Source organism: Coregonus lavaretus (assembly GCF_964263955.1).
Source record: "Coregonus lavaretus genome assembly, chromosome: 9".
NCBI lineage: Eukaryota > Metazoa > Chordata > Actinopteri > Salmoniformes > Salmonidae > Coregonus > Coregonus lavaretus.
This window is the reverse complement of record NC_139996.1, coordinates 8,310,134-8,382,222: the sequence shown is the minus strand read 5'-3', so window position 1 is coordinate 8,382,222 and position 72,089 is coordinate 8,310,134. Positions and strand designations below refer to the sequence as shown.

The window sequence follows — 72,089 nt, the reverse complement described above, 5'->3', positions numbered from 1 at the left end:
GGTATTACATACCACTGGCATTAAACAAAGCATGTGTGTCCATGTATGCTGATGATTAAACCATATAAGCATCAGCAACCACAGCAAATGAAGTCACTGAAACCCTTAACAAAGAGTTGCAGTCTGTTTTGGAATGGGTGGCCAGTAATAAACTGGTCTTGAACATCTCAAAATCTAAGAGCATTGTATTTGGTACAAATCATTCCCTAAGTTCTAGACCTCAGCTGAATCTGTTAATGAATGGTGTGGCTGTTGAACACGTTGAGGTGACTAAATTACCTTAGATTGCAAAATGTCATGGTCAAAACATATAGATCCAATGGTTGTAAAGATGGGGAGTTTTTTGACACCACACTCCACAAAGCAAGTCCTGCAGGCTCTACTTTTATCTTATCTTGATTATTGTCCAGTCATATGGTGAAGTGGTGGAAAGAAAGACCTAGGTAAGCTGCAGCTGGCCCAGAACAGAGCAGCACGTCTTGCTCTTCATTGTAATCAGAGGACTAATATAAATACTATGCATGACAGTCTCACTTGGCTAAGAGTTGAGGAAAGGCTGACTGTGTCACTTCTTGTTTTTATAAGAAACATGAATGTGTTGGAAATTCCAAATTGTTTGCATAGTCAACTTACACACAGCACTGATCCTGAGTGGCACATTGGTCTAAGGCACTGCATCGCAGTGCTAACTGTGCCACTAGAGATCCTGGTTCGAATCCAGGCTCTGTCGCCGCCGGCCGCGACCGGGAGACTCATGGGCGGCGCACAATTGGCCCAGCGTCGTCCAGGGTAGGGGAGGGAATGGCCGGCAGGGATGTAGCTCAGTTGATAGAGCATGGCGTTTGCAACGCCAGGGTTGTGGGTTTGATTCCCACGGGGGGCCAGTATAAAAAAATATGTATTCACTAACTGTAAGTCGCTCTGGATAAGAGCGTCTGCAAAAAAAAAAAAAAAGACTGACACACACACTTACCCCACCAGACATGCTACCAGGGGTCTTTTGACAGTTTCCAGGTCCAGAACAAATTCTAGGAAATGTACAGTATTATACAGACCCACGAGTGCATGGAACTCCCTTCCATCTTATTTGGCGCAAGTGAACAGCAAACCTGGTTTAAAGAAACAAATAAAGCAACACCTTACGGCACAACACCTCTCTCCCATGTTTACATTTTAGTCATTTAGCAGACGCTCTTATCCAGAGCGACTTACAGTTAGTGAGTGCATACATTTTCATACTGACCCCCATGGGAAACAGACCCACAACCCTGGCGTTGCAAGCTCCATGCTCTACCAACTGAGCTACAGGGGACCATGTGACCTACTTGTTGTGTGTATATACTGACATGTATGTGTAACTGATAGATGCACACACACACTACATGTTCATGTTTTTAAATGTATGTCAATTGTAAAGTATTTTGTCTGTAATGTCTTTTTCGTTATGTGTAGGATCCCAGTAAGACTAGCTGTCGCCATTGACGTCGGCTAATGGGGACTAGGCGGACTAGACTAGGTGTCGGCTAATGGGGACCAGGCGGACTAGACTAGGTGTCGGCTAATGGGGACCAGGCGGACTAGACTAGGTGTCGGCTAATGGGGACTAGGCGGACTAGACTAGGTGTCGGCTAATGGGGACCAGGCGGACTAGACTAGGTGTCGGCTAATGGGCACTAGGCGGACTAGACTAGGTGTCGGCTAATGGGGATCCTAATAAATCAAATCAAATCTGTCCAAGACTCCCAGGGGACTGAGAGCTTCAGCCACAGCATCGTATGCCTTATCTAGCACCAGTCTGTAGAGGCTGTCAACTTTGACTAGGTTTGTAACCTATGTTGTAACCTATGCGTTGAAGGGGCTTGTAACCTAGCTTTGTCTACACTGAGGGTTGAGGTGACCTGTAACCTAGCTATACCTACAGGGAGGGTTGAGGTGACCTGTAACCTAGCTATACCTACAGGGAGGGTAGTCACTTTTATTGTGACATCTGTCCACCATCACACTTTCCCCACCTTCTTTACTGTGTGTGCGTGCGTGTACTTTGGTTTACTATAATAGTGAAACTATTTTCTCACATTTTTACTGTCCATAATTTTTTTCAATATTCATTCCCATTTGGCCTCATCCTTTGGCTCCTCAATCTTAGGATCACCCAGGCAGGGAAGATATTTCAAAAAAATAAAAAGTCAATATGTTGTTCCATTTGCTGCTCTCAGTCATCTAGACTTCAACAATGATCATATGCAGTGTGGTTCCTTCTCTCATGAAAGCGTGACTGACAGTGATGATGAATGGGGATCTACAGGGGGTCTGGGGGACACATCGACCCTCGGCCCTTACACAGTCTGCTTCTGCTGGAGCACTGGAGGACCATTCCCTATTTCCCTCCCTCCCTCCCCATCCCTCTCCCCCTCCCTCTCCATCCCTCCCTCTCCATCCCTCTCCCTCCCTCACCTCTGACTGTCACCCACTGCTGCCAGGACTGGCAGGCCCACTCCATCATGACCACATACCTCTGCCTTCCGAGTTACCAGAGGGCCGTGAGGGTGGGGGTATAGGTAGATGTGGGTTCAGGGATAATATAGCACTTAAATGAAAAAGATGGCCAGCCCTCGCAAATAAATAATAACTTAGATGTATCATCGGCAGACACAATGAATGTTTTGGCCATCAAGCTTTCGTCAGCATAGTACATACACACATTCTGCTGTCTTTTCTGTGTTTAATTTGACCTAATGACACTCACCACACTACAGTCAAATTACAGAGGTAAAGTATGTTAGCTAAAAGGGCTAACTCAATATGCAGGCTAGTGCAATAACCATCAGTCCAACGTCACATGATCACAGAGAGATGACTCACAGTTTCTGGCATAGACAGCTTGTCAGCCAAAGACAGTAAACACGATCAATAATCAATATTGTGTATGTAATGAGTCATTAGGCATTACTAACTATTACTATTACTAACTATTACTAACTATTACTAACTATTACCATTACTAACTACATTTACATTTACATTTTAGTCATTTAGCAGACGCTCTTATCCAGAGCGACTTACAGTTAGTGAATACATCTTTTTTTATACTGACTATTACTAACTATTACCGTTACTAACTATTACTAACTATTACTATTTCCAGAGATTTAATGACAGTGAGGACATGTAAATCTTAGCATATCATGAACAGACAAGAAACCTGTACTGTACTGTTACTGGTAAAATGTTAGGAGTGGGGGTGCGCATTTCTCCAGCCTTTTAACAATGACAGCTTTGTCAAAGGAACTCAAAGGAGGCAAAAAAAAGAAGTCTGTATACCCCTGGCCCGGTTTCTGAAGTGTGCCTCACCCCCCCTTTACTCCTCTCATACGGGTTCTAAGTCTTCCTTCTTCTCTTTCTCTGGCAGCATTGACGTAATCTCAAAACAAGCCACAGAGGCAGCTGCTCATCGAGACGCTTCACTCTCTCTCTCAACTCACTTCATCTTACTCTTTCTGTATGCTTTTGTCTCTGTCTCCTTCATTTCATAGATGTATGAATGTCCCATGGTCTCACAAAGACCATCTTATTCTGACATGACATTCTGAACTCTGTTTTGTTTTGCGACTGACTTTTGCAGCGTAAAGACAGATGGCAGATGATGGTACTGTACCCATTCTAGTGAGAAACCCAGCAGAACTCACTCCCAACCCAGTCCACCATCACTGTCTGGTACCTTCCCTATACAGCACTAGCTATCTGTTAGTTAGCCATAGGCATTCTAATGGAGGGTGGCGTACACTTCTTCTGTTCCCATAATTCCATAGGGTATTGGGGCAGTGGACCACACACAAAGGACTCTAGATACATCATTGTCTGGGTCAGACCGGTCCATACAGACAATGGCCTAGCTGTGACTAAGTTGGACATCTGTCACAAAGACAGGGTGTGAAGTCATTGTTGCTCCCATCATAATTTAGTCCCTTGACATGATTTCTGATGCACTGCTGCAGCCTCATTACAGACCTGTCTGTCATAGTGTGTCTCCAGACAACAATTGGGGAAAATTGAAGAAGAGCTGAGCACTTTGATCACAATGCCCATCCCTGGTTAATTCCCTGGGACAATAGCGACCTACTGATGGTAGAGGAAGGAGGGTGGGTGCTGCCACGGAATTAAATAGAACATTATAGTGTATCTCAGTAGGAGGCACTCCTCTCTGTGGTCTGTGGAGAGTTGGAGACCTTTGTGGCCCAGGTCAGGAAAGACAGACAGTATGTGAGGAAACTGATTTCTAAAGGGTGTCGTCATTCATTGCAAAGGTTTTGAGCTGTCATAGCTCATTACAGATCCCATGGCATGAACCTGTTGCAAGAGTAGTGCTACTAACCCCTGGGTACTTCCTCAAGCTAATCATCACACTACACACTATGTAGTACATAGCACATACTACATTGGCTACTAAATCAACTACCACTGGGCTCATTAGCACTGTTTCACTATAAAATCACAAAATAGTTGTTACTTCTTAAACAACTTCCTGCAGATATAGAGAATACAACTCTAAACTACAGAGTGGGGTGACTCGCTGGAAGAAGGTGCAGAGGAGAAGGGGAAAATGGGTGCTTGTGGTGGGGTTGATGGGGAATGGGAAGGCTGAAGAAGGGGTGCTTGTGGTGGGGTTGAGGGGGAATGGGAGAGGCTGAAGAAGGGGTGCTTGTGGTGGGGTTGAGGGGGAATGGGAGAGGCTGAAGAAGGGGTGCTTGTGGTGGGGTGGGGAATGGGGAGGCTGAAGAAGGGGTGCTTGTGGTGGGGTTGAGGGGGAATGGGGAGGCTGAAGAAGGGGTGCTGGTGGTGGGGTTGAGGGGGTATGAGGAGGCTGAAGAAGGGGTGCTTGTGGTGGAGCTGAGAGGGAATGGGGGAATGGGGAGGCTGAAGAAGGGGTGCTTGTGGTGGGGTTGAGGGGGAATGGGGGAGGCTGAATAAGGGGTGCTTGTGGTGGGGTTGAGGGGGGATGGGGGAGGCTGAATAAGGGGTGCTTGTGGTGGGGTTTAGGGGGAATGGGAAGGCTGAATAAGGGGTGCTTGTGGTGGCGTTGAGGGGGAGAGTAGCAGAAAGGAAAAGGGATGAACAAATAGCTGGCGCCAGCGGCTGCAGATGCCTGCATGCCTGGAGAAGATTTAGTGTTGAAGCAGAGGGAGGCCGAGCATGAGCCCATTGGGCCTGTGAATGTGGGGCTGTTCATGGCTGATTTCATGCCTGGTTGATCAGAGGCTGCCGGGCCAGGCCTCACGACAGCTGCAGGGCCTGCTGGCCGCCCGCGCCCCGGCCCGGCACAAAGACAGCACAGCACAACAATGGTTGACAGGCTGTTGTTAACGAGGGCAACTGTGTGAGGTATGTATATCAGGGAGCTAAATACTGCCAGTGTTAATCAGGCGAAGAGAGGGGAGAGGGAGCAGAGAGGGGGTGAGATGATGTTCCGTATCTTTAGCATTTTTTTACTGCAAGGTTTTTACTATACAGAGCATCTATTCACTGCATAATATTAATATAATCATATATTTTTAACAAAGTGTTTCCTTGATTATCAATTTTTTGTTTTGCCACTCACTATTTGTCCACTGACCAACCTACCTCTGATATTATCGTGCCATAAACCATCCCTTTCACAAGACCAAATTGACTATTCCCCACATTACTTCGCTCACACGCCTTGAAGCAACAGGCTGGGGGTAATGTCCTGAGTTTTATTGGACTGAAGGAAGTTTACAAGTGACTGGAAGTCCGGGCCAAGGCCATGTTGTCCATCTGGGCAGGAGTTTATAAGCACAGGGCTCAAAGAGAAGACGTGTGCAGAGGATTCTGAATGCCAAGCCACAAAACCACTAAACCTTGACCCTGACCCCCAGTTTCCCCATAGCGAACACACAGGCTGTGCCACGCTCTCGGTAGGCCAGTCTGCATGGCTCTCAGGGGAGATAGCCAGGCCATTTCAGGCATTCTGCCTGCCTCACCAGTCACCAGTCCATGGATCCTAAAGGGGGAGTGTCAGCTGGAGCTACAGAGACGGCAGAGCGATGTGCAGTCTACCGGACAGGGCAGTCTGTTGATCCGTATACAAGGCTCTCTAGGGACATGTCCTGGCCATACCATATCAGGCCCTCTGTCTGCATGCCTCTCCACCTCCTGGGTCCTACCGAGCTGATCTGATTATGATATGTATAACTGAAGCAGCCAACCTGACCAGTCTGATAAGAATCATACCAATCAGTCCTCATGATACGATTGAGATAATCACATAAGATAACAGCATTCATTACTATACTTCTCTACAACATTCCCATGCGACTGTTGATTCTCAAGTGCATTCTTGTGTCACAATGCAGCTAAATGTTGTCAGGTGCTACACTGTCCCACCATTGCCATGGCATCAATTTGACACATCTTGCTTCTAATCAGGGTTGCGCATGTTGAGGAGAACACACCAATCTCAAAATAAAGAGTGAAATCTTTAAACATGAACATTCAGAAGACAGGCCTGTGTTGTGTATTGCACTGTCAGTGACACTGTAAGCTACTGTCCAAGCCGGGGTGGTATATGACCTCTTGTGACCCGTATCGTCACAGATAACCTACAGCTAGTAGAACTTTCATAGGCTCTATCCTGACTGACAGCCTATAGTGGCCTGGTAGAGCCCGCTTCAGACACTCTCTGGTGGACAGTAAGTGGGTTGTGGTACAATGGCTATGGTGTCAATGCCAGGTTAGAGAGTTGTATGCTGTGCCATTGTAACCAACAGAATAAATTGACATTGAAGCAATAACTTAAATATTTGAACCTGAGGAGCATCTCTTGTTGTACATGATATTGTTGTCAGGTTCTGGACGTGGCAAAACCAGCTGCTAGCTAGTGTAACACACCTCACCTTCCCTGAGTGTGGGCCTGAGACCAGCTCAGCTGAACCAATGAGAAGCTGAGTTGGCTTTGTGGAAGATAGAACACGGTGTGTACTGACTCTGAGTTTGTTGCCATGACGCCGTGACACGACAGTAGTTACCCTGCAGGAGCAGTCAGCCAGTCAGCCAGTCAGCCAGTCAGCCAGCCAGCCAGCCAGTCAGCCAGTCAGTCAGCCAGCCAGCCAGCCAGTCAGCCAGCCAGCCAGCCAGCCAGTCAGCCAGTCAGCCAGTCAGCCAGCCAGTCAGCCAGCCAGCCAGTCAGCCAGCCAGCCAGCCAGCCAGCCAGCCAGCCAGTCAGCCAGTCAGCCAGTCAGCCAGACAGTCAGCCAGTCAGCCAGCCAGTCAGCCAGCCAGCCAGCCAGCCAGCCAGCCAGTCAGCCAGTCAGCCAGTCAGCCAGTCAACCAGTCAGCCAGCCAGCCAGTCAGCCAGTCAGCCAGTCAGCCAGCCAGGGAACTTTCCCCAGCACTGTTTTACCACCACCACCCCATGTTAATGATGCCCCCAGGTTACAGTGCTAGCGTGTGAACCATGTCCCCTTGTCCCCTCACACAGATTACCTTTCTGTATTTCTGGGCTCCATGATCGCCTCACCACTCAACCCTTTGTCCCCCTGACGCGGAGACTGACTGCTGTTTTCACCCTGGTTTGTATGAAGCATAATAAGATGCATGTACCAGGTCAAGTCCCTGCCACAGGCTAATATCATCACTAGAAAGAAGAGAAGGCTTTTCCCGCCATAAATTATACTGCATGGATAGTAGAAAAGAGGTATGTAGCCTAATGTACTATATTGGATGACATGGTATTTGAAGCTTCTAAATCTCAAAAGGATAAATGCAAAATGTGACTTAATTCCTGAAAACTACTGATATATCAGTCTCATGCAGTAGATAATCAAAAAAACTGCACTAGAAGCTAAATGAAGTGGTTTTGTACCGAGGTCCAAATGTAGTCATCATCCCCTTGGGAACCGACAAAGGCATTTTGTCCTCCACCCTATCAACACTTACAGCAGGACAAGCCCATCATGTGATAAGAGAAAATATCTTGGATCACCTCCAAATCCAAAAGGTTAGGGGAGAGAGGGGAGGGACGGAAAGAGAGAGAGAGGGAGAGAGTGAAGGGAGGGAAGGAGAGAGGGAGAGAGAGAGAGAGAGAGAGAGAGAGAGAGAGAGAGAGAGAGAGAGAGAGAGAGAGAGAGAGAGAGAGGGAGAGGGTAGCTAACTACGTTCCACTCAGCCAAGACTGGGTACATTGTCCTGCCACTGTGGGAAACTCTGAAAACGTAATTCTAGTGATTACCAGGAAACTATAGATGCCATATCAGTCACCCTGCTGCCTTCTCACTTCAGCTGCATGAGCAGAACAGTGCATTACTGCCACACGAGATGACTCTGAAACTCTCTCTCTTTCTCACTATCTCTCTTTCTCTCTACCTCCCTCCCGCTCTCCATCACCTTATCTGTGAATGAATGAATGTCTGGCCTTCATTCTAAACTGGTTATGTCTTATGGAAAGGCATTATTTAATTATTAGAGATTCCTAGATTCTTAGTCAGAAGATTCTTAGATGTTTAGAGTCAGAAGATTTTTAGAGTCAGAAGATTCTTAGAGTCCGCTCCAACACTTGATCACATTCAGCCATGCAATAGGATGGATTTCCAAATGGCAAAGGCTATCATATTTAGGACAGAAAATTAATTTTCTCTTAGCCTGTTGGCAAAAAGTGTAGAATTGCAGAAATTAGCTTTAAAACTGCAAAATGTTTTCTTAGCCTCATGACAAAATATGTAGAATAGCATTATAAAACTGCAAATGTTTCTCTTTGCACCAGGGCAAAATGTGTTGAAAAGGAGGGCCGGAGGTCAGTGCCCCGGGGCCCCTGTCCAACATCACACTACTAACCTATGCCTTTGTTAATCTCATAATACAGCACCTACAATACTCAGTCTGAACACAACCTCTGACGTCTTGCCCCACCAACCCTCCACCTTAGCCCCACAAACCTTACAGACAGACCCTGATACATTCACAAGTCATGGTTACTCTGTATGCAAATCTACCTGTGGTTTATCCAGAGGAGATGCAGAGATCGCAAACATTTTAGTCATTTAGCAGACGCTCTTATCCAGAGCGACTTACAGTCAGTGAGTGCATACATTTTATCAAGGCCTACCTTGCCTCAGACACCCACACAGTGCACTTTAACCCCAGGTTATTGGTCTACTGGTTAGGTGAACTAGGTTGTATGGGCGGACGTTTCTGTCATGAGATCACTTTGAACTGGACAGCCTAGAGCAGAGCGGCACTTTGAACTGTGACTGTGGCAGACACACACACACATACACACACACACACACACACACACACACACACACAGCCTTAGCACAACAGTGCTCAGGAAACTAAGGTCCTTATCAGGGTTCCTGCATTGTGATTGATGTACTGTTTATACTGTGTTTTGTTGAAGAGATCCATTAATTTCCACTCATTCATACTAATCACACTAATAAATCACACTAATAAATCACACTAATAAATCACACTAATAAGTTGCACAACCAAGTAAAAAGTAACTGGATCACCATTTCCGCAGCAGACCCTGATAACCTCCATCTCCACCTCGCTCAGCAGGCTGATCAACCGCTCACACACACCTACACACACACACACACAGGACCAGCTGTGGTACAGAATTCCACCTGGCAGACAAATGTTGAGGGCTGGGCAGGAGGGTCAGGAGGGAGAGGAGCAGGAGGGGGAGGAGGGTAGGAGGGTTTAGGAGGGGGAGGAGGGGCAGGAGGTTCAGGGGCAGGAGAGGGAGGAGGGTCAGGAGGGTCAAAAGAGGGAGGAGGGTCAGGAGGCGTAAGAGGGTCAGGAGGAGGAGGAGGGTCAGGAGGGTCAGGAGGCAGAAGGAGAAGGAGGGTCAGGAGGGGGAGGAGGGTCAGAAGAGGGTGGAGGGGCAGTAGGGGCAGGAGGGTCAGGGCAGAAGGATTAGGAGGGGCGGGGAGGGGAGGGGGCAGGAGGGGTAGGAGGGTGACGAGGGTCAGGAGGGTCGGGTGGCAGGAGGGTCAGGAGGGGAAGGAGAGTCAGGAGGGTCAGGGTGCAGAAGAGGCAAGAGGGTCAGGAGGGGGAGGAGGGTTAGGTGGGGGATGCAGGTCATGAGGGGGAGGAGAGCCAGGAGGGTTGGGGGGGCAGGAGGGTCAGGAGGGGGAGGAGGGTCAGGGGGAAGGAGGGTCATGAGGGGGAGGAGGGTCAGGAGGGTCAGGAAGGAAGAAGGGTCCTCTCTTTCAGCCAGGTAGAAAGGTGTGGTGACTTGGGCAGCATCCCAAATAGCACCCTATTCCCTCTATAGTGCACTAGTTTTGACCAGAGCCCTATAGTGGGGATGCTGTATATATATATATATATATATATATATATATATATATATATATATACAGTGGGGGAAAAAAGTATTTAGTCAGCCACCAATTGTGCAAGTTCTCCCACTTAAAAAGATGAGAGAGGCCTGTAATTTTCATCATAGGTACACGTCAACTATGCCAGACAAATGAGAAAAAAAATCCAGAAAATCACATTGTAGGATTTTTAATGAATTTATTTGCAAATTATGGTGGAAAATAAGTATTTGGTCAATAACAAAAGTTTCTCAATACTTTGTTATATACCCTTTGTTGGCAATGACACAGGTCAAACGTTTTCTGTAAGTCTTCACAAGGTTTTCACACACTGTTGCTGGTATTTTGGCCCATTCCTCCATGCAGATCTCCTCTAGAGCAGTGATGTTTTGGGGCTGTCGCTGGGCAACACGGACTTTCATCTCCCTCCAAAGATTTTAAGATTTTCTATGGGGTTGAGATCTGGAGACTGGCTAGGCCACTCCAGGACCTTGAAATGCTTCTTACGAAGCCACTCCTTCATTGCCCGGGTGGTGTGTTTGGGATCATTGTCATGCTGAAAGACCCAGCCACGTTTCATCTTCAATGCCCTTGCTGATGGAAGGAGGTTTTCACTCAAAATCTCACGATACATGGCCCCATTCATTCTTTCCTTTACACGGATCAGTCGTCCTGGTCCCTTTGCAGAAAAACAGCCCCAAAGCATGATGTTTCCACCCCCATGCTTCACAGTAGGTATGGTGTTCTTTGGATGCAACTCAGCATTCTTTGTCCTCCAAACATGACGAGTTGAGTTTTTACCAATAAGTTCTATTTTGGTTTCATCTGACCATATGACATTCTCCCAATCCTCTTCTGGATCATCCAAATGCACTCTAGCAAACTTCAGACGGGCCTGGACATGTACTGGCTTAAGCAGGGGGACACGTCTGGCACTGCAGGATTTGAGTCCCTGGCAGTGTAGTGTGTTACTGATGGTAGGCTTTGTTACTTTGGTCCCAGCTCTCTGCAGGTCATTCACTAGGTCCCCCTGTGTGGTTCTGGGATTTTTGCTCACCGTTCTTGTGATCATTTTGACCCCACAGGGTGAGATCTTGCGTGGAGCCCCAGATCGAGGGAGATTATCAGTGGTCTTGTATGTCTTCCATTTCCCAAAAATTGCTCCCACAGTTGATTTCTTCAAACCAAGCTGCTTGCCTATTGTAGATTCAGTCTTCCCAGCCTGGTGCAGGTCTACAATTTTGTTTCTGGTGTCCTTTGACAGCTCTTTGGTCTTGGCCATAGTGGAGTTTGGAGTGTGACTGTTTGAGGTTGTGGACAGGTGTCTTTTATACTGATAACAAGTTCAAACAGGTGCCATTAATACAGGTAACGAGTGGAGGACAGAGGAGCCTCTTAAAGAAGAAGTTACAGGTCTGTGAGAACCAGAAATCTTGCTTGTTTGTAGGTGACCAAATACTTATTTTCCACCATAATTTGCAAATAAATTCATTAAAAATCCTACAATGTCATTTTCTGGATTTTTTTCCCTAAATTTGTCTGTCATAGTTGACGTGTACCTATGATGAAAATTACAGGCCTCTCTCATCTTTTTAAGTGGGAGAACTTGCACAATTGGTGGCTGACTAAATACTTTTTTCCCCCACTGTATATATATATATATATATATATATGCAGTGGGGAGAACAAGTATTTGATACACTGCCGATTTTGCAGGTTTTCCTACTTACAAAGCATGTAGAGGTCTGTAATTTTTATCATAGGTACACTTCAACTGTGAGAGACGGAATCTAAAACAAAAATCCAGAAAATCACATTGTATGATTTTTAAGTAATTAATTTGCATTTTATTGCATGACATAAGTATTTGATCACCTACCAACCAGTAAGAATTCCGGCTCTCACAGACCTGTTAGTTTTTCTTTAAGAAGCCCTCCTGTTCTCCACTCATTACCTGTATTAACTGCACCTGTTTGAACTCGTTACCCTTATAAAAGACACCTGTCCACACACTCAATCAAACAGACTCCAACCTCTCCACAATGGCCACGACCAGAGAGCTGTGTAATGACATCAGGGATAAAACTGTAGACCTGCACAAGGCTGGGATGGGCTACAGGACAATAGGCAAGCAGCTTGGTGAGAAGGCAACAACTGTTGGCACAATTATTAGAAAATGGAAGAAGTTCAAGATGACGGTCAATCACCCTCGGTCTGGGGCTCCATGCAAAATCTCACCTCGTGGGGCATCAATGATCATAAGGAAGGTGAGGGATCAGCCCAGAACTACACGGCAGGACCTGGTCAATGACCTGAAGAGAGCTGGGACCACAGTCTCAAAGAAAACCATTAGTAACACACTACGCCGTCATGGAAATAAAATCCTGCAGCGCACGCAAGGTCCCCCTGCTCAAGCCAGCGCATGTCCTGGCCCGTCTGAAGTTTGCCAATGACAATCTGGATGATCCAGAGGAGGAATGGGAGAAGGTCATGTGGTCTGATGAGACAAAAATAGAGCTTTTTGGTCTAAACTCTACTCGCCATGTTTGGAGGAAGAAGAAGGATGAGTACAACCCCAAGAACACCATCCCAACCGTGAAGCATGGAGGTGGAAACATCATTCTTTGGGGATGCTTTTCTGCAAAGGGGACAGGACGACTGCACCATATTGAGGGGAGGATGGATGGGGCCATGTATCGCGAGATCTTGGCCAACAACCTCCTTCCCTCAGTAAGAGCATTGAAGATGGGTCGTGGCTGGGTCTTCCAGCATGACAACGACCTGATACACACAGCCAGGGCAACTAAGGAGTGGCTCCGTAAGAAGCATCTCAAGGTCCTGGAGTGGCCTAGCCAGTCTCCAGACCTGAACCCAATAGAGGGAGCTGAAAGTCCGTATTGCCCAGCGACAGCCCCGAAACCTGAAGGATCTGGAGAAGGTCTGTATGGAGGAGTGGGCCAAAATCCCTGCTGCAGTGTGTGCAAACCTGGTCAAGACCTACAGGAAACGTATGATCTCTGTAATTGCAAACAAAGGTTTCTGTACCAAATATTAAGTTCTGCTTTTCTGATGTATCAAATACTTATGTCATGCAATAAAATGCAAATGAATTACTTAAAAATCATACAATGTGATTTTCCTACTTTGTAAGTAGGAAAACCTGCAAAATCGGCAGTGTATCAACTACTTGTTCTCCCCACTGTATATATATATATATATATATATATATATATATATATATATATATATACCTAAAGCCCTATGGCCCCTGGTCAAAATTAGTGCACTATAGAGGGAATAGGTTCCCATTTGAGAAGCAGCCTGGGTCAGGTTCAGGCAGCACCTTAGACTGAGGACAGAGGTTAGGTCTATTATTGAATTGGCCTGTCGGCCAGAAGAAAGGGATCCATGAGGCACTGGGGCATGCAGGGAAACATAATTACAGTGTTACCAATGAAGACTTACAAATCATTGGGTGAGCTGAAAAAAAGGCAGGGGGAATGTTTCTTTCACACCCTCTTTCTGTTTATTTCCATACCTTTATCTTTCTGATCCTCCCCTCTTTCTCTTTCTGTCCATCCTTCACTCGCTCTCTTCTGTTCTAACTGGAAAGGACCATGTGTGGTGGCTGTAATACCGCTCTCATTCCATTATCAACCTCTGAACACTATACAGGGTTTCCTCCCACACAGAGAAGGGATATTATCAGGGCTCTATGAGGAGTTTGATTCTACACCGCCTCCCTAATTGTCTCAACATCACAGTCTGGTATTCCCAGGTTAGAGAGAACTGATTCAGCCAGGGCCTGTTATTACCATAGATGTATATAATTAACTAGATATTAACTAGGAAGAGAAATTAAAAGAGCAGGTAATGTGTGACTGTACAATGACTGAATATAAAGTCAGGACCATATATGGTGATGTGGATGGACAGGTATCATTAGTTACTTGACAACATTTATACTGAGCAAAAATATAAATGCAACATGCAACAATTTTTAAGATTTTACTGAGTTACAGTTCATATAAGGAAATCAGTCAATTGAAATAAATAAATTAGGCCCTAATCTATGAATTTCACATTACTGGGCAGGGGTGCAGCCATTGGTGGGCCTTGGAGGGCATAGGCCCAATTACTTGGCAGCCAGGCCCGCCCACTGGGGAGCCAGGCCCAGCCAATCAGAATGAATTTTTCCCCACAAAAGGGCTTTATTACTGAAATAGAACTGCACATTTTAAAGTGTCCTTTTATTGTCCCCAGCACAAGGTGCACCTGTTATAATAAGCATGCTGTTTAAATCAGCTTTTTGATATGCCACACCTGTCAGGTGGATGGATTATCTTGGCAAAGGAGAAATACTCACTAACAGGGATGTAAACGAATTTGTGCACAACATTTGAGAGAAATAAGCTTTTTGTGCATATGGAACATTTCTGGGATTGTTTATTTCAACTCATGAAACATGGGACCAACACTTTACATGTTGCGTTTATATTTTTGTTGAGTGTAGTTGAAGTCAGGAGGGTTGGAAGGGAACTTTTAGTGGGCAGCTTTAGAAATGCCATGTGTCTGTATTTTATAAGATGCTTGATTCCCATCCATTCATACTGTAGGAGGGAACTAAAATCACCATAGTGCTTACAAGACGTATTAATGTCTCTCTTCTAATGTGCAGAATGGAAGGCAGGAAAAATATAATGATAACAATAGTGAAATATGAAAGTCTCAGTTAGTGCCACAACAAAGATTCCTAAAGTGCTGTGACGTGACCCAGCGGCAGCTGCTCTATCTGGAACAGGGTACGTGACCGGAGCGGCGCTGGAGCGAGGAGCAGCAGGTGCCCAATTTGACTGCAGCACAGAGTGAGATTCCCAAAGGGAGATTTCGCTCCAGTAGCTCTCACTCGAGCTCAGGGCATGCCCTCCCCAGCATGCACTTATAGTCTACTTGTGTGCTGCTATAGCCCCTTGCTTTAGCTACTGTCATGAAGTTCGCTATAGATTTTCATAAAGAAACTGATCAAACACACAGGTGCTAAATCAAGGTGACTTACAAAGATGAGGACCAAGAGCAAGAGAGGGAGTTCAGTGATGTAGTGTCCACAACTAAAGAGTCATTGTGTCATCTGAAAAGACACGTATCCCGAAAGCATGATGGAAAGGGGGATCCCTAGTCAGTTGTAAGACTGAATGCATTCAACTGAAATGTATTTTCCGCATTTAACCCATCCCCTCTGAATCAGAGAGGTGCGGAGGGCTGCCTTAATCGAAATCCACGTCTTCAGCGCCCGGGGAACAGCGGGTAAACTGCCTTGCTCAGCGGCAGAACGACAGAATTTTAACTTGTCAGCTCAGGGATTCGATCCAGCAACCTTTTGGTTGCGGTGTACTTACTACATGCATATGTTAAAAGAAAGGAACGAGTTGGGTAGCTAACTAAGTGTCATTTTAGCAAAGTATATCTAAACTAAAAATCAGATCTCTTAAAAGTTTTGTTCATTTTCGTTCTATTATCTATACAATAGGCCATAATTGATTTTGGATCAATAGGCCTGGCATATTCCCAAGTTCAAGGAGCTTTCCGTTTTGTTTGGGTTATTTTGCCTAACAACCTTGAAGGCCTACCTATAGAAAAATAAAAAACAACAACTCTGCATCTCTGCCCAGCCTGGCAAGAGTGGCCCGAAGGGTGTTTAGCATCCCCAGTGTCTCTGCAAGCGTGGAGAAGATAGTCTCTGCTGCTGGCCTGCTCTCCTGGCGCCATCGCATGAACCTGAAGCCACAGACTCTGGCCAAACTTGTGTTTCTAAGGCACTGTAGACTGAGCCTAATAAGGTATTTTTTGTTTAATTTGTATTTAATTGTAAGTAAGTCATAGCCTATATGCAGAATGTATAGACTATAACGATTTAATTCAAGGAAATTATGTTTAAATCCTGAGCCCTTTATGTCCCTACCAGCCTAGTGTCTCACTCTCAAATGCTTCACAATGTATTTCTTTGGAGGCTAAAGCCTTGAAATAATTGAAATAATATAGCCTAAATAATTCATTATTCTTAGGCTCCCTGTCTGGCTCCTGACCTATTTAGAGTGTTTATTAGCTGTTTAATAAGACATGTAGCGTATCTGAAATGATTAACCTTCTTATATTCACCTTTTCATGTTTATTCAAATACTTTTCATTCAAATCCATATGGTTTGGTTTCAATACTTAAAAACCAAATGGTAGGTCCAGGTAGTCACAAAAATAGATGGATGTTGGTTAAATTGTGATTTTAATGAATTGAGTGAATTCTGAGTGGCAGTTTTTTTCCTGTGAGCCATAGAACTGTTTTTAGCAGAGTGGTTTGAAATTATGTGGATTTCCAACCGCTCACATGCTCTGATCTGGACACATAGTATTCCTATCAGGGAGGAAGTGATGAGGCATTGTCTGTGCTGCTGTGTTGTGATGTAATGTGATGTGATGTGTTGTGATGTGTGGCGATGTATTGTGATGTGTTGTGATGTGTTGTGATGTGATGTGTGGTGATGTGTGGTGATGTGTTATGGGGGAGCAGTGTGTTCTAGGCTGGGCCATGGCTAGGGAGACTCACTCCAGGCAGCTGCTGTGGAGCTGGAACTGGGGTCAGAGGCAGAGCAGGGTAGAGGCAGACCAGGACAGGACAGGTAGACAGGGGACCTACAGGTATGGAACTGGGGTCAGAGGCAGAGCAGGGTAGAGGCAGACCAGGACAGGACAGGACAGGTAGACAGGGGACCTACAGGTATGGAACTGGGGTCAGAGGCAGAGCAGGGTAGAGGCAGACCAGGACAGGACAGGTAGACAGGGGACCTACAGGTATGGAACTGGGGTCAGAGGCAGAGCAGGGTAGAGGCAGACCAGGACAGGACAGGTAGACAGGGGACCTACAGGTATGGAACTGGGGTCAGAGGCAGAGCAGGGTAGAGGCAGACCAGGACAGGACAGGTAGACAGGGGACCTACAGGTATGGAACTGGGGTCAGAGGCAGGGTAGAGGCAGAGCAGGACAGGACAGGTAGACAGGGGACCTACAGGTATAAAAGCCTTAGCAGGACTGTGCTGTGAGGGACAGGGTCAGACCAGGCCAGGCTAGGGGGACTATACACAACTCCTGTGGAACTGGGGTCAGAGTCAGGGCAGGTGACTAACTGACTGACTGACTGGCTGCAGGGCTGAGTGGAGAGTAGAACAGGTAGAGAGGGCACCTAAAGGTATGGAGAGGCCAGACCAGGCCAGAGGGATTCCAGACAGGTGCTTTGGAACTGGGGTCAGAGACAGGGCAGAACAGTGCAGAACAGGTGACACTCAGAAAGGGTACAGTGCAGAACAGGTGACACTCAGCAGGGCTACAGGGCAGGACAGGTGACACTCAGAAAGGGTACAGTGCAGAACAGGTGACACTCAGCAGGGCTACAGGGCAGGACAGGTGACAATCAGAAGGGCTACAGGGCAGCACAGCTAGAGAGGGGACCTCCAGGTAAAATACCACCTGCCTGATCTTTATCTCACTGATCTAAGTGCCAGAGAGGCAGTAGCCTATAGTGACGGCTTCTCTACCCAAGTACAATGGTCAACTCAACACAGAGTCACTCAGACCAGACAGCGTCATACGCTGTTAGAACTCTCATATCTGTGAGAGGTGGAGCACAGTGTCAGATTGTTACTAATATCAGCACCAAGAACCAAATCCTGTGTGTGCTCTGGTCAACTACTCAATTTAGTTTTGGGAACAAGGGCCCAACTTCACCTCAGGAGCTTGTTGCGAACCGACGTTACATGTAACAGTCTGTCTGTCATGAGAGACTAGATTTCTATCTGTGAATACATTATTGGAACAGGGAGTGTAGAGTTCCTCACCTGCTACAGCAAGTAGATAGTGAGCGTGAACATACCTTACCAGTAACGAATACACTGTAACTACCTACGTATGAATACATTGTATACATAAAACAGAGAACAAGTGTAGAGTTCCACTCCAGCTAGTACAGTGGTCCTCTGTAGCTCAGCTGGTAGAGCATGGTGCTTGTAACGCCAAGGTAGTGGGTTCGATCCCTGGGACCACCCATACGTAAAGATGTATGCACACATGACTGTAAGTCGCTTCGGATAAAAGCGTCTGCCAAATGGCATATTATTATTAGTAAGTAAGTAGAGTCATAGTGAAAGTGAACCTACCTCACCAGAAAGAGAACCTGCCCTTCCCAGTACAGTACCGTATGGCAGCAAGAATTCTGGGGGAGACGATATTTTAGAACGTCTTTGTGGTTGATTAGCAAATTCCTTACTTTTCTTTTTTTTTTACAATGTCAAGTAAGTGGGAGAAACAAGCTGTTTTAGTGCCTGTGTAGGTTCACTGTATTTCTAGACAAAGAGCTGCACAAAGGAAAGGTAGACCTAGCCAAAAACAATTGAAAGTTGAGACACAAGTCGGTATGTATGTACACAGAGAGAGTAGAGTAGAGCGATAAAGTCATACAGTTTCCAAAGCCTGTTTCCAAAGCCCCGGCAGCAGCTAACCTAACCACCCCCACACATTTTGTCATCAGCTATTTTCATCTTCCGTCTTGTCAGGTGAAAAACATTCAGATGGTACCTGTCTTGTCCTTTGAACTCCTCGAACTGCACAAAGAAAATCGTTGTCTTAGGAGTTTATTATATACCCTTTATGCAGAATGTATAACTTAAAGCCCTCAACAGGTGACGTTATATCGGACAATATTGTCTATCAGACTCAGTGAAAGAAGCAGTCGAGTTGTAAAACAGTCTCTTGATCCCATCAGGAAACAATGAAAAAGTTCATTTATAGAACCACGAATAAAGCAATAACTGGGAACCCCGCTTCCATTACACACAATATCTATATTTTATCCAGTGACATGGACATAGTTAGGTGCTGGAGGTGTTGGTGGGCATGCAGTTTTGTGACAACTTCCTCTTCAGTAGGCTCTGCTATCTGTTGTCTGAAAAACCAGGAGTCAAAACACAAAGGCAAACCTTATAGGGTATGGTATATGAATCAATCAATCAAATGTATTTATAAAGCCCTTTTTACATCAGCAGACAGCAGTTGTCACAAAGTGCTTTACAGTAACCCGGCCTAGTATATATTACCTGTATAAAATTGGTCCGTGCCTTTCATATCTGAAATGACAAACTTGGCAACAGAACAGAGAGTTCCATATTACATAATGCCAAGAGTACACTTCCTGTGTGCTGACAGATAATCTAATCAAGTGCAGTGGCTGCTGAGATAGCTCAGGTCTGCCAAAAGGCCCAGCGCATGCTGCGGCCAATCATCAATTCAATTAATGAACCCTAATGGCAGGACCAAAATACAGAGCAAAGCCAATAGCATAGCTCACATACAACGTCAAAAATGCCAAGCCAAAAGTAAAGCTAAAGCCTGGTCAGGGCAGACCCAAAAACACAAAGCCAGAATAAAAGCCAAAGCCTGTTCTAAAAACATTGGTGTTACTGGTCCTACCTGAACATCAGCTGGATGGTAGTCTCCAAGTCTGTCCTCTCCATATCACGGTTTGAGCATCCATGGTTTCTGTCCCACTTGTAGATGAAGTTCTGGATTGGGATGATAGGAAATGTGAAAGTTTGATTGAAAACATCAACAACAACAAAATCAAGAGCAAAAAATCTATATGGCAATATCAAGACTTCTAAATAAAAAAGCAGGTGTTCTCACATTGTAAACTAATCACATAAACAAACATTATACTGACCCTACCTCCAGGATCAGAGCTATAAACAGGTTGACCCACATGACAGAGGAGGTCAACCACCAGGCTATGAAGTAGAGCTTGGACCACCTGGATTGCGGAATAAAAACCAAATACAATCATCACCTCTCAGTCAGTCGTCCCTTTCTTCAAATGCTCACGTGATATAATAGAATAGAATACAATAGAATAAGCAAAGTAATTGTTATAGCAAATTGACTTGCTCAGTGGTGTATCTGGCGTATGCATCCAGAAAGACATTCCAGTTGTTCATCATCATGATGTTGTATAGGAGAACCAGAGCAGACTGAAAATATAGGACACATGAAAGCAGAAAGACACTATAAAGCCCCTGAATACCAGTAAAGCAAACTTGACCAATTTGACAACCTTGCATTGACAAAAGGTTGACAAAATGTACTAAAGTACCATATAGACTGAGTGTACAAAACATTAGGAACATTAGGATTCAGAGGGTGAATGGGCAAGACAAAATATTTAAGTGCCTTTGAACAGGGTATGGTAGTACGTGCCAGGAGAACCGGTTTGAGTGTGTCAAGAACTGCAACGCTGCTGAGTTTTTTTTATGCTCAACAGTTTCCCTTGTGTATTAAGAATGGTCCACCACCCAAAGGACATCCAGACAACTTCCTGTGGCTATGGAACCCTGACCTGTTCACCAGACGTGCTACCTTGTCGTGCTGCTGCTCCAGTTTCAACTGTTCTGCCTGCGGCTATGGAACCCTGACCTGTTCACCGGACGTGCTCCCTTGTCCCAGACCTGCTGTTTTCAACCCTCAGTCTCTCTCTCTCTCTCTCTCCCTTCCTCCCTCTCTCGCTCTACAGCACCTGCTGTCTCGACCTCTGAATGCTCGGCTATGAATAGCCAACTGACATTTACTCCGGAGGTGCTGACCTGTTGCACCCTCTACAACCACTGTGATTATTATTTGACCCTGCTGGTCATCTATGAACGTTTGAACATCTTGAAGAACGATCTGGCCTTAATGGCCATGTACTCTTATAATCTCCACCCGGCACAGCCAGAAGAGGACTGGCCTCCCCTCAGAGCCTGGTTCCTCTCTAGGTTTCTCCCTAGGTTCCTGCCTTTCTAGGGAGTTTTTCCTGGCCACCGTGCTTCTACAACTGCATTGTTTGCTATCTGGGGTTTTAGGCTAGGTTTCTGTGTAAGCACTATGTGACATCTGCTGATGTAAATGACTTTATAAATACATTTGATTTAATTTGATTTGACACAACTGTGGGACGCATTGGAGTCAACATGGGCCAGCATCTGTGTGGAACGCTTTCGGCACCCGACAAACTGAGGTTGTTCTGAGGGGAAAGGGGGGTGCAACTCAATATTAGGAAGGTGTTCCTAATGTTTTGTACACCATATGTTTGTTCATTTAGATGAGAAAAAAATAATATATACACAATATAAAAAGGGAAAAAGTAATACAAATGTAATGAAAAATAATTACAAAAATAGAGAACTTATATATATATAACACAAATGAAAATTATAAATATACTCTAAAAATTAAGAATTAACAGATTTGTAAAAAAAAAAAAAAAAAAAAAAAAATGTAAAGTGGCTGTCCCACTGGCTATCATAAGGTGAATTGTAAGTCGCTCTGGATAAGAGCATCTGCTAAATGACGTAAATGTAAATGTAACTTAGTTTAGGTGATACTCACTGCAAAGTCGTCAAAGTTGTTTGACCAGTAGCCAAGCTGTTCATAAGAACCACATTGTAGAGTTTTGTTTACAGTCATTTTCATGATTCTGGGGTCGACGGTAGTGCTGTAAGAAATAGATAATACATGTAGGTAGGAAATAGGTAGTTTATAGGAAATAGGTAGTTTATTGTCTCGATTCAAAGCTGTGATTTCTGAGATATCATATTTTCTTCATACCTCAGGTTAGTTGCAGGTGCTATGATAGCGCCTCTGAACAACCAGACCCCAAGCACAGCAAATACATAATAAACCACCTGCAAACAGAGGAAGACGACACTTCTTTACAATCGTACCAGTTTAACAGCCCTGTCTCTACTACACACAAAAAAACGACCCAAACAAAACAACAGCCACTTGAGTTTCTCACCACTAATATACCGGCAAAGGCTCTGAGGTTTTTCACGAGGTCAACCATGGTGCTGGCAACCAGAGCCATGAGCTTTAGAATATGACAAAATAATTAGTGGGAACTGATGAAATCAATCAATCAAATGTATTAATATAGCTCTTTTGACAGAAATCAGCAGTTGTTACAAAGTGCCAGGGCTGGACTCCAAAGACTGAGTCATTTTTCAGAGACGTTACCTTGATGTTGGGGATGATCCTGAGGAAGCGGAATATACTCAGCATGTTGACCAGACGGACCATCTCCCAGAGTGACGTCAGACCACCATGGGCTGGGTTCCTGTGATACAGTTCAGTCAAAGAGAGCTGTGGTATGACTGTTATGTTCTGGTTATGACAGTGTTATGTAGTGTAGCCCTTATGACTTATGACAAAGGGGTCAAGTAAAGTGTTTACGGAATATGCTGTGCTATGGTTATAGGTCTACTGTATATTTCAGCTAATATGTGTTGAATATGCCTTGGACAATATATCATTGGGCTATACATCAGAGCAATATATACGAAATATGATATGATATATGGCCTCGTATATCTGACAAATGTAGTGTTCCCTTCCGGTCAGAACTTTACAGTATTGATGTTGCAGTATACATCATCACCACTAGAGGTCAGTAAAGTAACAGTTTCACAAAGGACACGCCTCAGATTTCACAAATGCTTGACATCAGTGACAGGGCAGAAAGGGAGCAGAACTTGAAGTCTTGTGTTTACCTACTCCTCAATAGGGCTCGTTGGTCTAGGGGTATGATTCTCGCTTTGGGTGCGAGAGGTCCCGGGTTCAAATCCCGGACGAGCCCTTCTTTTCTGATCACTGTAGGCTAATTGTACTGTTAAAGATAATGATAGTCTACTTGCGATACTTGGGTAAGCAGAGTTGACTGTGCATGTTCAGCAGAAACAGTGACAATCTGTCATGTATAGGTTTCTATAACAAAGAGCAGGCTCACAGGCTACCAATGTAGGCTATTTTTGTATTATGAGGACTAGCCGAACCACGAGTCATATAACTGGCAAGCCTAATTCATAAATACTCTTATCTGTCAGCCACTGAGAAACTTCCATATGGTTTTATTTGCAGCTGTAACACTATAGTCCTGGATAGTAGTTCTCAGTCATAATACAAACGATAACCTACAGCACTTAAGAAAGACCTCAACCACAGACAATGGTTTTATTTGCAAATCTGACAATGTACACTGAGTGTACAAAACATTAGGAACACCTTCCTAATATTGAGTTGCACCCCCTTTTGCCCTCAGAACAGCCTCAACTCATCGGGGCATGGTCTCTACAGGGTGCCGAAAGCGTTCCACAGGGATGCTGGCCCATGTTGACTCCAATGCCTCCCACAGTTGTGTCAAGTTGGTTGGATGTCCTTTGGGTGGTGGACCATTCTTGATACAGAAGGGAAACTGTTGAGCGTGAAACAAACAGCAGCGTTGCAGTTCTTGAAACACTCAAACTGGTGCGCCTGGCACCTACTACCATATCCCGTTCAAAGGCACTTAAATATCTTGTCTTGCCCATTCACCCATTGAATGGTACACATACACAATCCATGTCTCAATTGTCTCAAGGCTTACAAATAATTATTTAACCTGTCTCCTTCCCTTCATCTACACTGATTGAAGTGGATTTAACAAGTTACATCAATATGGGATGATATATTTCAGCTGGATTCACCTGGTCAGTCTATGTCATGGAAAGAGCAGGTGTTCCTAATGTTAAAACACTCAGTGTATGTAAAACTTCCAAACAAATGTTAGTTACCACTAGAGGGCAGTCTAATAGCAAGATTTTGCTCAGCAAAAACCTGCCACATCACAGATTCTGGAAGTTAACGCACAGGGTTATGAGGTGAAGGAGAGGAGAAAATTGTAACTATAGGGTGGTCTTCCCTAAGCAGGCTTGTTGGTCTAGGGGTATGCTTCTTGCTTAGGGTGTGAGTGGTCCTGGGTTCAAATCCCAGATGAACCTTCCTTTTTAGAAAATATGTGACAGAGTTATTTTTATTTTATTTCACCTTTATTTAACCAGGTAAGCCAGTTGAGAACAAGTTCTCATTTACAACTGCGACCTGGCCAAGATAAAGCAAAGCAGTGCGATTAAAAAACAACAACAACACAGAGTTACATATGGAATAAACAAAAACAAAATGTACAGTCAATAACACAATAGAAAATCTATATACAGTGTGTGCAAATGTAGTAAGTTATGGAGGTAAGGCAATAAATAGGCCATAGTGCAAAATAATTACAATTTAGTATTAACATTGGAGTGATAGATGTGCAGAAGATGACGTGCAAATAGAGATACTGGGGTGCAAATGAGCAAAATAAATAACAATGTAAATAACAATATGGGGATGAGGTAGTTGGGTGGACTAATTACAGATGGGCTGTGTACAGGTGCAGTGATCGGTAAGCTGCTCTGACAACTGATGCTTAAATTTAGTGAGGGAGATAAGTGTCTCCAGCTTCAGAGATTTTTGCAGTTCGTTCCAGTCATTTGCAGCAGAAAACTGGAAGGAATGGCGGCCAAAGGAGGTGTTGGCTTTGGGGATGACCAGTGAGATATACCTGCTGGAACGCATACTACGGGTGGGTGTTGCTATGGTGACCAATGATCTAAGATAAGGCGGGGATTTGCCTAAAAGTGATTTATAGATGACCTGGAGCAAGTGGGTTTGGCGATGAATATGTAGTGAGGGCCAGCCAACAAGAGCGTACAGGTCACAATGGTGGGTAGTATTTGGGGCTTTGGTGACAAAACGGATGGCACTGTGATAGACTACATCCAATTTGCTGAGTAGAGTGTTGGAAGCTATTTTGTAAATGACATCACTGAAGTCAAGGATCGGTAGGATAGTCAGTTTTACGAGGGCATGTTTAGCAGCATGAGTGAAGGAGGCTTTGTTGCGAAATAGGAAGCCGATTCTAGATTTAACTTTGGATTGGAGATGCTTAGTGTGAGTCTGGAAGGAGAGTTTACGGTCTAACCAGACACCTAGGTATTTGTAGTTGTCAGAACCGTCGAGAATAGTGATTCTAGTCGGGCGGGCGGGTGGGTGCAAGCAGCGTTCGATTGAAGAGCATGCATTTAGTTTTACTAGCGTTTAAGAGCAGTTGGAGGCCACGGAAGGAGTGTTGTATGGCATTGAAGCTCGTTTGGAGGTTTGTTAACACAGTGTCCAATGAAGGGCCAGATGTATACAAAATGGTGTCGTCTGCATAGAGGTGGATCTGAGAGTCACCAGCAGCAAGAGCGACATCATTGATATACACAGAGAATAGAGTCGGCCCAAGAATTGAACCCTGTGGCACCCCCATAGAGACTGCCAGAGGTCCAGACAACAGGCCCTCCAATTTGACACATTGAACTCTATCTGAGAAGTAGTTGGTGGGACATGGGCAGGTTGCAGCGGAGGGTGCAGAGCTGGTGGCAGGGGTAGGTGAGTGGCACAGTGGTCTAAGGCACTGCATCGCAGTGCTAGCTGTGCCACTAGAGATCCTGGTTCGAATCCAGGCTCTGTCGTAGCTGGCCACGACCAGGAGACCCATGGGGCGGCGCACAATTGGCCCAGGGTAGGGGAGGGAATGGCCGGCAGGGATGTAGCTCAGTTGGTAGAGCATGGCGTTTGCAACGCCAGGGTTGTGGGTTTGTTTCCCACGGGGGGCCAGTATAAAAAATGATGTATGCACTCACAAACTGTAAGTTGCTCTGGATAAGAGTGTCTGCTAAATGACTAAAATGTAGGGGTAGCCAGGTGGAAAGCATGGCCAGCCATAATAATAATTTGCCATTTAGCAGATGCTTTTATCCAAAGCGACTTACAGTCATATGTGCATACATTTCTACGTATGGGTGGTCCCAGGGATCGAACCCACTACCCTGGCATTACAAGCGCCATGCTCTACCAAATGCTTATTGAAATTCTCGATTATTGTAGATTTATCGGTGGTGACAGTGGGTAGCTGGGAGGAGGTGCTCTTATTCTCCATGGACTTTACAGTGTCCCAAAACTTTTTGGAGTTAGTGCTACAGGATGCACATTTCTGTTTGAAAAAGCTAGCCTTTGCTTTCCTAACTGATTGTGTATATTGGTTCCTGACTTCCCTGAAAAGTTGCATATCGCGGGGGCTGTTTGATGCTAATGCAGTACGCCACAGGATGTTTTTGTGCTGGTCAAGGGCAGTCAAGTCTGGGGTGAACCAGGGGCTATATCTGTTCTTAGTTCGGAATTTTTTGAATGGGGCATGCTTATTTAAGATGGAGAGGAAAGCACTTTTGAAGAACATCCAGGCATCCTCTACTGACGGAATGAGGTCAATATCCATCCAGGATACCCGGGCCAGGTCAATTAGAAAGGCCTGCTCGCTGAAGTGTTTTAGGGAGCGTTTGACAGTGATGAGGGGTGGACGTTTGACCGCGGTCCCATTACGGACGCAGGCAATGAGGCAGTGATCGCTGAGATCCTGGTTGACGACAGCGGAGGTGTATTTAGAGGGTAAATTATTTTGCCTAAAGCATGTGGAAGAGAAGGAAACTTGAACTATGAGGAGGGTTTCCCCAGGCAGGCTTGTTGGTCCAGGGGTATAATTCTTGCAAAGGATGCTAGAGGTCCTGGGTTCAAATTCCAGATGAGCCCTCCTTTTGAGAAAATAAGTTGCCTATATTTAGGGTTAGGGTTGTCCTAAGTGAGTTAGTATATTGAAAAATCACAAACAAAGTGGGGAGAAAAATCTTACCAATAGGAAAATGGTAGACTGTAAGTAGCAAATATGGATATCTGTAGGCCCTTTGGTAAAACAGAGATATAAAAACAATATCCAGTAAGTATGGAATATAATGTATGGTGTCGTAATGTCAACAAGTGACTTTGAATTGTGTGACAGACGCCAATATACATACATCAACTAGAATGCTTCAAAATGGAGCCTGCATTCTCCTTCCATATAGTATATCGTACTGAACTGCACCTACCAGTAAAAGAACTGTGAGAGATCCATCAAAGATGTTACTCCCATAGGACACATATCCTGTCCAGCCAAATGCAACCATCTTCAGCACCATCTCCAGCAGGTAGTAAAGGATGAAGAAACAGTTGATAGTCTGAAAAAACAGAGATTAGTGGAGGCTGCTGAGGGGAGAACGGCTCATAATAATGGCTGGAACGGAGCAAATGGAATGGCATCAAACCATTTGTTTGATGTACTTGATACCATTCCACTGATTCCGTTCCAGCCATTACCACAAGCACGTCCTCCCCAATTAAGGTGCCACCAACCTCCTGTGACAGAGATACATATAAAGTCTGTCAATTGCATGGAGCTATTGACATAAACTGTGCAGGACCCTTACCTGCTATACATGAGTCAGTCATGTCGGCAGTGCACTGCAGGTGCAGTAACTAATGTCTACTTGTAACTACTATGGCCTTAAATGTTGAGCAATTACCTCTAAATAGTAGTTGTCTCGTTCAGAGAGAGTCTTCTCACAGTCAATCACCAGGATCATCTGGAGGAACATTGATGACAATTAGATGCATATACAGTAGACTTAATACATGCATATACAGTGCATGACCTTTGACCTTACACATTTTCTAAAAATAAAATGGGATACAATGCACCCCCGTAAATTCTGAAGAAACACTCATTTGTAGACCAGAGACATCAAATGCAGAGAAGGTGCAAAAAATGGATCAGGGCCTATGTCTACTATGCCTTTTCAATCTACTCTAATGATGATCAACAATAGTGATTGATAGAGGATTTATCATTGTATCTGTGCCATTATAGCGTCTGTGACAGCATGGGCAGCGCCATTGAAGCTATCTCCATTTTAAAGTAGTCAATTGTCTTCTTCTTCATTGGCTGATTGCTCCTAACTCATAGGAATCCCCACCCAGTTGACTACTTTTAAATAGTGGAAGCCCTCAATTGTAATGTCCATTCTAAAATTAGTTATATCCATGATGAGTCCTCCATCTATCTCCATGTGATAAACATGTCTGTGTTTGTGCAGTGTCTAGAACAGCCACTAGGTGGCAGTCTCTGAGCAGTTTTACTGAGCACGCAACAGCATTAACTGCGAGGAATTCCTCATACACGTGGCATGCAGTGGAATTTAAACTCTTGGTTGTTGTCCCTTTGACAGGCTCGTTGGTCTAGGGGTATGATTCTCGCTTAGGGTGCGAGAGGTCCCGGGTTCAAATCCCGGACGAGCCCTCCTTTTAAGAAGTAAAATGACTTACAGTGTGAAATGGTGTACGAAGCATAGTAGAGTACATTCACTAAAGTATCTCTACCAACAACATTACTGTGAATAAGTAGCCTGGAATCTTAACTGATAAGTTCTGTTTCAATATTGTTATGGTGAAACAAAGCATGTCAGTTAGGATTCCAGGCTAGTGTTGTAACTAAGAGCTGTTAGGATCAAGCAGAAACACAAACAAATAAGTGAATTAATAAAATATTGGGACATTGTGAACTTGTGACATAGTGAACTCACACATATGCAGACAACATTGGCCAGGGCCACAGCATTCCCCACCACAGTGACATAATGCTGACTGAAGACAAACTGAACCTTCCGCAGGAACTTAGACGAGTACTCAGGCAATGGAGGATGCTACAGAGGAAAACAATGACTTTAATTTGCTGTTCAATCTCCTTTAACAATAACTTTTCAAGTTTGCTTCTGTCCGGATTTTTGCTTCCGTTGCAAATGAAAGCACAAAGGCAAATGATGAAAGTCTGCTTGGCATTCGACTGACAGTCTGCTAACTGCATCGTTTTGAAGAAATTAGCATTGTCGTAGAGATAAAATATAAATACGTATTTCATCCTGTCCTTGTCCAGCTCATCAAAAAGTCTCTGGAAGGCCTCCCTGGGGATGTATCCACTGGATGACTGAGACGCTTTCTGAGGACATTACACTTTTAGAATCTTTTGACATACCAAAAGTGTTCACAATTCAGTGGTGTGGCCATCTACATATATAACTTCATGAAACATGACGTTTTTAACGCTATGTGTTACAGTATGTCGTTTCAGGTAAGGCGGGAACAATCTCACCTTCATGATGGCATCTCTGTAATAACCTTTCATCTGAACTCTCCTCATCACCTTCAGGACTGTCTGGACCATAACACACTCACTGGAACACAGTAGATATGATTTTATACATACAATAAGTGCTATACCATTTTGCTGTTGTACTATATATTAATACAATAAACACCGCAAAGGGGTCCTTTCTTACACGGTATCATCCTCAGAAAAGGTAGGTTCCTGGCTCTGACAGTGTAACAGCTCAAAAGCTGCCCTGATGCCCAAATGCCTCCTCAGGATGGATGTCTGGATTGACATCTGCACAATAAAGGGTTATCATAATCAACACTACTCACATACCTGTGGGAAATGGACTACCCACTTACCTAAATATTTTTGAACTTTGTTAAGTACCATCGACAACAAGCCAGTTACTCACCACTAAGTATCCTCTAAACTGGTTGTAGATGATGGCAGTCAGCAGGTTCATCAGGAAGTACGTTCCTACATTAGAGTGATGACATGTAAAGTAAGCTTTTATTGAACATACAGATTGAATCAATTCATACAGTTTATGAAATATGATATCTAAATTATATTGTAATCAACGCAAATGTAAAGAAACACGTCAAACAAACTCTCACCAAATCCACTGAAGAGGATGAAGAAGACGGAGAAACCTCTGTTTAAAGTGTAAGCTGGCGTCATCACTTTAGAGCAGAAACAAATGCTACTTTTAAAAATGAAAAAGCTCATCGACTTTGACTTACAGCAGTGATCATTGAAAATGTACACTAACATATGAAGAACTCGTATTGAATAAGCCTACCGTCAGGGTTGTTAGCGGTTGTGAGAAGAACCAAAAGAGATGTAAGAGACTGAGAAAAGTTTTTGAAATAAAACTCCCATTCCATGTTCTTCTCTGGGTTCTAGAACAAGACAAATCAGAGCAGGTATCCCATTAGAACAATCACTACTTGCTATGTAGCCTATGCACAATGTTTAGAACGTTCTATGTGTTTTCACTGATCTGCCCTTCTTGGCAAGGTCTCCCTTGAGAAAGAGGTCTTCTGACCTCAATAGCACCTTCTGGTTAAATAAAGATGAAATAAAATTAAAATAAATATTCTCATCAAATAAATCTTCTGAAAATCCTCTGAAGGTCACAGGCCTTCAACTAAAATTAGCAGATAATTACAAAAAAGGCCCAAGGGCCTACACGCTTAAAAAAAAAACACAACCATTATGGCAGTGTTCACACTATCCAATCAATAAACAGATACCGGGGATGTTACTGTACCTCTCCCCTTTCAAACAGCAGCATTCCAAACATGGTGAAGACACACAGGTGGAGAACCACTAGTAAGATCACACTGGAGAGAAGAAGAAATCCCTATATTCAGCTGAAATGAAGGACCTTATGCATTTCTGTACTCACTAATCATTTTACTCAATTCAATACCATTACCTTGTTATTTCTGGTATTGTTCTTTTGATGCATTTCAACGTCTTCTTCATCAATGACGAGTTTTGAAGGAGGTAGAACGGCCGAATAAGTTTTCTGATTCTCATAGTCTACGATACAAATGATGCAAAACATGTCAGATGACATTTCTACTTCATGAAACATGCTTACTAGATATACACTCGATATACTGTAGAATAGAATAGAATATGATTACATGATCAAGCATTTCAAGGTTCCAGAGGAAAGATTAAAAAGGGGTATGCATCTGACTTTGCTTACGTCATCACAAGCCATGCTCAAGGATAAGGTCCAGTCAATGACAGACACTGAGATGACCACCATGTAGGCCACCAGCCATTTACACTTCAAAAACTCCTCATGACCTATCAGGTAACTCTGCAAAAAAAAGAGTAAGGAGGAATCACTTCCAACAAATAGGTAATAAAGGGGAATATATATATATATTTTTTTTAAAGGATATGTATGTGTATGTATGTATGTATGTATGTATGTATGTATGTATGTATGTATGTATGTATGTATGTATGTATGTATGTATGTATGTATGTATGTATGTATGTATGTACAGTGGGGGAAAAAAGTATTTAGTCAGCCACCAATTGTGCAAGTTCTCCCACTTAAAAAGATGAGAGAGGCCTGTAATTTTCATCATAGGTACACGTCAACTATGACAGACAAAATGAGAAAAAAAAATCCAGAAAATCACATTGTAGGATTTTTTATGAATTTATTTGCAAATTATGGTGGAAAATAAGTATTTGGTCACCTACAAACAAGCAAGATTTCTGGCTCTCACAGACCTGTAACTTCTTCTTTAAGAGGCTTCTCTGTCCTCCACTCGTTACCTGTATTAATGGCACCTGTTTGAACTTGTTATCAGTATAAAAGACACCTGTCCACAACCTCAAACAGTCACACTCCAAACTCCACTATGGCCAAGACCAAAGAGCTGTCAAAGGACACCAGAAACAAAATTGTAGACCTGCACCAGGCTGGGAAGACTGAATCTGCAATAGGTAAGCAGCTTGGTTTGAAGAAATCAACTGTGGGAGCAATTATTAGGAAATGGAAGACATACAACACCACTGATAATCTCCCTCGATCTGGGGCTCCACGCAAGATCTCACCCCGTGGGGTCAAAATGATCACAAGAACGGTGAGCAAAAATCCCAGAACCACACGGGGGGACCTAGTGAATGACCTGCAGAGAGCTGGGACCAAAGTATCAAAGCCTACCATCAGTAACACACTACGCCGCCAGGGACTCAAATCCTGCAGTGCCAGACGTGTCCCCCTGCTTAAGCCAGTACATGTCCAGGCCCGTCTGAAGTTTGCTAGAGTGCATTTGGATGATCCAGAAGAGGATTGGGAGAATGTCATATGGTCAGATGAAACCAAAATAGAACTTTTTGGTAAAAACTAAACTCGTCGTGTTTGGAGGACAAAGAATGCTGAGTTGCATCCAAAGAACACCATACCTACTGTGAAGCATGGGGGTGGAAACATCATGCTTTGGGGCTGTTTTTCTGCAAAGGGACCAGGACGACTGATCCGTGTAAAGGAAAGAATGAATGGGGCCATGTATAGTGAGATTTTGAGTGAAAACCTCCTTCCATCAGCAAGGGCATTGAAGATGAAACGTGGCTGGGTCTTTCAGCATGACAATGATCCCAAACACACCACCCGGGAAACGAAGGAGTGGCTTTGTAAGAAGCATTTCAAGGTCCTGGAGTGGCCTAGCCAGTCTCCAGATCTCAACCCCATAGAAAATCTTTGGAGGGAGTTGAAAGTCCGTGTTGCCCAGCGACATCCCCAAAACATCACTGCTCTAGAGGAGATCTGCATGGAGGAATGGGCCAAAATACCAGCAACAGTGTGTGAAAACCTTGTGAAGACTTACAGAAAACGTTTGACCTGTGTCATTGCCAACAAAGGGTATATAACAAAGTATTGAGAAACTTTTGTTATTGACCAAATACTTATTTTCCACCATAATTTGCAAATAAATTCATTAAAAATCCTACAATGTGATTTTCTGGATTTTTTTTCCTCATTTTGTCTGTCATAGTTGACGTGTACCTATGATGAAAATTACAGGCCTCTCTCATCTTTTTAAGTGGGAGAACTTGCACAATTGGTGGCTGACTAAATACTTTTTTTCCCCACTGTATGTATGTATGTATGTGGGTGTGTATGTGTGTGTATATATATATATATATATATATATATATATATATATATATATATATATATATATATATATATATATATATATATATATATGTATGTATGTGTTTATATATGGAAGTGATTGGAAGTGATGCAGACAATTACATTGATGGAAGTTACAATCTATCTGCAATATTAAGCTGATCTACCCCCCCAAAAAAAAATATATTGGCTTCTAATCCTCACAGCAGTATATGAAAATGTCATGTAGCCTATGATGTGCCTAGTAGCCTCCTGTAGCTCAGTTGGTAGAGCATGGCACTTGCAACGCCAGGGTTGTGGATTTGATTCCAACGGGGGGCCTGTATGAAAAATGTATGCACTCACTAAAACTGTAAGTCGCTCTGGATAAGAGCGTCTGATAAATGACTAAAACGTAATCTACACTCTTAGAAAAAAAGGGTTCCAAAAGGGATCTTAGGCTGTCCTGCAGCAGAACCCTTTTTGGTTCCAGGTAGAACCCTTTTTGGTTCCATGTAGAACCATTTTGGATTTCATTTAGAACCCTCTGTGGAAAGGGTTCTACATGGAATCTAAAAAGTTCTACCTGGAACAAAAATGGTTCTTCCTGGAACCAAAAAGGGTTCTTCAGAGGGTTCTCCTATGGGGACAGACGAAGAACCCTTTTAGTTTTTTTTCTAAGAGTGTATGAAATTGATTGAGAGATGTACTCAAAAGCTGCATGACCATGATATTACACATGATCAATAGCTATCTGATTATATTTACATAGAAATAATATGCTATATTAATAGTATTAGTTTAGTAGTATTATAGTATTATAGATGACTGTAAGTCGCTTTGGATAAAAGCGTCTGCTAAATGGCATATTATTATTATTATTATTATAGAGTATAGTTATAGTTTTATTTGGTGGTTCACTACATCAGAAGTAGATTTTGAGTGTATATTACCTTAACGATGAGGTCGAACGTGAATATGAGTAGGCAGATGATCTCGATGCCCTCGGTGAGGCCACATGGGGGTTCCCAGAGGGTGTGTTTAGAACGCAGGTCAGAGGTCACAGACAGGGAGGAGGGCCTCTCAATGAAGGCCAGGACCAGGATGACAAATATCACCACATTCAGGCCCCTGAGGACACAGAAGAAAACAGTTATGGGTCATAACTAATATGAAGGTAGACTAGTAGACAAGTCCTGTACTGTACTGTAGGGCTGTAGATAGCCTACAGTAGAAAGTAACATGGCTGGAACACACTTTTCACCAAGCAGATTGCGTGTCCGGATCTATCCATTTCATAATGACTTACTTACTTACTAAAGAAAGCATTAACTATTTTTACTGTCAATAGATAAAAAGTAAAGTAGGTATGGTAGGAGCAGTAATCAAGAGAGAAACAGAGCTACTATGCATGACAAAAAACTCCTTTACCATTGACAGAGCCTGGAGTAGTACCATCTGTAAAGTTGTATTGATCTTGGGTCCATGCGGTGGTTGATAGATCGATACTACAAAGGAATGTAAACAAATGTACTATAAAAGTGTTGATAAACAAAGTAATGCACATAAACTGTATTTTAAATGCAGTTGATGGTGGAAAATAACAAGTTACTCCTACATGTACAGCATCTTCGATGAGGACCACAGCCTGTTGAATGTACAGCTCATCATCTGTATGAAAGGGAAGCATGTAGAGAACATGGGTTCAATTGAATGATCTTACTCTGTGCATGTGGGTGAGAGAGAGAGAGAGAGAGCGAGAGCGAGAGAGAGAGAGAGAGAGAGAGAGAGAGAGAGAGAGAGAGAGAGAGAGAGAGAGAGAGAGAGAGAGAGAGATTTTGAAGAATTTACCATGTCCCTGTGTCCCCCAATAGAAAGGCGTTTCTTTTGGAGCCCTGTAATTGTCTGATCCAGAATGTACACCCCCAGGTAGCAGGGGGAAACTCTCCATCATCATATCAAAATGTACCTGCTATGAAGGTTTAAGGATGGAGCAAAATGTAAGTGTTCCTTTCCTTTATTTTTACCTGTTATAAACTTCATCTTCATTAATACACACATTTACATTTACATTTTAGTCATTTAGCAGACGCTCTCTCACTTAAATGTAGGCTTACTAGGCCTTTTGTTGTTCTGATAGTTCTATACGTCCAAACAAATTAGTACAATTATTTGTTCATCATTCGCTGAAGTCTACAATAAGCAGCAGATAAAATGGTCGGGACACGAGAAACTGTAGCAAGTGCCTACCTCAGAGTTGGTTCATCTGGCCAGTTTTCGATCGAAATATATCCATTGGTTTTTCTGTTGGGAAATAAACTACCGACAGTGGGACACACTTCTTTCGACATGAACAGTACATTGCCCAGTGACGAACCAGTGAAACTCTCTCGAAGTGCAATTAATGCAAGCATTTCACACCTCCAGCTCAAAATTGAGAGTTGCGAAGGGCCATGTCCTCCTTGCTGCTTGCTGTTGTGCTGACCATCAGTTTGCATTAGCCTAACACTGTTCCATAGTCCTAATGCTGGATTTAGGTCTACCACATAGTGTTTGACGTGCTGTGGTTTTCTCTGTGGCTCACAGACTTCAGTCCTAATGCTCCAGCCTCTGCCTCATGGGAAAAGGGACAATGGCCTGCTATAAATTGCAAGTGATGATTTGATAACTCAAAGGTTCTACCTGAAATACAATAATCCACAGCAAGAAACCATTATTGATTATTTAATAAATAATTCGATCTATTCCTGCCTGGCCTGGTGTGTTGGTCCACTGTTTGGCTGTAAATACATATTTCTGTATGACTTTCTGAAAATCCAGATAATCTTCTGTGGAAATAATATCTCCGTAATATGTCGTTTACCGAAACGGAACTACAAATCCCAGGGTGCTGTGCGGTAAATTTGCAATCCTCCGCTAATCTCATCATCTCTGGTTTTGGAGTTCCAGGATCAGAGCCGAGGAGTGACTATCACAGAGTCATATGTGCATATCGCTATCAGTACCGTAGAGCCTAGTACATGACTGTCGGTGTGCTTCACATCGGCGAGGCGCTAAACATTCGGGTGGACCGGGAACACAACAATAATAAACATGGATTTAAATGCCATAATAGAAAACATGGAAACGGGCGATCAAGATGCCGCATTGATGGCACTGCAGACGTACAATAAAAAGGTACATTGTTGTCATTATCGTTATCAAGTACAGTATCAAAATATGTTTTCTTCTAAGTTGAATTCCTATGCAATTTGACAGTAATAAGATTGAACATCTCTTTGATGATCATGTAACCTCATGACACTTTGATCAATTGCAACAAAAACAAATATTGAAAATATTGTTCAACGTCATAGACGTCCTGAGCACTTATAACAAGGTTTACTATGGGGAGCGACACATAAACGCACACGCACGTACATAGCCTAGGGTAGGTACTACGGTGTGACAGTCAACTGTCAGTTGACCACCAGCAGCTCATCCATAATAGATAAGCAACTGTTTCGAGTCTTCTATTCTATTGTAGGCTTATTCATAAATATGTCAACATTTTCTTGTAGCATTTTGTGCACATCATGCTGTTGTCATGGATAATGTGATGTCATATTTGGGACTACATTATAGGAAGACTACAGTAGCTTTCTCTCTTGATGTTGCCCAAACAATATCTGTTATCATTACAGGCATTGATTTGTATGATCTCTGTATGATATCATAGCAGGAGAAAGCCAAGGGAAGCCTAACAATAAGCAGACACACTTTGAGTATCTATCCCTGAGGCTGAGCCAGTGAGCCTTCCTACCCCTCAGACTACCACCCATAAGTATCATTTAATAGGATCTCTATGCTACCACCCTGCTCTGCTCAGGTCTGCTCTGTGGAGGCCATTGCCTGGGCAACCAAACTCATACCCTGTAACCCTCTTTCGTCAACAATCCCCACTGTGTGTGTGTGTGTGTGTGTGTGTGTGTGTGTGTGTGTGTGTGTGTGTGTGTGTGTGTGTGTGTGTGATATTCCTGTATTATTCCCATCTTATTCCACTGTATTATTATTTATAGTAGCTACATACAGTACCAGTCAAAAGTTTGGACACACCTACTCATTCAAGGGTTTTTCTTTATTTTTACTATTTTCTACATTGTAGAATAATAGGGAAGACATCAGAACTATGAAATAACACATATGGAATCATGTAGTAACCAAAAAAGTGTTAAACAAATCAAAATATATTTTATATTTGAGATTCTTCAAAGTAGCCACCCTTTTCCTTGATGACAAATTTGCACACTCTTGGCATTCTCTCAACCAGCTTCACATGGAATGCTTTTCCAACAGTCTTGAAGTAGTTCCCACATATGCTGAGCACTTGTTGGCTGCTTTTCCTTCACTTCACCGCCGTGCGGTAGCAGAGAGAACAGTCTATGACTAGGGTGGCTGGAGTCTTTGACACTTTTTAGGGCCTTCCTCTGACATCGCCTGGTGTAGAGGTCCTGGATGGCAGGAAGCTTGGCCCCAGTGATGTACTGGGCTGTACGCACTATCCTCTGTAGTGCCTTGCGGTCGGAGGCCGAGCAGTTGCCAAACCAGGCAGTGATGCAACCAGTCAGGATGCTCTTGATGGTGCAGCTGTATAACTTTTTGAGGATCTGAGGACCCATGCCAAATCTTTTCAGTCTCCTGAGGGGGAATAGGTTTTGTCATGCCCTCTTCACGACTGTCTTGGTGTGTTTGGACCATGATAGTTTGTTGGTGATGTGGACACCAAGGAACTTTAAGCTCTCAACCTGTTCCTCTACAGCTCCGTCGATGAGAATGGGGGCGTGCTCAGTCCTCATTTTTTTCCTGTAGTCCACAATCATCTCCTTTGTCTTGATCACGTTGAGGGAGAGGTTGTTATCCTGGCACCACACGGCCAGGTCTCTGACCTCCTCCCTATAGGCTGTCTCATCATTGTCGGTGATCAGGCCTACCACTGTTGTGTCGTCGGCAAACTTAATGATGGTGTTGGAGTCATGCCTGGCCATGCAGTCATGGGTGAACAGGGAGTACAGGAGGGGACTGAGCACGCACCCCTGCGAGGCCCCCGTGTTAAGGATCAGCGTGGCAGATGTGTTGTTACCTACCCTTACCACCAGGGGGCGGCCCGTCAGGAAGTCCAGGACCAGTTGCAGAGGGAGGTGTTCAGTCCCCGAGTCCTTAGCTTAGTGATGAGCTTTGAGGGCACTATGGTGTTGAACGCTGAGCTGTAGTCAATGAATAGCATTCTCACGTAGGTGTTCCTCTTGTCCAGGTGGGAAAGGGCAGTGTGGAGTGCAATAGAGATTGCATCATCTGTGGATCTGTTTGGGCGGTAGGCAAATTGGAGTGGGTCTAGGGTTTATGGTCAAATAGCCCTTACACAGCCTGGAGGTGTGTTGGGTCATTGTCTTGTTGAAAAACTAAACAAAAGTCCCACTAAGCGCAAACCAGATGGGATTGTGTATCACTGCAGAATGCTGTTGTAGCCATGCTGGTTAAGTGTGCCTTGAATTCTAAATAAATCACTGACAGTGTCACCAGCAAAGCACCCCCACACCATCACACCTCCTCCTCCATGCTTCACGGTGGGAACCACACATGCAGAGATCATCCGTTCACCTACTCTGCATCTCACAAAGACACAGGGGTTGGAACCAAAAATCTCAAATTTGGACTCATCAGACCAAAGGAAAGATTTCCACCGGTCTAATGTCCATTGCTCGTGTTTTTTGGCCCAAGCAAGTCTCTTCTTCTTATTGGTGTCCTTTAGTAATGGTTTCTTTGCAGCAATTAGACCATGAAAGCCTGATTCACGCAGGCTCCTCTGAACAGTTGATGTTGAGATGTGTCTGTTACTTGAACTCTGTGAAGCATTTATTTGGGTAGCTCTAATGAACTTATCCTCTGCAGCAGAGGTAACTCTGGGTCTTCCTTTCCTAATAATAATATGCCATTTAGCAGACGGTTTTATCCAAAGCGACTTACAGTCATGCGTGCATACATTTTTGTGTATGGGTGGTCCCGGGGATCGAACCCACTACTCTGGCGTTACAAGCGCCGTGCTCTACCAGCTGAGCTACAGAGGACCACTGTGGCGGTCCTCATGAGAGCCAATTTCATCATAGCGCTTGATGGTTTTTACGACTGCACTTGAAGAAACTTTAAAAGTTCTTGAAATGTTCCGGCTTGACTGACCTTCATGTCTTAAAGTAATGATGGACTATTCTCTTTTCTTATATGAGCTGTACTTGCCATAATATGGACTTGGTCTTTTACCAAATAAGGCTATCTTCTGTATACCACAGCTACCTTAAGAAGGAAAGAAATTCCACAAATTAACTTTTAACAAGGCACGCCTGTTAATTGAAATCCATTCCAGGTGACTACCTCATGAAGCTGGTAGAGAGAATGCCAAGATTGTGCAAAGCTGTCATCAAGGAAAAGGGTGGCTACTATGAAGAATCTCAAATGTAAAATGTATTTTGATTTGTTTAACACTTTTTTGGTTACTACATGATTCCAAATGTGTTATTTCATAGTTTTGATGTCTTCACTATTATTCTACAATGTAGAAAATAGTAAAAATAAAGAAAAACCCTTGAATGAGTAGGTGTGTCCAACTTTTGACTGGTACTGTATGTCTGTGGAAAGGTAAACAAACACGGTAGCCCCAATTCTGACATCCTTATGTGATGATGTCTGACTGGAAATGGTTGATCAGTACAATGATAGGGCCATATCTCAGCAGTGGACGAGTATCCTGTTTCTTCACACAAAAAGTGTCCTTCACAAAATACACTTCTCTTCATAGATGTATGCCATGTGACCATTACTGGCATGTGACTTTGAAACAGGCATAATTTAGTCAAATTGGAATGAAGGCAAAGCAGAAACAATGCAGCTTTATAAATTCATCCCAATGAGTCAATACTTATTTAGTCATAGTTTAGAGAGATGCTTGTTTGATTTGTCTTTCATTAGACAGATTTACCTCACAGAGACTATCCACCAAGCATCAGTAGTCAACCCTACCTAGACCTCTGTGGGTTTGTATCCATTGACGTAACAGGATTAGGTATTTTGAGAAACACAAATAGATTCCTGATGCTTTGAGGCCGTCAAATCCTGTCCATCTAAATGGTTCTCATCTGATCCTGTAGCTTTAGCTGGGCCCCAGTGCTCTCTTTCCAACTCCTAATGCTGTTGTCATGGCAACCATTGTTTGGTGTGACAATGAGTGACAAGGAGTTGGTAAGATAGCACAAACAAATCTGGAACCAGGCTTACTGTAGCATAACAAAGGGTTGGTATGGCACCAGGCTTATTGTAGCATAACAAAGGGTTGGTATGGTACCAGGCTTACTGTAGCATAACAAAGGGTTGGTATGGTACCAGGCTTACTGTTGCATAACAAAGGGTTGGTCTGGTACCAGGCTTACTGTAGCATAACAAAGGGTTGGTCTGGTACCAGGCTTACTGTAGCATAACAAAGGGTTGGTCTGGTACCAGGCTTACTGTAGCATAACAAAGGGTTGGTCTGGTACCAGGCTTACTGTAGCATAACAAAGGGTTGGTATGGTACCAGGCTTACTGTAGCATAACAAAGGGTTGGTCTGGTACCAGGCTTACTGTAGCATAACAAAGGGTTGGTATGGTACCAGGCTTACTGTAGCATAACAAAGGGTTGGTCTGGTACCAGGCTTACTGTAGCTATACTGTAATAATCGTTCACTGGAAGTGTTCCATATGCTCGTTTTTTGGTAAAAAAGTGATTGATCTTCCTTTTCTCAGGGACAGAGAAAGAGAGAGAGAGAGAGACGGAGAGAGAGAGACAGAGAGACAGAGAGAGAGACAGAGAGAGAGACAGAGACAGAGAATAGAGAGAGAGACAGAGAGACAGAGAGGGAGACAGAGAGGAGGGGAGGGAGAGAGAGGGAGAGAGGGAGAGAGGGAGACAGAGAGACAGAGAGACAGAGAGACAGAGAGAGAGAGAGAGAGAGAGAGAGAGAGAGGGAGAGAGAGGGAGAGAGAGGGAGAGAGGGAGAGAGAGAGACAGAGAGACAGAGAGACAGAGAGACAGAGAGAGAGAGAGGGAGGGAGAGAAGAGAGAGAGAGAGAGAGAGAGAGAGAGAGAGAGAGAGAGAGAGAGGAGAGAGAGAGAGAGACAGAGAGAAGGAGAGACAGAGAGACAGAGAGAGAGAGAGAGAGAGAGAGAGAGAGAGAGAGAGAGAGAGAGAGAGAGAGAGAGAGAGAGAGAGAGAGAGCGAGCGAGAGAGAGAGAGAGAGAGAGAGAGAGAGAGAGACAGAGACAGAGACAGAGAGAGACAAAAACAGAGACAGAGACAGAGACAGAGAGAGAGAGAGCAGAATTAGGCCAATACCCGCTAATTATCAAAATCTAGAAAAGAGCCGTTAAATTCTACCTGACCACTGTGACTGATCCAAACTTAAGGAAAGCTTTGACTATGTACAGACTCAGTGAGCATAGCCTTGCTATTGAGAAAGGCCGCCGTAGGCAGACCTGGCTCTCAAGAGAAGACAGGCTATGTGCACACTGCCCACAAAATGAGATGGAAACTGAGCTGCACTTCCTAACCTCCTGCCAAATGTATGAACATATTAGAGACACATATTTCCCTCAGATTACAGCGATCCAAAAAGAATTAGAAAACAAACCCTATTTTGATAAACTCCCTTATCTACTGGGTGAAAAACCACGGTGTGCCATCACAGCTGCAAGATTTGTGACCTGTTGCCACAAGAAAAGGGCAACCAGTGAAGAACAAACACCATTGTAAATATAACCCATATTTATGTTTATTTATTTTCCCATTTGTTCTTGAACTATTTGCACATTGTTACAACACTGTATATATACATAATATGACATTTGAAATGTCTTTATTATTTTGTAACTTCTGAGTGTAATTTTTACTGTTAATATTTATTGTTTATTTCACTTTTGTTTACTATCTACTTCACTTGCTTTGGCAATGTTAACATACGTGTCCCATGCCAATAAAGCCCTTAAATTGAATTGAAATTGAAAAATTGAATTGAGAGAGAGAGAGAGAGACAGAGAGAGAGAGAGAGAGAGAGAGAGAGAGAGAGAGAGAGAGAGAGAGAGAGAGAGAGACAGAGACAGAGACAGAGAGACAGAGAGAGAGAGAGAGAGAGAGAGAGAGAGACAGACAGACAGAGAGAGAGAGAGACAGAGAGAGAGACAGTGTCAGAAACGGCGACAGTGAAATGCGGTAGGCGAAGTCACACGCAGGACACGGAGCTACTGGAAATCGTACTTTAATAAAAGTCGCCAGTGAAATGAACAGTCTCCAAACAACGGAGAAAACTAACAACCGTTACACTGTCGATGACACAAAACAACATAATGGGGAACAGGTGTACACAATCAGACACAACAAGTCAAACACCGAAACATAGATCGGTGGCAGCTAGTACTCCGGGGACGACGAACGCCGAAGCCTGCCCGAGCAGGGAGGAGGAGCAGCCTCGGCTGAATCCGTGACAGACAGAGAGAGACAGAGACAGAGAGAGACAGAGACAGAGACAGAGAGAGACAGAGACAGAGAGAGAGACAGAGAGAGAGACAGAGAGAGAGACAGAGAGAGAGAGAGAGAGAGAGAGAGAGAGACAGAGACAGAGAGACAGAAAGAGAGACAGAGAGAGACAAAGAGAGAGAGAGAGAGAGAGAGAGAGAGAGAGAGAGAGAGAGCAGGATGACAATGATTCACTCATCTCATTATTTGGCAGCATCTAAAAATAAGTCACCGTCCTCACACCTTTACATCACAGTTCATTGCAGGGACAAAATAAATCAAAAGCTCTCAGGCACCACTGGAATATAAGCACTCTATATATACTGTACTGTATGCTAATTCACAATCAATTATGTATTATGGTAGCTGTTTTGTTGTGAAATGTTTTTTAATGTTTTCTCTTTTCTTTTTTGCCTCCTCCTAGATGACCCAGTGCTTCATGTTTACTACAGATGAAGAGGAGCAGAGAGAGGTACTGTTTTTATTTGTACTGTTACTATGGCTGCGTCTGAAATGGCACCCTATTCCCTATATGGTGCACTTTCTTTTGACCGGATCCCTATGGGCCCTAGTCAAAAGTAGTGCACTGTCTAGGGAATAGGCTCCGTCTGAAAAGGCACCCTATCTCCCTTGTACTGTCATTGGTCAGTGAGGCATTGGAATGATCAGCTTTTTAGCTATACTTTTTTGCTTGTAATCTAGATTATGTAGAAACACAGTGGGATATAGCCCAAAACACCAAAGATTATAGTTGGTATCAACCATACTGTATAGAGTATAGTGTAACCCATGCAGGTCAGGATCACCAAATCCCCTCTGTCCTAACTCTCTTTTTCATCTTTCATCTCTTTCTTCTTGCATGCCTGTGTATCAGGATGGGGAGTTACAGGAGGTATACGTGTGTAATGGTAGTTTTTTAGTATATTTGAACCCAAAGTTTATCTCTACAAGAAATTCAATTCTTAATTATGTATTTAGACATTTGGCATAATGTAAGTATTTTTGTTGTTTAATAATTGTTATTACATTATATCAAGAAATACACTTTGGGTTCCATGTGACAGAATATTAGCCTCTTGGTAGAAGTAGACATAGAACACTATTGTCATGAGAGACAACCTGCAACATGTGATCAAGACATTGTCTTCACATCTACAGGGGCCCTCTTCCTGGGTGTACCCCATGTTCTCCTGCACTTCTGCCATTATTGACAGCATGTCGTCTGATATCCATCAGAATTAGGCTTATCAGTCTTATCACTGACGTGTTGAAATTTACTTAGGTCCATCGCTCCTCGCAGAGATCATAGGCCACTCTGTTCGCAGTGTGTTGAAAAATAGTCCATACTTCCTTGAGAGTCCCTATCATTTGATCATCCTTGGAGATGCTGTCCATAGCTGTATGTAACTTTATAGTCCCTCTCCACAAATGTTATTGCCACATACTTACTTAGGGCTTACTACTCCTGGGGTATAGGCCAATATCGACAACAGCTTTCCAGCATGTTCAAGTATTCTCAATGTCATTGCAAAGTTAAATGTGGGATGTGGTTAGTCCACTGTTGACACAGCACCCTATCTGAAAGAAGGCATTATGCAAGAGCTTAGTAGATACTGGTTGTATCCCAAATGGCACCCTATTCCCTATATAGTGCACTACTTGCCCTGGTCAAAAGCAGTGCACTATATATGGAATAGGGTACCATTTGGGACACAGACACTATTTGTGTCCGTGGTGAGTTAATTTCAGTTTGGAGAACCTGGAAAACTCTTGACCGACAGGAAGTGTGCGTTCATGTACTGTGTTTTGGAGAAATACTCTAGACCGACAGGAAGTGTGCATTCATGTACTGTGTTTTGGAGAAATAGGGATCTGTAACTTGTACAGTATCTTTGACTAGCATCAGCCTAATTGGTTACAACTAGTTACAAGCTATTATGTCATTCTTATCTGATGTCCTACATTTGCTGTGTCCTATCCCTATTTTGGTAGCCACATGCTATCTCTAGAGATTTCACAGAACACAAGCTAAATAGGAAACTAATTGATGAGGGCATTGTCGATTCTCATTATCATAATTGTCCCAAGTATAGAGCACAGCACAGGCAATCTGAGTGAGCAGCAACCATCACTCAGTCTCAACATTTAACATCTGACTCGTCCTCACTTAGTCTCCCAAAGGGCAGGGAAGGCATTATGCTGTGAGCCCTACATTTATTGGGGTTTATCCCAAATGGTACCCTATTCTCTCTATATAATGCACTACTTTTGACCAGAGCCCTGATCAAAATTAGTGCACTACAGAGGAAATAGGGTGCCATTTGGGAGAAACCCTAAATGGCCCAGACTCCTGACTGAGGCAGCTATAATTCTGTTTCTGAAGCCTTTAACTTACTGCCTCAGGACATTCAGGGCCCTCTGGGTGTTATATCAGGACAGGAAAACATCTGATGTGCACAGACTCATGATCCTGAACTTTACTTGGTTATGGCGTGTCTGTCTGACGATGACATAGCAATGCTGGACTGTAGTCTACCTTCATAATGACAAAGCAATGTATATATATATATTTTTTGTCATTTAGCAGACGCTCTTATCCAGAGTGACTTACAGGAGCAATTAGGGTTAAGTGCCTTGCTCGAGGGCACATCGACAGATTTTTCACTTAGTCGGCTCAGGGATTAGAACCAGCAACCTTTCGGATTACTGGCACAACGCTCTTAACCACTAAGCTACCTGCCGCCTCATGTTGGACTGTAGTCTAGCTTCATAAAGAGAGCGAAACTCTTAATTTGATTTAAATTGATTCAAATTCACAATGATGGCGTTCAATTATACTGGCTATTGATGACGTGGAATGTGTACTTTATTTATGTATATTGGAAGCATCTGAGACCCCAGTGAATAATGCGTCCAAGCTCGTCCCAGTGTGACAGCTTTTGTGTAGACCGCTGCCAGTCACTATCATGGCCCATAGACATGCAGAGATTTGATCGAGATTGTTTCCCGTCATCATATCAGTCAAACGAGACAGTTCTTTGTCAGAGGCATCGTGTGTCTAGTATTAAAAGGCTAATTATAGGGTGTTACTGTGATATCTCTAGAAAGGAAGATAAATTATTGTTGTTACTCACAGATCACAGGGTAGCTTGGTAGCTTTGATTCTGACTTGGTCTATTTTACACAGCTGTAAGCCCAAACAGAGGACTTTCTGAAACTTTAAACCTATACCTTATGCAGAACTAGTGGAAGAACCTCCTAAACACCTATTCCCCGTTGATGTTGAACCTCATGAAAATAAGCAATTTTCCCATCCCATCCTCTCCTCTGGAGATGGTGAAAGGCCTGTGTGGGACTGTACTGACATGCTTACTGTACTGTAGTTGCAGCACCCCATTGGCATGGTAGTGCCGTCATACCTGCATACTGAGCAGTTTGGTCTAGTGATGCTATTGCTTGCGTCCCCCTATGTCCTCAGAGGTTAGGAGAGCTGGTGCTGGGCTTCCTGGAGCGAGACCTCCAACCGTCCTGCCAGCTGGCCTGTCTGGAGACCATCCGCATCCTGTCACGTGACAAGAACAACGTGGCGCCCTTCATCACGCACACTGCCATGCAGACCCTCAGCCGACACGCTGGCATCGCAATCTCCCACGGCAACGTGGACTGCGAGGGCGGCGTGGTCCTCGTCCCTTTTGCTGAGAACCCGGACCTGGAGGTCATCGTGGAGGCGCTGAAGAGCATCTGCAACATCTGCTTGCACAACAAGGTGGAGAAAAAAATAGGGTGATGTGATGATATAGGCTTAACCACACTGGAGAATACTGGTCGGTGCTGGGCAAAAATGATATTTAGATAAATAAATAAGAGTTCAGAATATAGAGAATGCTGTCTATAACTGCTCCCCAGAACTTTGTATTCCTGCACCATAATGATACAGGATGCTTCCCAAATAACACCCTATGCCCTTTATAGTGCACTACTTTTGACTAGGGTCCATTGGGTTATGGTCAAAAGTAGTGTACTATATTGGGAATAGGGGGTTATTTGGGATGTAGCCTATATGGGCCCAGGTCAAAGGTAGTGCACTGTAAAGGGAGTAGTGTAAGGGTTGGTGTGAGGTGTGACCCAGGTGCGGTGCAGGTTAGACAGTAGGCAGTAGGCAGAGATGGTGAAACAAGGATCTTTACTGATGGTCCCGAAGCCAGGATACAAAAGAACAGACTTTACACGAAAAAGAAAGGCGGAGCAAATAAGACTAAAAAAAACAGGCGGACAGCCAAAAATACGAAATACTAACTATAATAAATAATAATAATAATAAATAAACATGGAGAACACTTCTCACGTACCTGTCCATATGTCCCGAGATCAGACATTGATTAGTACTGCTTGGCATAGTGAAACTAGCAGAGAAAACTGAGCAAGGGAACACAGGGAAGTGAGGGCATAAATACACAGGTGAATCAGATAGACACAGGTGACACCAATAGGGAGATGATTAGTCCCGACTGTGAGTGAGGAAGTGCCTAAGGTTGTCGGAGGATGACACCTAGTGGGTCGCTCCGGAACTGCGACCCACTCCTGTAACAGAATAGAGTGTCATTTGGGATGCATTCCTAATGATTCCTTTCTTTCTTTAACCAAGGTGGCTGTGCAGGTGGGCCAGGAGTTGCAGCTGATCGTTGGCATCGCGGAGCGTCTCAAGCAGTGTGGCGAGGACCAGTGGAACCACTACGTGAGGTTCTTCGACCTACGCCTCATGTTCCTCCTCACCGCCCAGCGCGTGGTGATGCGTACCCAGCTGTTGAGGGAGTTGCGGGGGGTCAGTCTGCTGTCCAACCACCTGGATGCTACCCTGGGGCTGTGCTGGCCTGATACCTTCGAGGTGGCGCGGGCTGGGGTGGAGGTCGATCCGGACTCTGAGGAACCGGCCGAGCTGCCCCCTCTCAGCCGGGAGAAGATCGAGAGAGCCATGGAGATCCTCAAGATCCTCTTCAATATCACCTACGACGCCAACCGCCGGGAGGTGGACGAGGTGAGCACTGAGGAGAGTAGAGGATCCGGCATCAGGGTTCGGGTCAATTCGATGTCAGTTCAGTCAATGCAGGAGGTAAACTGAACTGAAATGGAATTGGCCCCAACCCTGTCCTCAATAGCATATTACTGTATATTGTAAACTTTGCATGGTGTTGTTGTCGTACATCAATATAATGATAATCAATCACAGTTCCTCTGCTGAACCTATAGGAGGAGGCAGCGGCGTTCAGACACCTGGGAGCCATCCTCAGACACTGTCTGATGAGCAGCGCTGACACACAGGACGACACAGAGGAGTTTCACAGGTAACAGGGCAGATCTTATTATCTTAGTAAAGGCGTTCTGAACCTAAACCAGGGGTGTCAAACTCACTTCCTGGAGGGCTGTCCCGTGTCTCTGCTGATTTTGTTATTTCCTTTCAATTTGTGTCCAATTTAGGCCTAGACAACCAGGTGATGACCAGGTTGGCCTTAATTGTTCAATCAAGTAAGGGAGCAGCGAAAACCCGCAGACACTCTGCCCTCCAGGAATTGAGTTTGACACACCCTGAGCTAAACAGTGTCCTGTGATAACCCTTTGTGTTTCTCCTGGCCTGCAGTTCTGTGATAACCCTTTGTGTTTCTCCTGGGCTGCAGTCATTCACTGAACCTACTGGGGAACCTCCCTCTGTCCTGTCTGGATGTGCTGCTGATGCCCAAGGTTCAGCAGGGCTCAATAGAATACATGGGAGTCAACATGGACGCCGTCAACATGCTCCTGGAGTACATGGAGAAGAGGCTAGACAGGGTGAGCTGGGTTTTGACCCTCAACAACAGGTTGAGATGCTGTTAGAAATGCTCAGTGGAGTTTTCAATCTTGTTCCGAGGGCAGCTTTGCCTCGAGGGCAGAACGAATGTGATTGGTCGGATGAAAGCGTAACGGTCAGTGGGCGTAGTTTACAGCACCCAAAATGGAATTAGGTAAAACTCTAATCTGCATTACATAGACAACATGTTTTCATGAGGGTGCCATAAACAGTTGCATGCACACACTGTTTGGACAGGCATTAGTGTGTATCCGTTTATTGCCATATCTTGGATCTCTTGTATAGTCTTCGCTCCTGGAGCTGCTCTCTGTGTCCCATCCACAGAGGTTTTTACAGGTGATGTAATAATGTCCCTGCAGAGGGTGTCTGGGTGTGTGGTTGGGATGTGATTACCTCTCCAAATGGGATGTTGTTATTGAGGAAGGTGTTATGGAAGGCACACCAGTGTCTTTGGGGATATAGTGAAAACAACCCGGACACAGCTGGAAGGCCTCACCAACAAAACAGTCTAGTCTCATTCATAAGTGACACTGCAATAATTAATCTCGGCACCCAGAACCAAATCTTGTGAGAGACTTAGATAATTAAGCAATACAATAAGGCCCGAGGAGGTGTGGTATATGGCGTTGCGTCGTGCCTAAAATCAGCCCTTAGCCGTGGTATATTGGCCATATATCACAAACCCCCGAGGAGCCTTATTGCTATTATAAACTGGGTACCAACTAGCAGTAAAACTAAATGTTTTGTCATACCCGTGAAATACCATGGCTTTCAGCCAATCAGAATTCAGGGCTCAAACCACCCAGTTTATAATATCTGTCTAATAACACCCACAGTATTGGTCTGTGTGGGTCTAGCTGAAGAGATTGTTGTAATATCTGTCTAATAACAGTTATGTGTGTTGGTCTACAGGGCAAGAAACTGAAGGAGACCATGCTCCCCTCTCTCAACCTGCTGACTGAGAGCGCCCGCATCCACAGGGAGACCAGGAAGTTCCTCAGGATGAAGGTACGTGATTGGATGTTTCATCTCATCATTCATCCAACTGCATGTAAATTACTGAATGTCCCATTGAGTTGGTTCTTGGTGTGTTTCTTGGTGTGTGTGTGTGTGTGTGCGTGTGCTTGCGTGTGTGCTTGCGTGTGTGTGTGTGTGTGTGTGTGTGTGTGTGCGTGTGCTTGCGTGTGTGTGCGTGTGCTTGCGTGTGTGTGTGTGTTTGTGTGTGTGTGTGTAGGTACTCCCACCTCTGCGGGATGTGAAGAATCTACCAGAAGTGGGGAACGCTCTTCGCAACAAGCTTGTTCGCCTGATGACCAACATTGACACTGACGTCAAGAACTGTGCAGCAGAATTCCTATTCGTCCTGTGCAAAGAAAGTGGTGAGTGGTGGTGTCTTTCTCTGCATATCAAATAGTTACTTTAATTTTCTACAATTCATAAAGCCCCGAAGTGTGTACCCTCTATTACTGTGTTGTTCACTGTTGTCCATCATAGTAGGAACCTTGATTTCTGGCTTTCTCAATAGCCGAGTGATGAAACAGATTTGGATGTATGGTAACATGAGACTACCATAATATGGAAACTATAGGATTTGTAATATCATTCTTCTCCCCCATCCACACCCCTTTCCGTCCCCTGTGCAGTGTCCAGGTTCATTAAGTACACAGGCTATGGCAATGCAGCGGGTCTCCTGGCTGCCCGGGGGCTGCTGCGAGGGGGGGGCAACCCAGGCGTCTACTCTGAGGACGAGGACAGTGACACAGAAGAGTACCGCGAGGCCAAATCTCAGTGAGCTGAATTTAACTTAATTAATAATAGAGCCATGTGATGTGATGGCCCTGCTCTGTCCTCTGTCCTTGGGGGAAACAGACACAGCTTTCGCTCTTGAAATTAATAAATACATCCTTTATTTAGAAGAGTTAAAAATCATTTACATTTAGTTTCGGTCATCTTGGCCTTCATCAGAATGAGTAACATTGTGTTCTCTGTCCTGGCCAGAATTAACCCTGTGACAGGCAGAGTGGAGGATGAGCAGCCCAACCCCATGGAGGGAATGACGGAGGAACAGAAGGAGCTGGAGGCCATGAAGCTGGTCAACATGTTTGATAAGCTCTCCAGGTAAAGATGCATTTTCAAAGTAGCCTAATTGCTGATCTAAAATGATTGGATAGGTGAAACCCAGGACTCCGCTAGATATCCTACAGAAACCCAGTCATGTGAGACCAGGGATTACTCTAAAGAACAGCATAAGGAAGGATGCATTTATTCGAACAGGGTCACAGACACAAATAGCTCACTACAGCAGTGCCACAGGCTCCCAGCAGGTGTCCTCATCTCTTTCCTTCCCACTGTGGTTCATGCATCAGTAATGAGCTGAGGCAGGAGCTGTTACCAACAGCTAACAGAGTATATATATATATATATATATATATATATATATATATATATATATATATATATGTATTTTATATGTATGTACAGTGTATGTATGTATATTTGTATAAATATATATACAGTCAGGTCCATTAATATTTGGACATTGACCAAGTTATTATTATTTTAGCTGTCTACCACAGCATATTGGAGTTGAAATTAAATAATGAATATGAGCTGAAAGTGCAGACTTTCAGCTTTAATTTGAGGGTATTTACATCCAAATCAGGTGAACGGTGTAGGAATTACAGCACTTTTGATATGTGGTCCCCCCCTTTTAAGGGACCAAAAGTAATCGGACAATTGGCTGCTCAGCTGTTCCATGGCCAGGTGTGTGTTATTCCCTCATTAGTTAATTTACAAGTAAGCAGATAAAAGTTCTAGAGTTGATTTCAAGTGTTGCATTTGCATTTGGAATCTGTTGCTGTTAACACTCAATATGAAGTCCAAAGAGCTGTCACTGCCAATGAAGCAAGCCATCATTAGGCTGAAAAATCAAAACAAACCCATCAGAGAGAAAGCAAAAACATTATGTGTGGCCAAATCAACTATTTGGTACATTCTTAAAAAGAAAGATCGCACTGGTGAGCTCAGGAACACCAAAAGGCCTGGAAGACCACAGAAAACAAATGTGGTGGATGACAGAATAATTATTTCCCTGGTGAAGAAAAACCCCTTCACAACAGTTGGCCAAATCAAGAACACCCGCCAGGAGGTAGGCGTATCTGTGTCAAAGTCAACAATCAAGAGAAGACTTCACCAGAGTAAATTTAGAGGGTTTACCACAAGATGTAAAACATTGGTAAGCCTCAAAAACAGGAAGACCAGATTAGAGTTTGCCAAAAAACATCTAAAAAAGCCTGTACAGTTCTGGAACAACATCCTATGGACAGATGAGACAAAGATCAACTTGTACCAGAATGATGGGAAGAGAAGAGTATGGAGAAGGGAAGGAACTGCTCATGATCCGAAGCATACCACCTCATCTGTGAAGCATGGTGGAGTTAGTGTTATGGCATGGGCATGTATGGCTGCCAATGGAACTGGTTCCCTTGTATTTATTGATGTTGTGACTGCTAACAGAAGCAGCAGGATTAATTCTGAAGTGTTTAGGGCTACAGTATTCAACCCCCTTGTCATTTTTCCTATTTTATTGCCTTACAACCTGGAATTAAAATGGACTTTTTGGGGGTTTGTATAATTTGATTTACACAACATGCCTACCACTTTGAAGATGCAAAATATTTTTTATTGTGAAACAAACAAGAAATAAAACAAAAAAACTGAAAACTTGAGCGTGCATAACTATTCACCCCCCCAAAGTCAATACTTTGTAGAGCCACCTTTTGCAGCAATTACAGCTGCAAGTCCCTTGGGGTATGTCTCTATAAGCTTGGCACATCTAGCCACTGGGATTTTTGCCCATTCTTCAAGGCAAAACTTTTCCAGCTCCTTCAAGTTGGATGGGTTCCGCTGGTGTACAGCAATCTTTAAGTCATACCACAGATGCTCAATTGGATTGAGGTCTGGGCTTTGACTAGGCCATTCCAAGACATTTAAATGTTTCCCTTTAAACCACTCGAGTGTTGCTTTAGCAGTATACTTAGTGTCATTGTCCTGCTGGAAGGTGAACCTCCGTCCCAGTCTGAAATCTCTGGAAGACTGAAACTCCCTATATTTAGGCGCCATCCATCATTCCTTCAATTCTGACCAGTTTCTGAGTCCCTGCCGATGAACAACATCCCCACAGCATGATGCTGCCTCCACCATGCTTCACTGTGGGGATGGTGTTTTCGGGGTGATGAGAGGTGTTGGGTTTGCGCCAGACATAGCGTTTTGCTTGATGGCATATTTAGTCTCATCTGACCAGAGTACCTTCTTCCATATGTTTGGGGATTCTCCCACATGCCTTTTGGCGAACACCAAACGTGTTTGCTTATTTTTTTCTTCAAGCAATGGCTTATTTCTGGCCACTCTTCCGTAAAGCCCAGCTCTGTGGAGTGTACGGCTTGAAGTGGTCATATGGACAGATACTCCAATCTCCGCTGTGGAGCTTTGCAGCTCCTTCAGGGTTATCTCTGGTCTCTTTGTTGCCTCTCTGATTAATGCCCTCCTTGCATGGGCCGTGAGTTTTGGTGGGCAGCCCTCTCTTGGCACGTTTGTTGTGGTGCCATATTCTTTCCATTTTTTAATAATGGATTCAATGGTGCTCCGTGGGATGTTCAAAGTTTCCGATATTTTTTTATAACCCAACCCTGATCTGTACTTCTCCACAACTAACCCTGACCTGTTTGGAGAGCTCCTTGGTCTTCATGGTGCCGCTTGCTTGGTGGTGCCCCTTGCTTAGTGGTGTTGCAGACTCTGGGGCCTTTCAGAACAGGTGTATATACAGTGGGGAGAACAAGTATTTGATACACTGCCGATTTTGCAGGTTTTCCTACTTACAAAGCATGTAGAGGTCTGTAATTTAATAAATAGAAAATCTAGAAAATCACATTGTATGATTTTTAAGTAATTAATTTGCATTTTATTGCATGACATAAGTATTTGATCACCTACCAACCAGTAAGAATTCCAGCTCTCACAGACCTGTTAGTTTTTCTTTAAGAAGCCGTCCTGTTCTCCAATCATTACCTGTATTAACTGCACCTGTTTGAACTCGTTACCTGTATAAAAGACACCTGTCCACACACTCAATCAAACAGACTCCAACCTCTCCACAATGGCCAAGACCAGAGAGCTGTGTAAGGACATCAGGGATAAAATTGTAGACATGCACAAGGCTGGGATGGGCTACAGGACAATAGGCAAGCAGCTTGGTGAGAAGGCAACAACTGTTGGCGCAATTATTAGAAAATGGAAGAAGTTCAAGATGATGGTCAATCACCCTCGGTCTGGGGCTCCATGCAAGATCTCACCTCGTGGGGCATCAATGATCATGAGGAAGGTGAGGGATCAGCCCAGAACTACACGGCAGGACCTGGTCAATGACCTGAAGAGAGCTGGGACCACAGTCTCAAAGAAAACCATTAGTAACACACTACGCCGTCATGGATTAAAATCCTGCACGGCACGCAAGGTCCCCCTGCTCAAGCCAGCGCATGTCCAGGCCCGTCTGAAGTTTGCCAATGACCATCTGGATGATTCAGAGGAGGAATGGGAGAAGGACAAAAATTGATATTTTTGGTCTAAACTCCACTCGCTATGTTTGGAGGAAGAAGAAGGATAAGTACAACCCCAAGAACACCATCCCAACCGTGAAGCATGGAGGTGGAAATATCATTCTTTGGGGATGCTTTTCTGCAAAGGGGACAGGACGACTGCACCGTATTGAGGGGAGGATGGATGTGGCCATGTATCGCGAGATCTTGGCCAACAACCTCCTTCCCTCAGTAAGAGCATTGAAGATGGATCGTGGCTGGGTCTTCCAGCATGACAACGACCCGAAACACACAGCCAGGGCAACTAAGGAGTGGCTCCGTAAGAAGCATCTCAAGGTCCTGGAGTGGCCTAGCCAGTCTCCAGACCTGAACCCAATAGAAAATCTTTGGAGGGAGCTGAAAGTCCGTATTGCCCAGCGACAGCCCTGAAACCTGAAGGATCTGGAGAAGGTCTGTATGGAGGAGTGGGCCATAATCCCTGCTGCAGTGTGTGCAAACCTGGTCAAGACCTACAGGAAACGTATGATCTCTGTAATTGCAAACAAAGGTTTCTGTACCAAATATTAAGTTCTGCTTTTCTGATGTATCAAATACTTATTTCATGCAATAAATTGAAAATTAATTACTTAAAAATCATACAATGTGATTTTCTGGATTTTTGTTTTAGATTCCGTCTCTCACAGTTGAAGTGTACCTATGATAAAAATTACAGACCTCTACATGCTTTGTAAGTAGGAAAACCTGCAGAATCGGCAGTGTATCAAATACTTGTTCTCCCCACTGTATATATAGATATATATTTCAGTGGCGGTCAGTGCTGTTTCAGATGAGGGAGGACAATTTTCTGTTCATGAGCATGGCCTTATTTATATTACATTATATTGGATGACTGTCATTCATATTCCATTCACCCAGTTAAATGTAACAGCGATAGGTTTAGGCTACTACATGATACTCTTAATTTTCCCTGTACCCATCATGAGGTTGCTACAACCTAGCCTATGAATGAAAGTTTACAACGTAGGTCGAGAGACAAATTTAATGTGACAGACAGTGACATTCAATACCGCCTTGCACACTCTTGCCTGCATCTAGCTGATATTGGGTGTAATCATTAGTCTAACAGTTGCAAACGAGAATTTCTATTGGACAAATTCAGGTATGTTTATCCCCGTTTTGTTCCGTTTGCTTCTGTTTAAGAAACGTTTTTCAACCGAATCTGCGGAATGAATACACTCCTGATATTGCATAAACACAGTTCAGTTTCATAGCAGCCACGTTGTATTCCTTCTCGCATCTACATTATGCGCTCTCCTCCTTTAACCTCTTCCCTAAAACCAAAAGCTTACCTTGACTTGGAAGAGTTCCAGTGTTGTGTTGGACAGTCATAGCCAGCTAGATTAATTATCTGATCCTTTTATTGGGTGGACAACATGTCAGTTCATGCTGCAAGAGCTCTGATAGGTTGGAGGACATCCTCCGGAAGTTGTCATAATTACTGTGTAAGTCTATGGAAGGGGGTGAGAACCATGAGCCTCCTAGGTTTCGTATTGAAGTCATTGTACTCAGAGGAGGACAGAAGCTAGCTGTCCTCCGGCTACACCATGGTGCTACCCTACAGAGTGCTGTTGAGGCTACTGTAGACCTTCTTTGCAAAATAGTGTGTTTTAATCAATTTATTCAACTGATTGGCTCAAACGCATCAAGAAGGAAATTCCACAAATGTACTTTAAACAAGGCACACCTGTTAATTGAAATACATTCCAGGTGACTACCTCATGAAGCTGGTTGAGAGAATGGCAAGAGTGTGCAAAGCTGTCATCAAGGCAAAGGGTGGCTACTTTGAAAAATCTCAAATATAACATATATTTTTATTTGTTTAACACTTTTATGGTTACTACATGATTCCATATGTGTTATTTCATAGTTTTGATGTCTTCACTATTATTCTACAATGTAGAAAATAGTAAAAATGGAATGAGTTGGTGTGTCCAAACTTTTGACTGATACTGTATATACAGTATATATATATATTTACAAACAAAAAAATGGGGGATTGGAAATGATGCAGACAATTACATTGATGGAAGCTACAATCTATCTGCAATATTAAAGCTGATCTACCCCCTAAAACAAAAACAGCTAACAGAGTATTCATGTACTATTGTGCAACATAGTGTTATAAAACTGGTTAGCAGACCTATAATGTAGAAATGTGGAAATTGACTTTGGAAATGGACTGTGGAGATGTGGAAATGGACTGTGTAAATGTGGAAATGGACTGTTGAAATGTGGAAATGGACTGTGGAAATGTGGAAATGGAATTTGGAAATGGACTGTGGAAATGGACTGTTGAAATGTGGAAATGGACTGTGGAAATGGACTGTTTGTAAATAGACTGTCTACCTGTGGCTTAATCCACTTGCCTACCTCCTTTCCTAACATTAGTGATGTTCAATACAATGTAAACATATTATCAATGCAGCCATATGTATAATGAATCATCATAAATGTTTGTTGAGTTGAGACTTTTCTTTCTTTCAGGTCCAATATTATCCAGCCGATGATGCTGGGGAGTGATGGTTCCATGACACAGATGAATTCTGGAGACCTGCGACGAATGAGAGACCAGATACCACAGGGACAACAACTACACCTACAAACACAACTACGTCTAGAACCACAACAACAACAACCACCACCACCACAACAACAACAAGAACAACAAGATCAACAACAACAGCATGGCTCAGGCAGCGAGGACGAGGGTGAGGTAGAATGAATAAAAAGGACTGTCACCTGTTGTGTAACCTCTGTCACAGGCTCTGAAGCTTATCAGTGCAGGCGGAATCGTCATCTGATGTAAGACAATGACTATGTACTAAATAGCTACAGTGTTTGAGTAGCATGTGAAATGTAAACAATCTTTCTTAAGTCCATAGTAATGTTCTGTGTTGTGAGTAACTTCCATCAGTGTGTTTGGGTATGTTTTCTGCCTTCTGTAGGTGAAATACTTTACAAATCAGGCTCCTTTCATATTAAATGTTGTTTCAAGTTGACATTAATCTTGTTTACATTCTCAAGACAGAATGAAACAGTGTGATGAGTTTCCCTTTATTTGACCCTGTTTTTTTTTGCGTTGTCCTTATACTGAGCAAATTATATTGAAATTATATATATAATTAATTATTAATCAATGAATACTGTTTCAGTAAACTGTGCAAGCTTTTGAAAGTTGCATTGTTCTAAACTAGTAATCAGAGAGCCTCAAAATGAAGTAGAATATCTGATTATATTATGAGGCGTTTTTCATGTTATGTGATACCTGACGTTTTTTGGGATGGGTGATCTTGATATGGTGTGCCACTATGCTATCTCAGTTATGTGCACATTTCAGTCCAGAATGGGAATGAGAAAACAATCTGTTGATTTTAGGTGGTTTCATGGTCATTGGAAAATTGGATGAAAATAATCAAATTATATATTTACCCTAATTTATATTGTATACCAACTCTAATGTGAGGTTCAGTAAAAAATGTTTTCAAAAACATTGTCTCTTTAATTGGCATGTTTTATAAATAAATATTGTTGGCATTTTATTTTACTTTTACAGTAATTATCAAGTATCTACTGAGAAAGTCCATGGCAGAATGGTAATTAAACAGTAATAAAGATTCATTAGTAATTCATATCTTATCTTACAAACAAGATTTATTGCAGTAAACATTGTGCTATATTAGATTTAAACTCAGCATATAATTATTAATTGACCACTAATACAATAGAGGGAAATGGGGATATCCATGGCAACAGGAAGAGAGTGGGTCATGCACTTGGTTCAAGGCCTGGGTCATGTTCATTAGGGCATGCAACGGGAAACACTGTAAAACGTTTTGCAATGGAACTCACAACTGAAGGATTCTTAATGGACAACTCCAGGTAGTCCCTCCCTGTTTCAGGTCAACACAGGTCTTATCAAGTGTTCGCTTTACTGGCCACTAACGCATAACAAACACCAGCCTCCTGGCTCAGAATAAGAGGTGTCATTTTAGGTGAACACAGCTATACTGCAGAGATGAGATGAGCTTCCTCTGTCTCCTGACATTATGTATATAGAGGAAGAGGAGAATCAGACTATCATATGTCAGGGCTGCCCAACCCTCTTCCTGGAGATCTACGTCCTGTAGGTTTTCAGTCCAACACTAATTCAACACACCTGATTCTCCTTATTAGCTGCTCACCAAGACCTTAACTAGCTGAATCATGTACATTAGGTTAGGGTTGGATTGAAAACCTACAGGACGGTAGATCTCCAGGAAGAGTGGTGGGGGGAGCCATGTCATTTAGATACACAGCCTGTAATATTGACAGTAAAAGCTGCCCTCTGGTGGCTGATGCAATGTAATGGAAAGTGTTTTCTGGGTGGATTCAATGTTTTTTTCAGTAGCTTCGGGAATATCAAACCTTTTCATAAAAAAGTTAGGCTATGTTGTTTACATATTTTCAAAAATACCATTTTTATAATAAAATCGAATCTATACTGAACAAAAATATAAACGAAACATGCAATAATTTCAAAGTTTTAACTGAGTTACAGTTCATATAAGGAAATAAGTCAATTGAAATAAATTAATTAGGCCCTAATCTATGGATTTTACATGACTGGGCAGGGGTGCAGCCATGGAGGGCATATTCTCTAAAACAATGTTGGAGGCAGCTTATGGCAGAGAAATTAACATTAAATTCTCTGGCAACAGCTTTGGTGGACATTCCTGAAGGCAGCACGCCAATTGCACGCTCACTCAAAACATGAGACATCTGTGGCATTGTGTTGTGTGACAAAACTACACATTATAAAGTGGCCTTTTATTGTCCCCAGCACAAGGTGCACCTGTGTAATGATCATGCTGTTTAATCAGCTTCTTGATATGCCACACCTGTCAGTTGGATGGATTATCTTGGCAAAGGAGAAATGCTCACTAACAGAGATGTTAACAAATTTGTGCCAAACATTTTGAGAGAAATAAGCTTTTTGTGCGTATGGAACATTTCTGGGATTTGTTTTTCAGCTCCTGAAACATGGGACCAACACTTTACATGTTACGTTTATATTTTAGTTCAGTGTACATCAATTCTATAGTCTAATATAATGAATGCCCTTATCATCAATGCTGAATTCCGTTGCAGGTTCTGATTACTCGTTACAAATTCACTTGTTTGTTGGCAGTACCTCAATATTTGTTACTTTCTAATCCACTTATGTATTGGCAAAGCCACAGTAGTCTACTGATCACATATACTGCAGAAAGCATCCCTCTTTCCAGTCAGAATAGAATAACGGGTCTCGCATTACTGAAGAATGCTGTACCGGTATATAGTTTGCTGTTATTATTGTAAATGCACCACAAGAGCTTTAGCTATCAGAATAGAATAGTATATATAATAGAATATATACTTTGTCCATTTTTGTGAGAACAGAAATGTATCTTCTGCCTACCTATCTACTTGAAAATATACACTGCATGACCAAAAGTATTTGGACACCTGCTCGTTGAACATCTCATTCCAAAATCATGGGCATTAATATGGAGTTGGTCCCCCCTTTGCTGCTATAACAGCCTCCACTCTTCTGGGAAGGCTTTCCACTAGATGTTGGAACATTGCTGCGGGGACTTGCTTCCATTCAGCCACAAGAGCATTAGTGAGGTCGGGCACTGATGTTGGGCGATTAGGCCTGGCTCGCAGTCAGTGTTCCAATTAATCCCAAAGGTGTTTGATGTGGTTGAGGTCAGGGCTCTGTGCAGGACAATCAGTTCTTCCACACCGATCTCAACAAACCCTTTCTGTATGGACCACGTTTTGTTCACGGGGCATGCTGAACAGGAAAGGGCCTTCCCCAAACTGTTGCCACAAAGATGGAAGCACAGAATCGTCTAGAATGTCACTGTTTACTGTAGCGTTACGATTTCCCTTCACTGGAACTAAGGGGCCTAGCCCAAACCATACAAAACAGCCCCAGACCATTATTCCTCCTCCACCAAACTTCACAGTTGGCACTATGCATTGGGGCAGGTAGCATTCTCCTGGCATCTGCCAAACCCAGATTTGTCCGTCGGACTGCCAGATGGTGAAGCGTGATTCATCACTCCAGAGAACGCGTTTCCACTGCTCCAGAGTCCAATGGCGGCGAGCTTTACACCACTCCAACCGACGCTTGGCATTGCGCATGGTGATCTTATGCTTGTGTGCGGCTGCTCGATCATGGAAACCCATTTCATTAAGCTCTCGACGAACAGTTCTTGTGCTGACATTGCTTCCAGAGGCAGTTTGGAACTCGGTAGTGAGTGTTGCAACCAAGGACAGACAATTTTTATGCGCTACGCGCTTCAGCACCCGGTGGTCCCGTTCTGTGAGCTTGTGTGGCCTACCACTTCGCAGCTGAGCCGTTGTTGCTCCTAGACGGTGCCACGTTGAAAGTAACTGAGCTCTTCAGTAAGGCCATTCTACTGCCAATGTTTGTCTATGGAAATTGCATGGCTGTCTGCTCGATTTTATACACCTGTCAGCAACGGGTGTGGGTGAAATAGTCAAATCCACTCATTTGAAGGGGTGTCCACATACTTCCGTATATATAGTGTACAGTATGTGCTTTAAATGTGCATGTGTGTGATGGTTTAGATCAGAAGATGAGACAGTCATAGTATTGGGACATTCATTTATTGGTACATTCATTAATATAATCATCCTTCATATAAAGGGTTTAGGAGACTTCAGGAGACGCCATCTGGAGTAATGCACCGGTCAAGTGGATCGGAGGACAGTCAGGACAGGTCCACTTAGGAGTGGTGCTTGTAGTCCTCCATGTGAGCGAGGACATAACCAGACGGTCCCAGGATGGTGACAAAAAAGGCTGTCAATGCAATGGCTTGTTCCTGGATGAAAACAACACCATGACATTATGTTTAGGCCTACAATTATTTGATCTTGAAAATATGATGTTTCAATATTATGTTTCAATAGACATAAAAATGTATTCATCAATTCATCTGACTCTGAGTAAGTAGAAAAATGACCTAAATCTTGAAAGCTCTCAGTATCCCATTAAAAATGAATACCCCATAACAGGTTTCTTTTTATTTATTTTTTAATCAATAAATTGATGGCTAACAAAAAAACTATGGGGGTTGATGGGGGCAATTAGTCAAAGTTAAATGTTTATGGCCAAATACACCTCAATGTTATTAGTGGCTATTTAAACAACTGTAAATCATGGATGACAGTTTCTCCTGGCCCATGGACTACTTTCAGGGAAAGGAACCATCTGACTGACTATAAGGTGTAAAAAAGTGAACTATGCCTTAAATGAATTTACTAATTAATCATTGCAAATAGGGCATTAATGGTGAAGTTTTTTGTGTTTTGTTGTTTATTCTGTTTTATTACCATGACTACAAGTATCACTGAAATAATGCTCCCGTAAAAAATATGTTAACACATATTGTTAACATGTATTGTGGCATGTAAGAGGCATTCATGTAATAAACATTTGAATACTGTGTGTCACACATATATAAGCATATAAGGTCACATATATTTTGACATATATGTAATAAACATATAAGCATATGTTTCCACCATATCTGCCCATATAAAACATATAAGTAATATACATATATTGCCATATATTACTTTTCCATATGGGATGTTTCAATATTATGTTTCAATATTATGTTTAAATTGTAATTCAGTCATTTTGGTTGTCCCGCTTTACCAATCATAGCTAGCTAAAGTAGGACAGCATGGAGTAGCTAAAGTAGCACAGCATGGAGTAGCTAAAGTAGCACAGCATGGAGTAGCTAAAGTAACACAGCATGGAGTAGCTAAAGTAGCACAGCATGGAGTAGCTAAAGTAACACAGCATGGAGTAGCTAAAGTAGCACAGCATGGAGTAGCTAAAGTAGCACAGCATGGAGTAGCTAAAGTAACACAGCATGGAGTAGCTAAAGTAGCACAGCATGGAGTAGCTAAAGTAGCACAGCATGGAGTAGCTAAAGTAGCACAGCATGGAGTAGCTAAAGTAGCACAGCATGGAGTAGCTAAAGTAGCACAGCATGGAGTAGTTAAAGTAGCACAGCATGGAGTAGTTAAAGTCTTATAGGCATTTCCAAAGGAGGAAATATATCCAGTTTACATTAGGGACCACCTGTACTGTGCTCTACTTCTTGTAGTACTATATCCTGTTCATTTTTCCTTGTAGTACTGTTATTAGTACTCTTATTAGTACTCTTATTTGAGTGAATTCAGAAAAAGTGGGACACTTTTAGATTTTTCCATCTTCTGTAGCCTCTTCAGACATCTATCCAACATATTGGCCCAACACATGATATGTTTCTGAAATCCTCAAGATGTTTCCTAATCACATACAGTTGTATTGAATTGCCATTGGGGTACCATTAGTACTATAAGGGTGTCCCAGTTTATCTAACCTGCTGTCCCAGTCCACCAAATGCAAGTTGAAAATATGGTTTTGACTCAGTGTACACAAATGGGTGTGTCATGCCTCCTGTGAATATGATATCAACATTTTGTGTGTGTGTGTGATTAGGAAACATCTTGAGGATTTCAGAAACATATCATGTGTTGGGCCAATATGTTGGATAGATGTTTGAAGAGGTTACAGAAGACGGAAATGCAAAAAGTGTCCCAGTTGTTCTGAATTCACCCTTGATGAGATAACTCAAATTTTTCTTTAAACAGGGGTGAGCCATTTCTATCAGTATCCTTCCCTGTAGATTTAAATCAAATTGGGCACAGTTTGACTATATTTGGCAAAGTCCTACAAGGTCACATTATTGGCACAATCTCAAGTAGGCTCCATGCACATGAGCTAGCCTATAAGGCAGAAAATTTGAGTAGCTTAATTATCCGATACCAAATACATAAAACAAATGTCAAACACACATAAAAATAAAGGACTTGAATTATCCATGCATGCAACAGACTACTTACTAGTCTACGTGAAGGAATTTAAAGTGCTAATGACGTTATCCGCACTTCCCCTATAGACCAGGCTGGTTTTCACTAGATGGGATATAGCTTTTGTTAGATTTGCCTTTTCATAGCAGGTTAGGAGAATTAACGTAGCAGGTTAGGATAATTTGGTTAAGGGTAGGAAAAAGGTTCGGGGTAGGGTTAGCTAAAATGCAACAAAAATAAACGTTTGACCTTAATTTGACAAAAGCTGTAGCTTTTCTAGCCATGACCCTATAGCCTACCAGTGTGAGAGCTGTCATTGTCCGTTATTAATATCACCCTCTTTACATTAACCCATATTACTTTGATATAATCTTATAATGCTGCAAAATCATGCTTCATATCGACAGAAATCTAATGGATTTGGGATGGACAGGCTTTTACGCGCGCTGCTGGGAGCATTGAGGAAAGGGAAAGTGCGCAGCAACCTGCTGCATGTACTTACGCCAGCGGATATGTGGTGCTTCGCAGGCTTGTGTGACAGGGCGGCTTTGGAGACGATCTGCGACCTGACTGCAACCCTCAGCAAATTCACTGAACTCTTGATCCCAGACATGTTGCCTCTTTAGTGGCTGATTTCAATCCAATCGGCCTAATCGTGGTGAGTTTTTAGCTCTATTGTGCCCAGGAGAAAGTCAACAATGTCCTTCAGAGGTAGCAGTTGACTTTTGTTGTCTACCTGCCAAGTGTAATAAAGGGCATAGCAAATAAAAAGAGTCTACGTATCGAAGTCCCCTCCCGCTGAAATAGTCTTCTGGTATTTAATTGGTCAGATCAACTGCGTTGGAGGCACTGCTCTACAGACAGGGAGGCTGATATCAAGAGCTGTTCCAGTTGGTCAGCTGTCTGTCTGACCTCATGTTACCCTGCTCTGCTGCAGTCTGCGGAGTGAGTAAAAAAAACACACAAAAAACTGTAGCCTAAACGCGCCTTTACAAAAAAACTACATAGCATAGTTTTCTAACAAACGGTATTTAAGTAAATTGTTTGAAAGTAAGTTTGTTTATGTGTATGAGTGTGTGGTGTAAAGTTTATTGGGGGGGGGGGGGGGGGGTGTATTCGTCTGTAGAGCTGTCACAGCTGTGTGGCTGTGGTAAAGTCGTTCCCAGACTGTTGCACACAGACGTCTGGTGGAGAGAGATTGCAGCTGTAGTACAGTAGCTTACTGTACTTCTACTGTATTTTCCAGATGTTGTAGCACATTATACACAGGGTCGTTTTGATCCTGGATGCTGATTGGCTGAAACAGCATTTCAGCTGTGTGTATATCAGACAATATACCACGGGTATGACGCAGATATACTTGTTTACTGTTCTATTAAGGTTTAAGGTTTAACTTATTTGCACCAAAGAAAATAAGCGATAAACAACAAACAGATAAAAACAAGTCAATAATAAACGGTGTGCAGCTTGGAAGCCCAAGGCTTATATAAAAACCACACCAAAAAAATCACAAAAATAAATAAACAGTATATGTTTTGTTTAAATGTGTGTGTGCATGTGTGGATATGAGTGTGTGAGAGTTGGGCTATATGGAGGAGATTACAGAGAAGTTTGGTTCATCAGGCTGACCCCCAGTCTTCGCTTGAAGTTATTGAGGGATGATGAGGTTTTGGCAATTGACTATGTGAGGTGCGGTCGTGGGGAGGGTGAAGGTTATCACAGTGTCTTGTGTTATATAGATGGATTTCAGAATTAACCTGGAAGAATTCATTGAAGCGTTTAGGTAAACTGACTGGGAGGTATGAGTAGATGAAAATGCATAATTGCCGTACATTGATGTCGTCAATGTTGATAACCAGTTTATAATAACAATAAGGCACCTCGAAAGGTTTGTGGTATAATTAAGCAGTAAGGCCCGAAGGGGTGTGGTATATGGTCAATATACCACGGCTGTTGTTATGGATGACGCAATGCGGAGTGCCTGGATACAGCCCTTAGCCGTGCTATATTGGCCATATATCACAACCCCCCAAGGTGCCTTATTGCTATTATAAACTGTTTACCAACGTAATTAGAGCAGTAAAAATAAGTGCTTTGTCATACCTGTGTTATACAGTCTGGTATACCACAGCTATCAGTCAATCAGCATTCAGGGCTTGAAACACCCAATTTATAATATGGTCAATATACCTCAGCTATATCCAGGAATTCCGCTTCGTGTCGAACAGCCCTTAGCCGTGGTATTGGCAAATATACCACACCCCTTCAGGCCTTATTGCTTAAATAAATTGTTGTGAATTCTGGGGGTAGCCCCAACCGGGACTTGAATCCAGATCCAGTGACTAGCAAGCCAATTCCTTAACCATTACGCCAGGGGGTCCAAACCGCTTGATGAAGTCGCTAGGTCACTACAATATAACTTTTATCTCAATGGTATCTAGGCTACCTGTATAAATCAAATATACACTAAATGAATAAATGTCTATGTGCATTTTGCAATGTCCTGATTCAAAAACAGATCACATAAGGCCACATAGTTATTCTACACTGCATGTAAGGTCTGGTGATATCCTGGCCATCGTGAACCATATAGCCCATATTCTGCTGTCCTTAGTTAAAGGGGCAGTGCAGTTAAAGACGTGATTTCCTGTTTAAAAAATATATATATTTCCACACTATGAGGTCGAAATAACACTGTGAAATTGTGAAAATGACGATTATACCCTTTTAGTGTAAGAGCTGTTTGAAAGAAATGCCTGGAATTTCAGCCTGTTCAGATGGGAGGGAGTTTTTGGCCCAGATCATGACGTCACAATCGGATCTGATTATAATAAATAGACCAATGACCGTTCATCTGGATAAGGGGGTGGGCTCTAGACAATCCTATCAGCCAATCAGGGCTCCGTATGTAAATGAGTTGTTCGACATTGCAGCCAATAGCGCAAGCGACTGCCGACTTACTGATCTACAAAGAACCTTGCATCATAAATAACTACTCATTATTATTTGTAGATCAGTCAGTCAGTCAGTCACAATTTACCCATGGTACATTACGGTTTTGATCCTCTCGAACATGGCCAATATCTTCTCATTTGGTTCCTAAGGTCCTCACATCAGACTGAGCATGTCAATGGCCAAAAGAGGCTCAGGGGAAAAAAATGATTAAAATCAATTAACATTTTAACTAAATAAACATGCACAGTGATGATTTAAAATGACAAATACTTCCTGCGTGCATTAAAGATTATTCTCTTTCACCATCCTATCCAACAATTGATGCTGTTGTGCTTGTTGTCACATTTGCTTTGGAAGGAAGCTCCACAAAAGGTAAGAAATCACCATGACCTTATCTAAAACTGGCTTGTTAACATTAAAATGTTTAAAAAAAACATCTGTCAGTGCCCACAAATCACTTGGCTGTGTGTTGATAAACAAATAGAATGGGGCCTTCAGGAGTTCAACTGCTGTGCTGAGTACATGTATACAAACATGAATCTAGGAGCAGAAAACTGGAGGAGAAGAGAAGCCAAATAGTAAGTGGAGATATAAAGAAATAGGAACATCCCTCTGAAAAGCTTTCTATTGGAACCTCCATGTTTATCTCACACGGTGGGATGCTCTTTTCACTCTGACAAAACACACACACACACACACACACACACACACACACACACACACACACACACACACACACACACACACACACACACACACACACACACAGGTTTGCGATTTAGCAGCTGTTGTGTGTGTCTATGACTGTGGCACACACAGGCAGCCCAATTCTGATCTTTATTTCACTCGTTGGTCTTTTGACCAATCAGATCAGCTCTGAAAAAAATCTGACGTGAAAGATCTGTTGTGATTGGTCAAAAGACCAACTAGTGGAAAACATATCAGAATTGGGCTGCATGTCTAAACGCAGCCATAGCCTATGAGGCTAGTGCAGGAGGGCACACAGCTTTTGATTGGTGGTTGTTGAACAGTTAGTAATGCAGTTCAGGCCATGTTCTGTCCTGGTTTGTGCACATCAGACAACAACATCAATACTGTTTACATATTTTACAGGCTCTGATGCCTGCAGCATGTTGCAGGGGCTTCAGTCCACAGGAGGTTGGTGGCACCTTAATTGGGGAGGACGGGCACATGGTAACGGCTGGAGCGGAATTAGTGGAATGGTATCAAATACATCAAGCATATGGTTTCCAGGTGTTTGATGCCATTCCATTGGCGCCGTTCCAGACATTATTATGAGCCGTCCTCCCCTCAGCAGAATTTGCATTCCGCCCCAACAGATCCATAGAAGACGCAATCTCAATTGCACTCTATACTGCCCTCACCCACCTAGATAAGAGGAATATCTATGTGTGAATGCTGTTGATTGACTACAGCTCAGCGTCCAACACCATTGTACCCTCCAAGCTCTTCACCAAGCTTAGGACCCTGGGACTAAACACCTCCCTCTTCAACTGGATCCTGGACTTCCTGACGGGCCGACCCCAGGTGGTGAGGGTAGGCAACATCACCTCCGCCACGCTGACCCTCAACACGGGGGCCCACAGGGGTGTGTGCTTAGTCCCCTCCTGTACTCCCTGTTCACCCATGACTGCGAGGCCAAGCACGACTCCAACACTATCATCAAGTTTGCTGATGACATGACGGTGGTAGGCCTGATCACCGGCAACGATGAGACAGCCTATAGGGAGGAGGTCAGTGCCAGAGCAACAACCTCTGGGGGGGGGGGGGGGGGGGGGTCTGCAGTGGAGCGGGTCGAGAGCTTCATGTTCCTCGGTGTCCAAATTACTAAGGTCCACTCACACGCGCACAGTCGTACAAACCCACTCACATACAATCATCATTTACACTTCTGCTACTCTGTTTATTATACAGTTGAAGTCGGAAGTTTACATACACCTTAGCCAAATACATTTAAACTCAGTTTTTCACAATTCATGACATTTAATCCTAGTAATAATTCCCTGCTTTAGGTCAGTTAGGATCACCACTTTATTTTAAGAATGTGAAATGTCAGAATAATAGTAGAGAGAATGATTTATTTCAGCTTTTATTTATTTCATCACATTCCCAGTGGGTCAGAAGTTTACATACATATGCTTGGGGTTATTGTCCATTTGGAAGACCATTTGCGACCAAGCTTTAACTTCCTGACTGATGTCTTGAGATGTTGCTTCAATATATCCACATTATTTTCCTTCCTCATGATGCCATCTATTTTGTGAAGTGCACCAGTCCCTCCTGCAGCAAAGCACCCCCACAGCATGATGCTTCCACCCCCGTGCTTCACGGTTGTGATGGTGTTCTTTGGCTTGCAAGCACCCCCTTTTTCCTCCAAAGATAACGATGGTCATTATGGCCAAACAGTTTTATTTTTGTTTCATCAGACCAGAGGACATTTCTCCAAAAAGTACAATCTTTGTCCCCATGTGCAGTTGCAACTGTAGTCTGGCTTTTTTATGGCGGTTTTGGAGCAGTGGCTTCTTCCTTGCTGAGCGGCCTTTCAAGTTATGTCGATATAGGACTCATTTTACTGTGGATATAGATAATTTTGTACCGGTTTCCTCCAGCATCTTCACAAGGTCCTTTGCTGTTGTTCTGGGATTTATTTGCACTTTTCGCACCAAAGTACGTTAATCTCTAGGAGACAGAACGCGTCTCCTTCCTGAGCGGTATGACGGCTGCGTGGTCTCATGGTGTTTATACTTGCGTACTATTGTTTGTACAGATGAACGTCGTACCTTCAGGCGTTTGGAAATTGCTCCCAAGGATGAACCAGACTTGTGGAGGTCTACAAATTTTTTTCTGAGGTCTTGGCTGATTTATTTTGATTTTCCCATGATGTCAAGCAAAGAGGCACTGAGTTTGAAGGTAGGCCTTGAAGTACATCCACAGGTACACCTACAATTGACTCAAATGATGTCAATTAGCCTATCAGAAGCTTCTAAAGACATCATTTTCTGGAATTTTCCAAGCTGTTTAAAGGCATAGTCAATTTAGTAAACGCAAACTACATGCAATTGTTGGAAAAATTACTTGTGTCATGCACAAAGTAGATGTCCTAACCAACTTGCCAAAACTATAGTTTGTTAACAAGAAATTTGTGGAGTGGTTGAAAAACGAGTTTTAATGACTCCAACCTAAGTGTATGTAAACTTCCGACTTCAACTGTATATCCTGATGCCTAGTCACCTTACCCCTCTACATATCTACCTCTATCACTCCAGTATCCCTGCACATTGTAAATATGGTATTGAACTGACCCTGTATACAGCTTATTTATTACTTTATCATGTTCTTCTTATTTCTTATTTTTATTTGTTGTGCGTTCTTGTTCTACGTTGTGTTGTTTTTAGTATTACATTGTTATTGATTACTGCATTGTTGGGTTTAGAGCTTGGAAGAAAGACATTTCACTGTACTTGTGCATGTGACATTAAAACTTGAAAAGTAAAACCGCCTTTTAATACAGTAAGAAAAACACTTTTTTATTTTTGCAGAACTGTACCATTGATGGCCACTAGATGGCAATGGAGCATCATATAAAATGGATGACATTTTTTTCACTGGGTTTATCCATGGTAGACTGACCTACTAGCCACCCTGTGGAAAAGGACTGTGGGAGATATGAAAAAAGTAGGTTGAATCTGCATATCAGATATTCTTGCTTCAGTAATGCTATTTAAAGTGTACCTGGTATTGTCCATTTGCTTTAAACCCAACACTTGACAAACACACCTGAGTGGCGCAGCAGTCTAAGGCACTGCATCTCAGTGCTTGAGGTGTCACTACAGACTCCCTGGTTCGATTCCAGGCTGTATCACAACCGGCCGTGATTGGGAGTACCATAGGGCGGCGCACAATTGGCCCAGCGTCTTCTGGGTTTGGCCGGTGTAGGCCATCATTGTAAATAAGAATTTGTTCATAACTGACTTGCCTAGTTAAATAAAGGTATAAAAAAATATAAACAGACACCTGAGGGGTTGGAAGGCCAAATGGGGTGCAGCAACCCTAGAGTAGATTAAGGGGTTAAGTGCCTTGCTCAAGGGAGCAACGGCAGAAAATGTCATGCAGCAGTACTTCTGTACCAATGTTAAAATGTGACAGATCATGAAGGCTTCAGAATCCCAACACATTATTACAAAATATTCTCTGGCAACTGGTTTACTTGAAGCAATTGGCAACCAAGCCCACGTGTAGTATTGTCTGTATGTCAGAGATGTGCCCATGCAGTGCTTTCGGAGACAGAGGAGTATCAACTTTGACTATAAACGAGACGGACTGAATTAGGTCATGTCTAAAGTGTCCATTTGTAACAGCTGCATGTTATGTGGGGGGGGGATTCCAGCACTGGTCCAATGCAGAGTGTGGTAGCAGTTCGACTGTGTGTGCCCTTTCTTTTTTCTCAACAGACCTGCCTAATTCTCACTTTGTTTTTGTGTTTAATAGGCAAAATTTACACATTCTGTTAACATATAGGATCTTAATTTGACCACCCTGTTGTAGTGTATTTGTGATTTAAATAGGCTTCTGAAGATTGTAATTTCCACTTTGAAATTTCAGAGTTGATATTCCCTTTACGGAAAATGTATCAACCCCTACATAAATCTCCATTAATTATAATCCACATAATAATTCACATTTCCTGTTGCTGCAGGATTATTTTCCTGCTGCAGTAAACTGCCTCAAATTCAGATCCTACATCTGTATGACTCCAGAGTGATCTGTTCTTGCAATTTGCAGTCTATGACATTTCAGATTTAGATATGATAATTTATCATGAAGTAGTTTGAATGTAGTGAACTACTTTCTCAAAGTAACTTTAGTTTAGTAAACTATCTTTTTCTTAAGGGTAGCTTTAGTGTAGATTAACTTCTTCCAGTGTGAAGTAATTGGTAGCTTGGTAAACGATACTTTCAGAATAGCTTCCCTATACTTTTAGAGTATGTGTGTGCATACATGTGTCTGTGTATGCTGTTGTGTGTGTGCACATGTGTGTGTGTGTGTGTGTAACGCTCCACAAGACTGTGTGTCGTGGTGTCACAATGGTCCAACCAGGAGAAACGTGGGAGGTTTGAGAAGGGTGGACCCCAGGGGTTCAGTGGAATGTGCCAACAGCTTGAGTGTGAATGTGTTCCATGGAAAATAGACTGATATTATTTTATCCATGACTATGGTGTGAATCATACATTATCACACACATCATGTAAATCAGCCATTTTAATACAACAGTAGAAACCAACTATTTAGAACATGAGGGGATTTAACCAAATTCATTCAGTGATTTTATCTTAGACATTTTACTCCAACAGTAGAAACCAACTATTTAGAACATGATGGGATTTAACAAAATGTGTTCAGTGATTTTATCTTAGGTGACACTCTGTAATGCTTATGATGAAACTTTGATCAGAGACTCTAGAGATACAGTGCATTGGGAAAGTATTCAGACCCCTTGACCTTTTCCACATGTTGTTACGTTACAGCCTTATTCTAAAATGTAAATAATAAAACATCCCCAGTAATCTACACACAATATCCCATAATGACAAAGCGAAAACAGGTTTTTAGAAAAACAAAGCCATGAAGTTGAAGTAATTGTCCGTAGAGCTCCGAGACAGGATTGTGTCGAGGCACAGATCTGGGGAAGGGTACCAAAACATTTCTGCAGCATTGAAGGTCCCCAAGAACACAGTGGCCTCCATCATTCTTAAATGGAAGAAGTTTGGAACCACCAAGACTCTTCCTAGAGCTGGCCGCCCGGCCAAACTGAGCAATCGGGGGAGAAGGGCCTTAGTCAGGGAGGTGACCAAGAACCAGATGGTCACTCTGACAGAGCTCCAGAGTTCCTCTGTGGAGATGGGAGAAACTTCCAGAAGGACAACCATCTCTGCAGCACTCCACCAATCAGGCCTTTATGGTAGAGTGGCCAGACGGACGCCACTCCTCAGTAAAAGGCACATGACAGCCTGCTTGGAGTTTGCCAAAAGGCACTTAAAGACTCTCAGACCATGAGAAACAAGATTCTCTGGTAGGTTGAAACCAAGATTAAATTATTTGGCCTGAATGCCAAGCGTCACATCTGGAGGAAACCTGGCACCATA

The 72,089-nt window shown here is 43.1% G+C and overlaps 2 protein-coding genes across 2 annotated transcripts; one reads left to right on the top strand and one right to left on the bottom strand.

The window, feature by feature from the left end:
- Positions 1-19,226: 19,226 nt before the first annotated feature.
- On the bottom strand, positions 19,227-34,673 carry LOC311134854 (two pore channel protein 2-like; the record flags this gene model as incomplete). The annotated part of the gene is made up of 23 exons (XM_084168631.1): positions 19,227-19,329; positions 19,854-19,945; positions 20,109-20,190; positions 20,325-20,407; positions 21,801-21,888; positions 22,020-22,096; positions 22,210-22,281; positions 22,428-22,527; positions 26,998-27,047; positions 27,233-27,361; positions 28,763-28,882; positions 29,089-29,175; positions 29,329-29,410; positions 29,516-29,622; positions 29,744-29,808; positions 29,949-30,014; positions 30,134-30,233; positions 30,605-30,677; positions 30,773-30,879; positions 31,052-31,168; positions 33,937-34,114; positions 34,415-34,491; positions 34,602-34,673. The coding sequence occupies 23 exons, from the start codon at positions 34,671-34,673 to the stop codon at positions 19,227-19,229; spliced, it is 2,127 nt and encodes a 708-aa protein (XP_084024757.1).
- A 1,403-nt stretch (positions 34,674-36,076) lies between these two features.
- LOC311134444 (chaperone Ric-8A-like) lies at positions 36,077-56,776 on the top strand (the record flags this gene model as incomplete). The annotated part of the gene is made up of 12 exons (XM_084168125.1): positions 36,077-36,160; positions 42,983-43,030; positions 43,433-43,450; positions 46,037-46,324; positions 47,204-47,593; positions 47,806-47,900; positions 48,231-48,381; positions 49,313-49,408; positions 49,635-49,779; positions 50,044-50,188; positions 50,399-50,518; positions 56,539-56,776. The coding sequence occupies 12 exons, from the start codon at positions 36,077-36,079 to the stop codon at positions 56,774-56,776; spliced, it is 1,818 nt and encodes a 605-aa protein (XP_084024251.1).
- Positions 56,777-72,089: the final 15,313 nt, after the last annotated feature.